At 34.1% G+C, this 68213-nt stretch overlaps 12 protein-coding genes across 17 annotated transcripts in view; 4 read left to right on the top strand and 8 right to left on the bottom strand.

Annotated features, from left to right (window-relative positions):
* The window catches only part of LOC129299301 (alcohol dehydrogenase 1-like), a 3241-nt gene extending 793 nt beyond the window's left edge, over positions 1-2448 (top strand). Inside the window, exons 2-10 of the mRNA XM_054937771.1 lie at positions 1-29; positions 563-609; positions 749-1074; positions 1164-1246; positions 1342-1417; positions 1503-1564; positions 1661-1756; positions 1840-2001; positions 2097-2448. The exon at positions 1-29 is cut by the window's left edge and continues 108 nt beyond it. Of these exons, the coding sequence (XP_054793746.1) occupies positions 1-29; positions 563-609; positions 749-1074; positions 1164-1246; positions 1342-1417; positions 1503-1564; positions 1661-1756; positions 1840-2001; positions 2097-2213 (998 nt within the window). The 3' untranslated portion in view covers positions 2214-2448. The remainder of the gene's footprint in view (positions 30-562; positions 610-748; positions 1075-1163; positions 1247-1341; positions 1418-1502; positions 1565-1660; positions 1757-1839; positions 2002-2096) is intronic.
* Positions 2449-4313: 1865 nt separating this feature from the next.
* LOC129299291 (stearoyl-[acyl-carrier-protein] 9-desaturase 6, chloroplastic) lies at positions 4314-6394 on the bottom strand. Its single transcript, XM_054937763.1, has 2 exons — positions 5638-6394; positions 4314-5286 (listed from the first exon to the last, which is right to left on the bottom strand). Exons 1-2 carry the CDS (start codon positions 6238-6240, stop codon positions 4714-4716), a joined length of 1176 nt encoding a protein of 391 aa, XP_054793738.1. The 5' UTR covers positions 6241-6394; the 3' UTR covers positions 4314-4713.
* Positions 6395-7559: 1165 nt separating this feature from the next.
* On the bottom strand, positions 7560-11178 carry LOC129299275 (serine carboxypeptidase-like 42). 2 transcript variants are annotated; one of them, XM_054937745.1, is made up of 11 exons: positions 10804-11178; positions 10354-10665; positions 9765-9872; positions 9596-9688; positions 9299-9391; positions 8967-9052; positions 8564-8842; positions 8359-8492; positions 8182-8274; positions 7960-8077; positions 7560-7873 (listed from the first exon to the last, which is right to left on the bottom strand). In XM_054937745.1, exons 2-11 carry the CDS (start codon positions 10589-10591, stop codon positions 7706-7708), a joined length of 1410 nt encoding a protein of 469 aa, XP_054793720.1. In that variant the 5' UTR covers positions 10592-10665; positions 10804-11178; the 3' UTR covers positions 7560-7705. The 2 variants fall into 2 exon arrangements, with proteins under 2 accessions (XP_054793720.1, XP_054793730.1); XM_054937755.1 differs by having other exon boundaries at positions 11017-11176.
* Positions 11179-14946: 3768 nt separating this feature from the next.
* LOC129303991 (putative UDP-glucuronate:xylan alpha-glucuronosyltransferase 3) lies at positions 14947-19790 on the bottom strand. Of its 2 annotated transcripts, none has more exons than XM_054943602.1 (5): positions 19568-19790; positions 19319-19422; positions 17786-17991; positions 16758-17395; positions 14947-16240 (listed from the first exon to the last, which is right to left on the bottom strand). In XM_054943602.1, the coding sequence occupies exons 3-5, from the start codon at positions 17791-17793 to the stop codon at positions 15210-15212; spliced, it is 1677 nt and encodes a 558-aa protein (XP_054799577.1). In that variant the 5' UTR covers positions 17794-17991; positions 19319-19422; positions 19568-19790; the 3' UTR covers positions 14947-15209. The 2 variants fall into 2 exon arrangements, with proteins under 2 accessions (XP_054799577.1, XP_054799578.1); XM_054943603.1 differs by having other exon boundaries at positions 17786-17986.
* A 2843-nt stretch (positions 19791-22633) lies between these two features.
* Positions 22634-23805, top strand: LOC129304257 (pathogen-related protein-like). Its single transcript, XM_054943955.1, has 4 exons — positions 22634-22813; positions 22939-23071; positions 23190-23491; positions 23572-23805. Exons 1-4 carry the CDS (start codon positions 22694-22696, stop codon positions 23713-23715), a joined length of 699 nt encoding a protein of 232 aa, XP_054799930.1. The 5' UTR covers positions 22634-22693; the 3' UTR covers positions 23716-23805.
* A 726-nt stretch (positions 23806-24531) lies between these two features.
* On the bottom strand, positions 24532-26916 carry LOC129304256 (succinate dehydrogenase subunit 5, mitochondrial). The gene is made up of 4 exons (XM_054943954.1): positions 26621-26916; positions 25325-25635; positions 25041-25226; positions 24532-24754 (listed from the first exon to the last, which is right to left on the bottom strand). Exons 1-4 carry the CDS (start codon positions 26805-26807, stop codon positions 24698-24700), a joined length of 741 nt encoding a protein of 246 aa, XP_054799929.1. The 5' UTR covers positions 26808-26916; the 3' UTR covers positions 24532-24697.
* A 1487-nt stretch (positions 26917-28403) lies between these two features.
* Positions 28404-31327, bottom strand: LOC129303176 (26S proteasome non-ATPase regulatory subunit 14 homolog). 4 transcript variants are annotated; one of them, XM_054942291.1, is made up of 7 exons: positions 31106-31321; positions 30981-31014; positions 30587-30764; positions 30077-30158; positions 29638-29814; positions 29347-29514; positions 28404-28940 (listed from the first exon to the last, which is right to left on the bottom strand). In XM_054942291.1, exons 1-7 carry the CDS (start codon positions 31193-31195, stop codon positions 28749-28751), a joined length of 921 nt encoding a protein of 306 aa, XP_054798266.1. In that variant the 5' UTR covers positions 31196-31321; the 3' UTR covers positions 28404-28748. The 4 variants fall into 4 exon arrangements, with proteins under 4 accessions (XP_054798266.1, XP_054798269.1, XP_054798265.1 ...); XM_054942294.1 differs by having other exon boundaries at positions 30981-31017; positions 31106-31223; XM_054942293.1 differs by lacking the exon at positions 30981-31014 and adding an exon at positions 29059-29147 and having other exon boundaries at positions 28797-28940; positions 31063-31327.
* A 5247-nt stretch (positions 31328-36574) lies between these two features.
* LOC129301841 (patatin-like protein 2) lies at positions 36575-38512 on the bottom strand. The gene is made up of 7 exons (XM_054940447.1): positions 38378-38512; positions 38080-38261; positions 37768-37957; positions 37406-37570; positions 37013-37312; positions 36748-36920; positions 36575-36662 (listed from the first exon to the last, which is right to left on the bottom strand). The coding sequence occupies exons 1-7, from the start codon at positions 38510-38512 to the stop codon at positions 36575-36577; spliced, it is 1233 nt and encodes a 410-aa protein (XP_054796422.1).
* A 6431-nt stretch (positions 38513-44943) lies between these two features.
* LOC129303773 (patatin-like protein 2) lies at positions 44944-47442 on the top strand. The gene is made up of 6 exons (XM_054943292.1): positions 44944-45231; positions 45550-45728; positions 45860-46208; positions 46336-46638; positions 46777-46952; positions 47082-47442. The coding sequence occupies exons 1-6, from the start codon at positions 45091-45093 to the stop codon at positions 47173-47175; spliced, it is 1242 nt and encodes a 413-aa protein (XP_054799267.1). The 5' UTR covers positions 44944-45090; the 3' UTR covers positions 47176-47442.
* Positions 47443-50640: 3198 nt separating this feature from the next.
* Positions 50641-53482, top strand: LOC129303407 (patatin-like protein 2). Its single transcript, XM_054942697.1, has 7 exons — positions 50641-50933; positions 51052-51233; positions 51353-51542; positions 51961-52119; positions 52276-52578; positions 52698-52873; positions 53188-53482. Exons 1-7 carry the CDS (start codon positions 50793-50795, stop codon positions 53294-53296), a joined length of 1260 nt encoding a protein of 419 aa, XP_054798672.1. The 5' UTR covers positions 50641-50792; the 3' UTR covers positions 53297-53482.
* A 4204-nt stretch (positions 53483-57686) lies between these two features.
* On the bottom strand, positions 57687-61109 carry LOC129303998 (patatin-like protein 2). Its single transcript, XM_054943609.1, has 6 exons — positions 60784-61109; positions 60339-60517; positions 58799-59147; positions 58379-58681; positions 58105-58280; positions 57687-57998 (listed from the first exon to the last, which is right to left on the bottom strand). The coding sequence occupies exons 1-6, from the start codon at positions 60922-60924 to the stop codon at positions 57899-57901; spliced, it is 1248 nt and encodes a 415-aa protein (XP_054799584.1). The 5' UTR covers positions 60925-61109; the 3' UTR covers positions 57687-57898.
* Positions 61110-67978: 6869 nt separating this feature from the next.
* The window catches only part of LOC129304068 (patatin-like protein 2), a 2146-nt gene continuing 1911 nt past the window's right edge, over positions 67979-68213 (bottom strand). The window contains exon 7 of the mRNA XM_054943700.1: positions 67979-68200. Within this exon, the coding sequence (XP_054799675.1) occupies positions 68137-68200 (64 nt within the window). The 3' untranslated portion in view covers positions 67979-68136. The remainder of the gene's footprint in view (positions 68201-68213) is intronic.

Raw genomic sequence — 68213 nt, 5'->3', positions numbered from 1 at the left:
ACACTGATGTTTACTTCTGGGAGGCCAAGGTACTCTATTTATTTCCCTTCCTTCCCTGGTTTTTATGATATAATTTTTTATATTATAATTACTTTCATAGCATTACTAAAATCTTACGATTGCGGTGATTTGGGGGTATATTGGCCCAAAACTTCAGCTCTGTCGCCGCTGTCATTTAAAAATAGGGAAGTTTTAATGACTTATCATGAGTCATTCTCAATGTGTATTTCTTTTACTCATCCTCATGAGGTATAAATCTAAATTCATCCCGTTTTTTGTCAGAAAAATTGCTATTCTGAACGATGAAATTAAGTTATTCATTATAAGCACCTTTTATTTCAAAGATATTTACTTATTTTAAGGATCACAAGGCATAAAATCTTTAAATTCTTAATCTTTAAGTGCGTTTGGAGCTAATGATTCTGTGAACATATGGGACTTTCTTTTCAACCCCTGTCGTTTGATTCTGTAGCCCAGAATCATCCTCGTTCACTCATTTTCTTTACCTTACCTGAAGTTGCTTTTGTTTTGTTTTGTTTTTTTTTTCTCTCCCTCATTTCAGGGCCAGACTCCATTGTTTCCTCGTATATTTGGTCATGAAGCTGGAGGGTATGCTTCTTTTGTGAATATTGTCCGAAGATCAAAACTTTCTTATGTTTTCTTCTGGGAATGAAAGAAAAGTTAAATCATTTGGTTGACGCCTTCCATCATAGATTGCTTGTAATTAAATTATGGTAATGTTATACAGAATTGTGGAGAGCGTTGGCGAGGGTGTGACTCATCTGAAGCCAGGAGACCATGCCCTCCCTGTATTCACAGGAGAATGTGGGGAATGTCCGCATTGTAAATCAGAAGAGAGCAACATGTGCGATCTTCTTAGGATTAACACCGACAGGGGCGTTATGCTCAGCGATGGCAAGACCAGGTTCTCTAAAAATGGACAGCCCATATACCACTTTGTTGGAACCTCCACATTCAGTGAATACACCGTTGCTCATGCTGGATGTGTTGCAAAGATCAACCCTGCTGCTCCACTTGACAAAGTTTGTATTCTCAGTTGCGGAATATGCACAGGTTTGAAAGATATTATGATGTTGGAAAAAACTAGCACGCTAGCTGGGTGGTTCTGTTTCTCTAGCATCGTTTTTTGTTCTTGACTGTAGGTCTTGGTGCTACTGTTAATGTTGCAAAACCAAAGCCTGGTTCTACTGTTGCAGTCTTTGGACTAGGGGCTGTTGGCCTTGCTGTATGTTGTTTTCCCACTTATTTTTTTTTTATTGCAATTCTTCAGCAAATAATCGAGGGTCTAATTCCTGCCCTTCTTTGTATTTTGAATTTTAGGCTTGCGAAGGAGCAAGGATTTCTGGTGCATCGAAAATTATTGGGGTGGATTTAGTTAACAGCCGATTTGAAGAAGGTAGAAATTTTTCATTTTTAGATGTATACAAATTCGTAATTGCCATTCACTTGTTGATGGAAGCCTCCGTTTCTCTTGTCGGCAGCCAAAAAATTTGGGGTCACTCACTTCGTGAACCCAAAAGAACATGACAAACCTGTTCAAGAGGTTAGTTTATAGAAAATTTGATTTGAAGTTTGCTGTCTTTCACATTTCTTGTCATGTTTAATTCAAGGACTGAGACGGTAAATCTAATGGCGAAAGGTAATTGCTGAAATGACCAATGGAGGAGTGGACCGTGCTGTTGAATGTACTGGAAGCATACAAGCCATGATTTCAGCATTCGAATGTGTTCACGATGTACACACTCAGTCTCTGAGAGTTGCCATTACATTACATTCAGCCTTTTATTAATCTCTGCATTACTAAATTCTTCTTGTCAGGGCTGGGGTGTGGCTGTACTTGTGGGTGTTCCGAACAAAGATGACGCATTCAAGACTCATCCTATGAATCTGTTGAACGAGAGGACTCTGAAGGGCACTTTCTACGGTAACTATAAGCCCCGCACCGATCTTCCTAATGTGGTGGAGAAGTACATGAAAGGGGTGGGTTTAAACATAAACTGTGCGATCCTCTTCCTCAGAGATGGGACAAGATTAGTTTTTGGCTAATGTGATTTGATATTAAATTGTGAGTGCAGGAGCTGGAACTGGAGAAGTTCATAACGCACACGGTCACATTCTCAGAGATTAACAAGGCATTTGATTATATGCTGAAAGGGCAGTCAATCAGGTGCATCATCCGGATGCAAGAGTGAAGCTGCTGGGAGAAGCCGTTTTCTGTCCGTTAGGGAGAATGAGAATAAAATTTAAACATGTAATCCAATCCTCTTATGGGGATCATGGGATTTTTATGTGCAGTGTGAGCGGGAGAGTTTATAGCGATTTTGTTTCTTGGATTGAACTTTTGGTGACTCGCACCCAGAGTCCACCCGTACTTCGCGTGTTTCTGCTATTCAAACTTGAAATGCTACTTTCGGCTTGTTCAATTCATATGGTGACTCGTACCCAGACTCGTTCCCCTTGCAGCTACTTTCGGTGCTCGTCACTCTCATGAGAATCATGATGCATATCAAGGTGATGAGGTGTGGATCATCATAAGTTTAAAGGATTATTTTTTAAATTTTATTTTATTTTTATTAAATTAAAGTTATAAAAATTTTAAGAAATTTATTTTATCACTAATCGGGATAATATATATTTAATCTGAATAATTTAAATTTAAAGATTATTTTTGTTTGTAATATTATATTTACACAAAAATTATGAAAATTTTTAAAATTCTAAAACTTTTAAATATTTAATTGTAATTGTAATATACAAATTAAATTTATATTGTTTATGTTAATATGAAGTATATTTATTAAAAAATTTATAATTTTAAGTAAAACTTTTAAATTTAGACCATATAAATTAAAATTTATATGATCCATATCTCACCATCTCGATGAACTCCCATGCTTCATAGTAAGCATCGAGGTGATGAGAATGGTCCATATCTTGTCACCTCTCCTTAAAAAAAAAAAAAAAAGGTTTGGGTTCAAATACAACGTCAATATATTTGTGTATATGGGTGAGTTTGTATTTCTCTTTTCCGCTATGAGAAAGGGGATTACAATGGGAATCGTGTACTTAACCTAACTATTTTTGATAATTGACTATTGACTATTGAGTATTGATCGATATGAAGCATGAGCATCTCCCTCGTGGCCTCGTAATCATCGTCCATCGGTGCTAGATGGTCACACGACCACCGTTGGATCAAGAACGCTCAATGGCTTGTCATCTGCAGCAACCACTACCTTGCTTTAGTTGGCGGTGTTGCCTTGTCATTCTAGTGTTCAGAGTGCATGTTTCAAGACATCAAATAATCAATTTTAAAGATTAAAATTAAGATTTTATAATAATATATCTAAACCTTTATTATGTGTTAAAATTAATTATCAATTTCTAATCATGATTTTTGTAAAAAATATCCAAACACCCTTGCATACTTAAAATTAATTATAAACCCACAACTCTAATTTCATAAAAATATCTAAACACCTCTCACACACACACACATATACACACATGTCAAAATTAATTATAACCCAAAGTCATGATTTATTAAAAAAATTACTCCTATATGATTTTTAATAGATTTTTATAAAAGTATAATTGAAAAGTAGGTAATAATGAACCCATTTATTTTAGCTTATTTTATAAAAATCATATTTCTTGAAAAAATATATTTTATGAGTTATGATATTTATTTAAAATTTTTAAAATAATAAAAATTTAAATATATTTTTTATTATTGTAAGAAGTTATTTTAAGCAGCTTTTAAAAATAATAGGATGTGGTGGATGAGAGAAAATATTTTAAAAAGCAGAAATGCCCATAAATATAATAAATTTTAAAATAATTAATTAACAAATCATTTTTATAGAACAAAATCAAAGAAGATGTAAAAAAATTTAAAAATAACTAACTAATAACCAAATCACTTGTAACTAAACATAAAATAATATCTTTTTTTATAAAATTTTTACTCCCTCCAATCCTATTTATAAGTTATATTTAAAAATATTCATTTAGTTCCATTTATATATCATGATACAACTTTTTAGATAATAGTTAAAAGGTATTTTTTAAAATTATTTTTCATAACATGACATTATATGTTAGATTTATTATATAGGACATATTAAAAATTTTATACACTTTTATTTTTTGTACTTTTTATATTGATATCGATAAAATTGACAAAAATGACTTATAAAGAAAATCAAAAGAGTACAAAATAAATATTTTTATAAAATCTTTAAATTATTTAAAAATTATTTTTTTATTCTTAAACAAAGAGGCCAATGATATTTTGAAATATATCTCATCAAATTTATTTCTTTAATTTTGTTCTTCTAAATTCCTTGAAAGGCAGCAAGCCAAAGCAATAAAAGCTTGTGTGAGATGAATGGTGCTCATTTGAATTTCAGTTTATATCTGTTTGAGGATACAACTATTTGTTTGAATCAACTTGTAAGGATTTTCCAAATAGACCAGAAACAGGGAGTCAAGGGAAGGCACCAAACGTCTCAACTGATTCAAGCCTTGCTCTTGCCTTACTATTAATAAAAAAGTCTCAACTAAAAAGCACGCACTCTAAGTGTTCCCAAAAAAAAAAAAAAAAAAGGTCTCAACTAAAGGCAGCGTCTCTCTCTCCGCTGCACGCAAATTACAGTTTTCTTGGTAGCAATGACCAAGGAGAAGTGGTGGTCACATGGTCAAGGCCACCTCCTTGTTGAAGATCCAGCTGAATTTGACACTATGAGGCCCCATCTTGCGTGCCCTCTCATCTGCTCGCTCTTGCAACTTCCTAATCCTCGGTGCTAGTCCACACACGAAATCCCGCGCACGCCTCCCTTCGCCCGTCAGCCCCTCCAGCTTCTCCAACTTCCATCGTCCGACCAAAAACTCCAATATGTCCGCGTAATCGTTCGCCGTATACACTCCCGTCCGCTGCGCCACCGCAGAGAAGTGTTCGAACAGACGGGGATCCTTCCCGTCGTACATCAAATGCGCGGGCATTGTTATTTTCTTGTGCATCATATCTGCGATGGCCAGCATTGCTCCCGTGGGGTCCACTTCCAGCAGCTTCTCGACAATTCTCGCGTACGCATTCTCGTGGCGTTTCTCGTCTGCTGCGATGGTGCCACATATGCGCGCTAGCACCGGATCTCCCCCCTCCTTCGCTAAGCGAGCCGTGTTGCCGTGTGACACGAAGGTGGCTCGCTCTTGAAACGACGTGTAGACGAATCCCAAATATGGGTTGTTCTCTGTCCCAGGATCCTGCCATTTGTGAAATTTAGCTATTCCTCTCTGTTATTTCTTTTTTTTGTTACATAAAAAATTAAAGAAATCACACCTTGTATCCAAAAACGAAATCACGCCAATGCGAGCAATAACGCTCATATCATAACGTTAAACATGTCTACAATTAATATGAATGTATCAAGAGAAAATAATTTAAATTATATTCTAGTGTTTGTAAATAGTAAGATAGATTAATGCTGACTTGTCCTGTCATTTCGAGATTTCCTATATTTTTTTCGATCACTTCAATTTCCAGTAAAATCCTTATAATCAATCAACGTTTAATAGGAACATAGAGCGCGAACGAGAAGGAATCGAAGTTCTCACCATTCCAGCTCCAATCAAATACTGCACGGTCTTCTCGACCATAAGCATATCAACCCGACCGGATAAGTAGAGATAGGTTCTAAGCAAATCCCCGTGCCTATTCTCCTCGGCGGTCCAAGAGCGGGTCCAAACGGCCCACGGATCTGGGCTTGCTCCGGTCTCGTCCCCGACCGCATCCAGGTTGTTTATCATGCTCTGATACGTAGGCAATGCGTCCTCCGTGATCATATCACCCACCAGTACCACGAAGTACTCATCCGGGAGCTCGGCCGTCCGTTCGCGCAGTGCCTTCACTTGATCCATGAATTCATCGGACGGCAGCGACGAGTCGGGCACGAAGTTCTGCGGTTGCCAGCATTGCTCCACCGGCTTCAGCAGCGGCAGCAGCCCCTCCGAAGCCCAGCGTTCCAGGGACTTGAAAACCTCGGCCTTCTCCGGCGGCATTGAGTGAGCCTTTCTATTTTTGACTGGAGCAGCCACGGCGGAGATCGGTGGCGGTGATCGCAGCCTGACAGTGCGGGTGGGTAATCGGGGGCGGCCGGTTGTCGGATGTCGGCCAGTAGGGGCCCATGCTTGGGTGGCAAGGTAGCGGCAACTCTGCATGGTTGAAACTCGATTCGGCGTCCCTGGCGTGGACTGCTGAGCTTGCTACTCGTGAAATGTCACTGTGAGTGGAGGAATGTCTTTATATGAGATGGAAATCAAATGGGGCCTTGGTTTGAGAAATAATTTCATGAATGCCATTCCTTAGATTTTGTAGTTAGTTGGCTTAAGCTCTGAAGAACGCGAACGTCTGATAATTAATCCATGTAATTGGCCTATTTCTTTTGGCGTGAACGATATTTTGATCGTAGGGTAGTTTTGTAATTACGAATGCGAAAAAATCATAGGGGTGGGGGTGGGTTGGGGAAGACCGGAGAGTTAGGGTCGAATTGGTGGATTTTGACAAAACAGGGGGTGCTGTGGTTTTGGGTGGAATTGGTCAATCGGAGGACAGAATTGGGAATCCTGTGGATTTTAAACTGGTTCTGTGAGCGCCTTTAATTATTAAATGTTCTATTTGCAAATTTTCTTACTTTTTGTAGCTGTTCTTTTTTTTTTTTGGCTACATAAAGCTTCTCGTGAAACCGTGATTTAGTACAGCTCGACTCCCTTCCAAAATCCAAGTCAAGTAGTATATGTTAAATGATTCTTGAATAAATACAATGTATTGCAAACCTAGGAATCATCGAAGATCCACCACGATTTCGTCATTTTTCCTCTCTTACATCTTAAAATTTCGCCTTCCCTCTCACAAAATTCATTTCTTTTTCCTCCCTGACTTGAATTTTGGAAAGGAAGAGGCTAACGCAATATAAGGCAACATTTAATAATGGGAAAAATATTACCGTTCTTGTCAGTTTAATAATAAAAAAATATAACAAAGTTATATGTCGGAAAACAAAACTATATATCTATAATATGGAGCAAAACCAAAGCCCTTTTTAAACCTGGTAAATCAGCCATACCGCGCTAAAGCAAACATAACGGGGCCTAATATCCGGACAATCAATCTCGCGTTAGTATCGTAGATCCAGAAACATGACAAGAACGATATTACTTGTAAGTTTGGTTATAAACGTGGAAGCCTTCCGAAGACGGAACAGAAATTAAATACTCCACCCTTCAAAAATTTTAAAGTACAATCATTCTGTTTTTTTTTTTTAAATTGCGCTTGATAAATAAATCATCTTATATTTATTTTAAAGTAAAATATTTCACTAAATAAGAATAAATATAAAAAGATGATGTTAGTTTGATGAGAAATAATTACTTTATTAAAAAGTGAGATTCAATAAAAAATATTTTAACAAAATGAGTATATAAATTAAGGAAACAATAAATGTGTTATCTGACCAATTTTTAATTCAGTTGAATCGGGGAAAAAAAAAATCTCACGCTTTAAATATATTGCAATGAGCATGATTCCTAGAGAAATTTATAAAGGATGTAGATTAAGAAAAACTAATGTTTACGTTTTCGGCAATAAAGAATAGAAAAGATGGAATACTTGTATTTTGGGTGAAGGCTAGTCATGGATGGGTAGGCGAGTGGTGTTGGGAAGTCGGCGGCCACGGAGGAAGGAAGAGAAGAGATGGAGAGATCTGGAAGGCTGGGCATATGGCACCATGTGAGCTGCCCCTCTCACCGTCGCAAACGTCAACAAGTTTCCATACTCTATTGCCCAACCCCCTACCTGCGTACCCGCCCACCAACTCTCATCAGTACAAAGCAACAACAAACAAACCCTGCACCTTACTCCACACACCCTTTTCCCCTTACCTGCCCTTTGTGGAACCATGCTCCATACGGCACCGTTATGTCCATCTTCAGCTCATGCGCTAGCTCCCGCACCAGTGTTCGAGACCCCATTAATGGCACCACAGAATCTTGGTCTCCGCTGTCCTCAATTCATATCCCTATTACTTACCATCCATCCATAGATACATATATATATATATATATAAATACCAGATAATAAGCCACTCCTGCATGCTTTTTTACCTGAAAACCCACACTGGGATTTTATTTTGAACCATCCTCTTGAGAATAGGAAGGATGTCGATGTTCCCATCACTCTCGCTATAATTTAAGATGCTGTCCATTGAGACACGCTGAAGTATCAATACACACTTTTTCTGCCGGTCACTTGAAAGAAAGTGGGTATTGCGCAATACTTACCCGCTACACATGGACCATGAATATGGTAGATTGGTGCGATTTGCGTGAAGAGCCTTCTGAACCTCAGGAAGATTGAAGTAAAAACGTCTTTCAAGGGTCATGCAAACATCTACACCCAGACTCATTTTGGTAGCCTGCATAAAAGAGTGGGCCGCGTGAAAATCCCTTCAAAACTTCATACAATGGCAAACAGGACGAGAGCTACCATCTTTTTCAATCTCAGTTCTTGCTCCACTATGGATGGATAGCAAACGTCCAGGATCACGTCATAATTGTTTATATATTCCCCAACTATGCGATTTGCCTCGGATATGGCACGGTTGCATGAAAGGGACACGTTGTGAGGACTTGCAAAGACATAATCATCAAAATCGCACTCATTCATGATGGCCAGGCCTATTTCGTCAGAAATCATTCCATGCGACCAGAAGAATTCATATGTCGATGGAATGTCCCGGTCAAGTCTCAGCAGTGGGTTTCCAATCTAAGCAAGGAAAGCCAGGGGGAAACATTCAGAAGACGAATTTTCAGAGTTCAACGAGACAATAAGGACCATCTCAAATGACATCAATATAAATTAGCAGGGGAAGAGGAACATTGGAACTTACAGCTACTCCTTTGATATTGAATTTGAAGTCACTGGAGGCTTCATTATGGTTCAGCAGAGCATCAGCCAACTGTGGTATGTAATGTCCTGAATAACAAACAAAATTACTGAAGCAAGGGAAAAAAAAACTTTATTATGGGGACAGGGCGATCCGAGAGACCAACAAAACAAAATTTACAGCATGAATAAACGCATATCCTAATCTTTAAGCTCGATCCAACTAGGCCAGCTAATATCCAGAATATTTCGAAACACGTGATTTGAACTTGAAATTCCAAATGTTTGAATGATGATAGAAAAGAATTGGGATTTAATAAGGAATTGCTGTTGGACCTGCATAACTTTCTCCTGTAAGGAATAGCTCCCTTGTTCTGAATGCTGGAAATTTCTCATACCATTTCAACATGAATAGATACATATCATTGGCTGCAGGAGAATCAAAACATCAAGTAAATTCCCGGGCAAAACTAGTCAGCAACATATTCTAATAAGGCCAATCTTTTGAGTCTCTAAATCCTGAATAAGTATATTTAAAATCAACGTCTCAGATGCAAATAAAGTAGAGTTCGGTGTGTAAAAAGAGAAGGATAGACAGGATACTAGAAGAGACGAAATAAGCATCATGTTTACCGGCGGAAGCATCCCCGCAGTTATAATCTGAAGTTGTATTTGAGTATGACCATCCAACTCCGGCGGGGGACTCCACAAACAAGAGGTTAGATGCTGTGAATGACAACATGTCAGGGGCGGAAATCAAAAGGCAAATTCATGTGAAAGGCGGTTTTGCCAAGTGGCGTACCTCTGTTCCAAGACATCCTATTTCTTCGGAGACTACGGCCATCACCATGAGGATAGAAGGGGCCCAATTCAGTGAAGGCACCTCCACCGACGGAGGAGCATCCAGGGCCTAAAACAAGGAAATCAGCTCAAGTCGTGGAAAGCAGGGAAGTGAGCCATATCACTGAATTTTCAACAACATAATTTCCCAAAAAGTAAGAATCTCTACGGATTGATTTGATGTAGCGGTTATGATATTTCGAAAAGGTGTTCTTTTTCCCGTAGAAGCTTCACCCAGCAATGAGTAATGCAGTACACGAGTTAAATAATAGACCGCAAACAAAGGTCATTTCAAATCCTCGATCCACAGGATCTGTAAAAAACCCGATAACAGTCCCAGCGGTTCGAGCAAACAGGACTATCTATCAAGTAAGACAATTCAAAACCCGAATTGGTAGGGATGAGAGGACAAAAAAAAAATGCATCACTTCATTTGAGAGAGAAATGAACATTGAAAAAGCAATCGTACGCCTAAAAAGAACAAAAAAGTTGAAAAAGGCAACTCTAAACAAGACGTTGAGATTGAGTTAGCGAGGAAGAAGGCTACGAACCTCCATTGAGCCAGAGAGCAAGAGGCTTCTGGTCGGGGTCCTTATCGGCCTCGATGAAGTAGTAGAACAAACTCCTTCCATGGCTGACATCGACATCAACATACCCAGCATACTGCCTAAACTCGACCTTGGGTTGACCAGGCAGAGTCACCACCAGATCTTCTGAGGGGTATCCTTGGACCGAGGACCAAGCATTGGCCAAAACAATCCAAATCCCAACAAACCACCACCTGCCCATCCCTAGAATTCCAACACCTTCGCACAGAACCCACCCCTTATCCAAATGCCCTCGCAAGTCGCTATACGCCGCTCCTGCTTACAAAATAGGCAAGCTTTTATTTAAAATAAATACCATTGAATGAGACTGTGATATTTTATCTTTTACAAACAGATTTTGTAACGCAGGGCACGTGAATCCTGGGTTCCTTTAACAAAAAGGTACATTCCTACCTCAAGATCTCAAGTACATATAGAAAATGCTTAAAAAATCGCATGTAGAAATTTCCCAAGGAGAGAGACGCTAGAAACTAGAAGGTCGCCCAGGAGAGCAGGATTCAGCCAAGTGATTTGGCCCTTGCTCGGGGCAGTATCGCCTGGAGGAGCGGGCAGCTTCGGCAAAATTGGCCGATTTTCTTATTCTATTAAAAACGATACAAGACTTACTCAGGGATGGCGAACCCACATCAGGTTACAAAGGGGATAAGATAATTATTTTAAAGCCCGAAGAAGTCAAAACGGGGTTTGATGGCAAGGAGCAAGTGCTTGGATTGGAATCGGGGAGTCAGTCCACCAAGCCGCGTCAAGATTCCGTATTGTCAGCAGCCAATGCCGTGCAATCAGTGTCAGTGATGGCTGCAGAGAGAACGCAAAATTGAGTTCCCTATTTTACCCCTAAAAGGCATGAGCAAGATTGAGATAGGTAGACGGGTATCGTTTTAAATCCTCTCTGTCCTTTTGTTGTTCTCACCTTTCCTCCACCGTTGGATTAAAAATTTAGCATTGTGAACTGTTAAGGTTAAATTTTAATAATTTAGATTCATTTATTTAAAATTTATGATGATCAATAAAAAAACAATGATTGGATTTTTAACAGTACGAATTACAAAGGGTATGAATGGGATGGGGAGAGGAAAACAGAAGATATGATAGGGATCGGAGGCGATCAAATGATGGGGAATGTTGGTTTTGAAAGACGAGCAAAAGGAGGGATGGACCGTTAGGGAGCTTGGGCTTTCAGTTTCCAACACGGTGGAGCCCACGGACTGCAAATGCTTGGGTTCGGAGAAGAAACAAAAATAGAGGGCCAGGAAAGCATCGGAGCACTTGAGATTGAGAATCTTGAAATCACGCGCGCGGCTCCATTGGATGAAACCAAGTTGCCCATTATTTCATCACGCCGCCGATGGTCATGATGAAGTGGGCCAATGATTCGACTTTTACTTGAAGCAAACAAATTGTGAATGTTGTTTCCATGGGCGACTGCAAATTTGATATTCCATTTCCATCCCCGTATATGCTCATTTGCGTGCGTCAACAAAGGATCAACAAAGTGTTTAGAATCACGTGAGGCTGGGATTCAAATCTGTTTTTGGCACCACCTCTACTAAACCGTCATTTTTCCCTTCTGCTGATGTCATGTAATTTCAAATGTGTACTAATGTGTAAAACAAAAAACAAAAAAATTGAAACTGGATGAATTGAGAGACAAGTAAGAGTCAGACAAGTAATTTCCCGGTTTTGCCGGGGGGGAAAATATTATGTCTGGGGAAGAGAAGCATTCTCATTTCAGTTCTCTTACTGGTTCATATTTTTGCATCGCAAAGACATTCAAAGTTGAATAAATATTCAAAAGAGAAGAGGGAAAGCCACCAAGTTTCGTTACTCTCATGTCAACCCATGGCGTAAATTTTAAGAGGATCAAGTTATGCAAACGGACGGCAAGCAAGTACACTCATCAAGTTCAAAAGAAAACATAAATTAGGTTTCGTTGATTTACTTTAACCCTTGAAAATGCGACAATAATTGGAAGCGTGACAGCCTTTCTTATCATTGAAAAATTTAAGATTCACGTCAAAAAATCCAAAAATACTTTAAAGAACAAATCTTGATTCTTTACAAAATAATTGAAAGTAATATACTACATTCACCCTTAAAGTAATTTAAAATCTTTTAGTTGGATAGTGAAAATAGCTTCAAAAGAAAGGAAAAGATAAATTGGGATTCAAGTGAAAACATGTACATTAAATTCAAATTTCATGGCTGGCCGGGAAAATAATTCAAATTTCATGCGAGAAAGCATGACTAGTCTCAATCTCGAGTGATACAGCGAAAATAAACCCGCCATGCTTCAAGATCATAATATAACTGCATTTCTAACTTCAAAGCATTTTTATTCGGGCAACACTTTCCAGTGTGTTTGGATTTCAATTACAAAAAAAAAATTGATTAATACAATATGATAATATTTGAATAATATTTTTTAAATTGATTTTGATAAGATTGAAGAAATTTGGATGATTTTTGAAAACCAATTTGAATGCTCAAATTACAATAAAGGCATTCTTTTTTATGATATAAGTATGAAAAAATATCAACCACGGACCGCTGTAGCATAATTACATCAGCTGTGACTTCCCAAGTTCTTACCCTTTGATTCAATTAAGTTAATAGTATTTTAAAAGAGTTTAAGAGTATTTAAAGACATTAAAAAATGATTTACAATCAATTAAAGTTTGAAAGATGATAAGAAATGAGCTGCATTTTTAATCAAAGATTTTCAAACAAAAAATAATAATAATTTTGTGTAATTCTTTTTGCATTAAAAAGTAAACATCTCTAACTTTTTATAGGGTCATAATTTATAATTTTTGAAGATGTGTAAAGTTAATTATAAATTTTTGAAATTGGATGTGTAGAACTATACCATTGTCCTAATTCATAATTGCACGTTTTCAAATTTAAATTTTCTATCACAAATTAGAACAATAGAATCGACTTTTTGAGAGGTTTGAGGTAATTTTTGAAGAGCCTAGCTAGGGTTCTAGAGTTTCCAACACTAGAACACGAATTCTAACTCGTAATCACTCAAGATAACACTTATAATCTTTCTCTTACCCTCTAATCTTATCTTTAAGTTAGTTTATGTTTGAATTAAGCTTAGGTTTTCATTTTTGTGGGTACCCAGTCACTGGGTTTGAATTCTAAAGCAATTTTGAGGTTAAATAAGTTTAGTTTTGATTGTTTTGATGATGATTATGATAATGGGATGATTAAATCAAAAAACCTAAATTTGAAGGTAGATTTTTATAATGATTTGAGAAGGTAGATACTAGATAAGTGATATATAAGTAGAATATAATTATGGTGATTAAGTTTAAGTTAATGGAATTTAAAAATGAGGTTGTTTATCATTATATCACTAACTAAGATCTTAGGCCTTAATCATGATTAAAAGCCAATTAATGACAATTAGTTCTCAATAATATTTGATGATGGTAAACTATAAATTGACTAACTTTGAAATTATTAGGACTTGTTAAAAACTCTCTTGGAATCCAAACTATACCCTTAAAGTAGTAATTTAAGAGTAAAGATAATCGAAAGTTTAATTATAATATATCATTGTGCTTACAACTATGAATTACACATTATTATTTCAGAGTCTATTGTGCAACTCTTTGACTTTAAATTAATGCATGGGTGAAGAAACATGCCTCTTTGTGATAAATGTCTAGTGATTATTTTTGCATGAATGTTATGTGATATGGGTATATGAAATGTTAAGCCTAATATGGTCATGAAACGAATATATTAATATGATAAGTGATTGTAATTAATGATGTCGGAAGAGTTGTGATAAACATGGGTATTTGTAAAAAATACTTGATAATTATGTTTATATAAATGATATGAATTGTAGATTTGAACTGGCTAAGTTGATTACACAACAAGCTATTATAAACTATGTTGTTGTGTGAATTGTAATATGTAAGTTTTGAAAATTATGATGATAATGAATTACTATGATAGGGGTGGCTTTTTTTTTATTTTATATTTTAGGAGCAGTCATTTCACATAAAAAATTAATATCAATCAAGAATCAAAAAATTGCAATGAAATTTCAGAATCTATTAACTTTTTATTGATATAAATATGCTGCAACGGTTTAGTTGATACCTATAAATATTGTTAAGTAGAATGAAGGGTAAAATTGTCTAATGAACATTCAGATAACTCAATAATTACAATTGATTTTCGAATGAAATTTATTATCAATTTCTCTAAATGGAGCTTCAAAAAATTGTGAGTGTTCCAATAATTTTTTTTTCAAAACCTTGATTTTGGATCTCATAGTTGATTATTACGGACTTTCCAAACAGGCTATTCAAGGTGATGCTTAGTTAATATGCCACAGGGCATAGGGCCTCTTTGCTTGCAGAAAAAGAAAAAGATAATTACATGCAAGTACAGGAAGGGATGCAAAAGAAATGTCTGACTCTGACATGATCATGTTTTCTTTTGTTTTTTTTTTTTTTGGGGGGGGGGGGGTTTGGTGGGGGCTCCGATATGATCATATCAGGAAAACTAGGAAAGTGCCAATCCAAACCTGAAAATGGTATAAACTAAAACCCACGGGAATAAACAAGAAATTATGTTTCGAAGCTACATAGCCCGCACAGTTTAAGAAATATCCATAAAAAAACTGACGTAACTCAATTTAAAAGAACGGAGAAAACTTTGCTGAGTAAATACAATTTATGGTTGACCTAGTTACAGAGCAGCACAAGAGGGAAAATTTTGCAAGTTGCAATTATGTATAAGTTACGAGGACTATGGAAGCATGAAAAATAACAAATCTATGAAGAAGAGAGAGTTTTGGTAGTGATGGCGGGTGGTGAATTTGTACCTGTAGAGTTATCTGTCCAATTCTTTTCGCCCCAGTGCCATAACATGCTCTCCCAGAAGCAGAAATCCTCAAAGCATGTTTTTAAACGCTTGTCTTTTATCTTAATTTTCCAGTGACCATCAGTATAGTTCCCTTTCTCTGCTTGTCTACGATCCCACTCTAATTGTGCCTTCTGCTTGGACCTCAGCAAACAGAACTTCTGCAACTTCTCTGGCATGGCATCATGCACCTTCCACCATGTCGCATGAGCCACATCACTGGCAAACTCCCGCAGAATGTCCACATTCCAGTTGCAGTCATAATCTCGGAAGCAAAGCCAGGGTTTATTACCCAGATAATGGAGGACATAAAGAATTGGAGGATCAGCTCCGAAGAGGCGAGTTTTCATCTCTTTTTTCTCCTCTTCATCACCTTCCCAGAAGTGCTTCAAAAAGTTCATGCGTTTTGGAATCCGATGCCACCATGTGAATATTTCATTCAGATACCCCTGGTCCCCCCCATTGTAGGAGACAATCTCATTAATGTGATCCATTAGCAACTGAAACGTACAATGTGATGGTTCAATTACCATTACTCCTGAGTTGAAAAGGGTGGCATTATTTCCTATGGCTGATATCTCAGGCATCTCAAAGAGGAAATCGATATTTCTCAGTATAAGCAGGTCAGCATCTATGAAAATAATTTTGTCATACTCAGTTAGCTGCCAAAGGCGGAATTTGCTATAATTCCACTCATTATATGCCTCTGGCTCAGCTTTCGGGTTCCTAATTCTTTTGATAGTATATATCTTCCATCCAGCAGCCTCCAGACCCCCCCTATGATAGTCACTAATTGTCTCATCTACTAAAATCACAAGATCTCTTGTTGAACCAGCCATGCGAATACTTTGAGCGGCAACAATAGCTCCACAAACATATAGATGTGCAGAATGCAGAATGGTTGCATAAGCTTCTCGGTGTGCTCTCTCCGAGTAGAAGTTTTCTATCAGAAAGTAAAATACGCTGTTAGTCTCCCATCAAAATATCAAGAAAATCTTGTAAAATTCAACTGAATAAAGTCCTTTTAAAAGCTATCCCGGCTGTCTTTTGTTCCAAAGGCACATCAAGATTTTACTTCATTAACACACTACATGAATTTAAAGATAAAAGATATCCTATATACCAGATGAATAGGTTCAATAAACAGAAATTCGTTGATTTCTCTCACATCAAGCATCAAATTTGTACAGAAAGTATAACTTGACCTTGGAAACATTGAAATCATACTGGCCCTTGGAACATGAAAGTTAATCCACTAACTCCAAATATGCATGCATAATGGTCCTATTTTAATTTTTATTCACTCGTAGAAAATGATCTAGTATACTTCCACCGTAAAATTTAACAGGTATTGCCAAAAAAATTTAAGATGAAATCTTTTTTTTTGGAGGAAAAAGAAAAAAGGAAGGGGGGGAACACAAGCAAAGTACAAAAGCACAAGAAACCAATTTAAAACAGACCTTTAGCCGTAAGAGGAACTGATAGTTCACACGATCCAACTGGCAGCTGCAGCTTAGCTCTCAGCATATGCAGGTTAGGTTCATAAAGCCATGCATTACCTTCACGTTGAATGAGCTCTTTGCAAGTAAAGAGATTTGGGGTAGGGAAGCAGTCAGTGACAAAAAGCACACGCACTGGATGATGCCCTTTGGAAGAGGCTGCAAGTCTTGCTGCCTCAAGCTGCAGGTGCAAACGAGCCACATCTCTTGACCATCTCCCTAACTTGTTACAGGGAAGCTTGACAGCAACAAGATCAAGCCTTGGTTTTCCAGGTACTTGAATTTTTGGCAGCGTAGGACAAACAGGAACCTCAAATTCTTCTTCTTCATCTATCCATTCAGGGTACAGGACTTCCCATGTAATGTTACTCGAGGCATAGTTCAGATGCAGAACTAGGTGCTCAGCTTCTGGTATTAGCTGTTTCCAGTGGTCAATTTCACTTTCATTGAAGTTTAATAAACCAACTCCCTGATATGTGTTCACATCTGTCAATTTTACAAGAACTTTTGATATTTGGCCCCATTCAACATTTAGAAGAGAAGCATAGCGTTGATCAGTAGTATCAAATTCTCTTTTCCATTTGTCAACAAAAGTTGGCCTGCAGCAGCAAAATTTTCCTCAACAACATAATAAAAGAAGCACATGAATATACATATAAATGTCTTTTTCCAAATTGAAAAGCATCAATTGCCATTGTAAACCATGAAGAGGATGAATTTTTTTTTTTTTTAAAAAAAAGAGGACTTAGTATTTGAGTCTTTAACTTAAAATAGTCAGGTAAAGTAAATGAATCATTATAAATTAATGATCCATATATACATCCAATAACTGAATAAAGTTTCAGACAAGAAGGAGTTGAGCATAATCCTCCAATCCAGAAAAATCCAGGATCAGCAAGAAAGCAAACCATAGAAGGAAACATCTAGAGCTTAAAATATATCAATGCAATGAAATGTCAAAGCACAGTTGGTGAAAAAAATACACATACCTCACCATGGAGTTTGACAGAGGATCGGTGTTATAAATTGCTGGAGGATGGAAAATTGTGACTAGAGTTCCTAATAGAATAATGACCACAACCAATTTCCAGGTAGGCTTGCAATTTATACTCCTATCCTGAAATGGAGCATGCAATGCCTTTTCAACATCTTTGAAGTATCTACTCTTTGAGATCTTCTCTTATTAGCATCTTCACTGCACCAAATCAGGAAAAATCAGTGTGTTTGTGCATGCAAGGGCGGGGGTAGGGAGGGGGGGCAGAGAGAGGGATATTCTGGGAAGCAACAAAGGGAACAGAAAATGTTAAACGGAAGAAAGAAAATAAAGCATTGAGAAAATGGTCCAATCTCACGCCATTATCAACACATGCAAAAAAGATTATAAGCATATGAGTTTGAAAAGGCTATTCACAAACAAATTGCAAATGAAATACGGAACTGATTCTCAAAGCATTCTAAATCCCTGCCTGCACCTACTCGTAAGCTGTCTTCCAGCCCCCTATGAATTTCAATAAACAATACCTATAACCTCTATCTGCTCTAACATAAAGTATAACATCACGATACATAAAAGAAAAAATACAGAGCAGGTGGCTCTTACCAGATGCAGACAGTTGAGTCAATTGACAAATGCTATATATTTTTACCCTAAGCCTTTTCTTTTATGATATTGTGCTTAACATCCCAATAATTGATTTTTAAGTAATCAAAATGATATATATAAAGTTAATTCCAACTTCCAATGATAATGATAAAACACAAAAAGCATGACGCAAGTATAAACAATAATTCTAGTTCTCATTTGGGCAAACCGAGTCATATTAGTGTGCAGTGGCCACAAAAAAGTAATTCTTTTACATTACAAACCAGAATTCTCCTCAGCAGCGCGTAATTCAACAAAAGTGTGCATTAATGCAAAAGAACTTTAGTCCACTAATGAATATTGAAGTCAGCAACTGAAGACCCATTTTAGAACTCATTATGTCATGCTTCTACGTTAAAAATTGAAGGAGGTGAATGGAGAGGAAATAGTTCCCTAGGTTTACACTTGAAAGAGAAGAGGAAAAAAAAAAAACAGAATGACTCTCTCTCTCTGTCTCTCTCTCTGTTTTTTTTTTGGGGGGGGGGGCCAGTAATTTGTTCCTGAACCCCAAATGAATCAGTTGAGAAGCAATTACAGGCCATATTGAAATTTTAAACTATTAATATGTCCCCTTCTCCTTATTTTGGTTCATGTAATAGACAGAGTATATAATATGACCTACAATTTTGTATAACGCTGAAAAATAGGGGAGCCGAGACGAAATATTTTGAGAACTGGTTCACATAAAAAGACATCTCGTATCAAAGGCCAGCCAACTATTTGAAATGCTATTAATGCAGCACCAGAACCGTAGACCCATAAACCGACATACAAATCACGGCTGTTTTCTTGCTTTCACTTTGTTATACAGGAAGACCCAGGAATTCAGAAAAAGCGGAATTAAAAAAATCAACGCAGTGGGGAAAGATATGTGACTAACTTAGCTGAGGACGACGGCCGGTGCCGAGGCTCTACGATGTTTGGGGAGGATCCTCTCATCTCTGTTTCAGCAGAAGCAGCGGTAAGGTGACATCTGAATTTGATCTACAAGACGAAAAACGGAATGCAAAATTAAAACCGACGTGAAATTAACAAGCAGAAAGTACTTCAATTTGGGTTGTCATTAAGATAAAGACCAGCAGAGAATATCGATAAGTACGTTCAAGACCAGTGATCCACACTGATTTACCGTTCAGAAGAAGTCAAAGTATCTTCGGAAGGCAGCAAAAGGAACTTGAAAATCAACTCGATGCAGTTGTTGTACAGGAGAAAGAAAAGAACCCTAAACTCCGATCAACAAGAATGGTGGTCGGTGAGAGCCGAGAAGACCGTAAAATTGCGAGCTAAAACGGAGCTGTAAGAATTGAGAAAACGGTCAGAAGAGTTGATTACATTTTGTTCCGCTCAGCCGCCTGCCGCCACCTAATTTAATACTCCCTCCCTTTCAAGTTATATAATATTTTTAAATAAAATCTGATAAATCAATAAATTTTATTAAATATATTTAATATTTTAATTTTTAAAAATAAAAATATAAATTTTTTAAAATATTTATCATTCATTATATTTAAAAGAGAAGTAATGAAAATTAATTATAAAATAATAATATTAAAATTAATATATTTAATAAAATAATTAATTAATTTAAAATATTTTATATTTTAAATAGGAAAACTCTTTTAAAAATATTTTATAATTTAAAAATGAAAAATTAAAATATAATAGATTTTTCTCCCATTAAATTATACTTTTATATATTCTAAAGATAGAGAAAATTTACTTCCTCTTCCAAATCTTTAACTGAGAAAAGAGTGATAAGCGTTAGGAAGTGCAAAACCGATCACCTCAAAATGCACCAATCATAGCAAGCTTTTCCCTGATATTTTTCTAAGCAAACGCAGTTCAGGTTTTTATTTTTAGTTGCAGCGAAATTTCATTTTAAAAAAATTGTAACGAAATTGATCTGTATATTTGTCGATATATGGTTGTTGAGAATAAATGAGTAGAGCATCAATTTTTAAATAAATTATTTGTTGTGAAATCAACGTACCATGAATAATGTTTTTCTTTCACGAGTTATGAGTCAAAGGGACTTGTCAATGATAATTGGGCAATGATAATGGGTCACGTAATTATCATTATCGGTTAAAATGAACGCTTAATTTTGGTGATAGAGCTCCAGGCAACCTACCCGATCTGTTAAACAATTATTAAGAAGATTCGTTAGGCTAGCAAGTGGCAAATGGATTAGCTGGCCAGTTTCGGGTGAAAAATTAATAATACCAATTAAAATACCAACAACAAAACCCCTGCGGTTGTTCTCTTCGCTAGATATTTCGGCTGGAGCCGCCGGTTCTCGATCTCATTTTGAGATCAAAGGAGCGAAAATAAGAATTTGGAAGAACATAATATCATTATTTATTAATTTGAAAAGTACGATTTTAATTAGGAATTGTTTTCGGGCCCCACGGCGGGTTTGGTTGTTTGATGACCTAGCATAAGCCCGGGTCGAAGGAACAATGGAACCAATTACAAAAACGTACAAAAAGGGGCAAAATTCAACAAGGGACTGCTCGACTAAATTTAATTTCACCCTAAAATTTTTAAAGGTATTAAAATAAAATTAAAGAGTTGACTAAAATATTTTATTGTTTTTAATAAAGTTAAGTACATAAATAACTCATGCAAGAAAATTAATAAATAATTTATAGAAAATAAATAATTAATATAAATAAAATTTACAACTCTCATTAATGTTATAATATCATTATGCATGTAAATAAGTAAAATTAAACATATAAATAACTCGTGTAAGAAAAATGAATAGCTAATAAAGGTGAAGTAAGGGTTGCAATTCATAGTAATATTATAATGATAATGAGAATTGCTACATCAATTATTAATTTTATATATATTAATTATTAATTTTCATATACGAGTTACTTTTGCATCTAGCTTCATAGGAGATAATAGAGTCATTTCAATTAACTCTTTAATTTCATTTTAATATTTCACAAGTACAGTAAAATTTAAAAACTTTAACTAAAATTAAATCAAATCATGGGTCCTCGTTGAAAATTTTGCAAAACTAAAAGCCCCAATGTCCCAACATGCCTTGCGTGCAAGTGGCAAATTTGGGGTCAGGTGCATTTGGATCGGGGGCGCGGCTGCATGTGCCTTCCCTCCCCTTCTTTAACATGCCACCCTTTTTTCAATTCGAAAAAAATTAAAATGATTTCAGTTGATTTCTCTAGAATAAAATAAAAGGAAAATTAAATCATTGCTATACTTTAGGGCGGGATTTTTTTAATTAAAAAAGAATACACTAATGATCTAATACTAGAAGTGAGATCAAACTCACGACTTTTCAGTTAAAGAAAAAATTACATACCATTAGATTATAAGATTATTTACAGAAGAGTTTTTTAAAAGAGAATACAATATGAATAAATGAATTGTCACCACGTTCATGTCTTAATGGAATCTCTAAATGAAATTGCTTATAACTATATGAAGTTTTTCTCACGTTATCTAATCAATCGTGATTTATTCACGCCTTTCGAATCTAATAGCTCGCGACACAAGCTCCTCTAAAAAAAATGAGTTGAAGTTAATTACATATGTGGCCTTGAGAATTGCAATGCATTGTCAAAATCTACAGGGTCTTGAAATCAATTATCTATCTTCTCAGGGCCTTATATTTGATTCTCCTTCTATTTCCTTTTCCTTGACTAAATCTGCTAATCTCTTTTGGTTCTGTTTTCTAACAAATTCCTACTCTCTTGGCCATGTCATTGTCTTCTTCATAGAGATGATATTTTCCAATGTAACATGTCGCTGTTCCATCCCACAGACCCATACCACGCACACCAACTATCAGTTATTTATTTATTTTTATTCTCTTATTTTTATATCATCTTAGTCTGTGATTACCTAAATATCGAGAATAAGTCCGCGCAATTTGTGAGTAGTATGAATTTTCATTTTTTTTATGAACTACGCACATTCGCATGGATAATTAAAATATTGTTATCTGTGATTATAAGGATTCTCCCCGTACTCGACAAAATAGGCACTTACCCTGTCATTTATTTGACCAAGTCAGAGAACCCCCTAAACTGAACTTTTTTCCTTGCAGCAATGCAGAATTGTCTTGCCTCATTTTTCAATTGAAAAATATTATGTTTACTTCCAAAATTTTGAATTAGGATATGGTGGGCAAATTCATTTTGTATTCCTGGGTCATAAAAGATTCACGGAGGACATTATAAAACCCGAACTTTAAGTCTCACAGAACTCACTCTGGCGTGAAGCGATGGAGGACAAGTACCGAACTTACTTGCATGGAGACGCAGAGAAGAACACCGAATGGAGATTCGGTGCCCCTCCTAATTATGACGTTGTCAACAAGCTCTTCGAAGAAGGCAGAACCAAGGTCTCCCCCCCACCCTCCACCTTCGGGCGCGTGTCAAGTTAGATCAAATTAATATACCAGCTAGCTGGGATTAGGAACAGTGAGTCTGTTGATTTCAATCTCATGTATTATGCTTTTTCTGAAAGGTATGGCCTCCGGGTTCGCTGGAGGAGAAGGTGCAGACTCTCCTGAAGAACTGGGAAATGGAACTTTTCCACAAGGCAGATCTCCGCCAGTTCAGATCAGTGGACCCTGAGAAATATACTTTCAGCCTGAACGGTAACATGGCATAAGTACTAACAAAAATCAGCATGGTTCTATGACTGTAAACTCGAGGATTTTAATTCAATATATATGTTGTGAAGCAAGCTTATTTTTGACTAATCATCATTCACAGGAAGGAAGCCTATAAATTTCGAAGAAATAATCAAGCTTGGAGGAGGGTATAACCCGCTGCTGCAGACCTCCCTGCCGGACAGATTCAAGTTATACGATCCCGATGTAGAAACGGCAGAGTCATCGCACAAGGCTTTTACAACAACCTTCCCACGAGGGTTCGCTCTGGAGATTGTCCGAGCGTATTGTGGACCACCTGTGATTGTTTTCAAGTTCAGGCACTGGGGTTACATGGAGGGTCCTTTCAAGGGCCATGCCCCAACTGGGGAAAAGATTGAATTATATGGAATAGGCATTTTCACGGTAAATATCTTTACCCCGAGCTAGAAAACAAAGTCACTGTATGTTTCTTCTATTCCACTGACTTCTCTATGTGGTTTCAGTTGGACGAGGATGAGAAGGTAATGAAGGTGGAGTTCTTTTACGATCCTGCCGAACTGCTTGGACCTCTCTCGAAGGGCCCTGTCTCTGATGCCTCTGATGAAGATGCCGTTTCGAGCTGTCCTATCATGAGGAGCACGGGGTAGAGCCCCCACAAGTATCTACTCAAACCTAAGTATATTATCGTTGGTCAAAAAAGACTTGAATAAATTATCTGAGTGCTTTAATCAGTTCAACGTTGTATGGTGATTTATGACTTTCATCTCCCTCGCGCCGTCCCATATAAAAAATATATATTTGTATGATTAGCTTAAGAACCTTTTCGACATTTAACGTAAAGGAAGTAGGAGCTGATAAGTGCAACTGATCGTTCGCTCTTAGGTTCGGAAGCAACAGGCCTTTGTCTTCGAACCTAACGAAACAGAAATAGGGCTTTTTTTCCCAAAAAAAATAAAAAACCAAAATTCAGGGTTAGCTTCACATGAAATCGTCTAGAAATACCAGTCTTGCTTCGAAGAGCCTTCAGAGAGCATCTCCATATAATCTTATTGCTTAGTCAATAGACAACCAGGAACGGAACCACGGATTTTTTATTGCTTAGTCAATGGACAACCAGCGAATTGCATTTCTAGTTTTTGAGTCAGTCAACTGGTTTAGACTACAAATAATATAATCTCCTACCTAAAGATGATAATCGGGCTATCTTGTTCTTCATAACGATTTCTATCTACGTGGCTTATAGGAAAGAATTATGCATGCACCTACGAAAATCTAATTTGTTAGGAGTAAGTGGCCGGCTTATATTGATTTTTCACATATACTAACACGACAGGGTAAAATTAGACTATTGTCCTCTGCACAGAACGAAAGGAAAATAGGAATGAGAAAAAAATGGTGTAAAGGTCTTTATTAAAATTCTCCCAACCTAATAAGTCAAACAGAAACCAGATATTGCTGAAGGATTACTGCAAAATCATCGCCAACGTTATATTGCTTTGGTATCATTCATTACAAGTAAAATAAATGCGTCCTTATTTGCATGCCATAAGAAGTTCAGGAGAAAACACATCGCACCGTCTGCAGATTCGCAGAAGTCTAATTTAAAACAGACAATTACATGGGCTGTTTCTATGCTCTTTGTTCAACATATGATCCTGCAAGTCCAGAAGTTCCAAGAACAGAAACCTGCAATCAAAACCCAGAATTAGACAGATAATTGGAATATGCAATCATTCGTAATACAGAAGACTGATCACATACATCCATTAAAAGATAAATCAAGGACCGAAGAGATGATGATGACCAATCGACAGTACACCCCTAAATGTACCATAAGATCCAGCTAAACGTATTTCAAGGAAAAAGAAGAATTATCAATCTTGCAACAGTGCCCCACTAAATTAGAAACGTCACAAGACATATTAGTGGTGAGTGCGATAATGTACAGGCAGCGGGAAAGAAATGAACATACCTTCCCCCACTCAGAACCTAAGCCACTGCACCTCATTTTCAAGTGTATCATCTTTGTGCCCAGTTCTGTCTCTACCTTCTTCCGCAGGTAGCTTTCATCCAGCCCAAATGAACTCAAGTAAGTGGTGTAACGATCAAAAACAGTTCGAAGTGCATTCTTTATATGATCAGGTGTGGGCTTTGCATCCTAAAACAATTATTAAAATTTCAGACGTAATTACCAGGGGAGAACAGGAAGTTTATGCAATTATGTGTAACATTGCAGGAAAATGTACATTTACATGCCTCGCCACTTAACCCAATGCTGTCATCAATTTCCATTTTTAAGGTCACTAGAATCCCACTAAACTCTTCAACGGCTTCTGCAGCACGGAAAACATTTTCCACTATATCCTTGCCAGCTTTGTCATCAGTATTTCCAGTTAGTGCTGTCTTCACATCATAAATGACAGCATGTGGGAGCTCATCCCAATTTACTGCCATCAAATCCTTGAAAGCATTTTGCAGCTTAGGGTCTTTGATTTCAGGCAAGTGGGTTACATGTTCACTATAAAACCGCACACTTCCTAAGCCTGTTGAGAGAGAAGACCTGCATTCTGCAGATGTTTTCACAGATATCCAAATCAGAATATAGTAGCAACCTCTAAGTTTACCAAGAAATCTACGAGTCACATGCATGCAGATGCCAGGTTTTGTAGCTATGATTTCACTCCCTGACACCTTTCCTAACTGAAAGAACTTCAAAAAATAATTTATGACGTGTATTCTCTTTCTCTTTCACGAATCATCCAATAACACAAAAACGATAATGTGCTTTCTTCAGTACAGCTGCAAAAGCAAGCTCATTAGCTTTAAGAATAGGTAAAATTTCCGGCTAAAAGACTGCAAGTTATAATTTTTAGGGGGGACAATTCCACCAAAAAGTTGCAGAAAGAAACTATTGACAGATTGCTTCATATAGTAGTATCATCAGATTAAAAACCCAGAAATTCAAAATAGAATTCCTACTTCATTAGAAAAAGGAAGAACACAAACTTCTTTCTGCGTATAAGAAATTTGAACAGTCGTTTGCTCTCTCATCTCGTTCTTCAAATATAATCTTATATCAAAAGCTTCAATTCTGGAATTATATGTATTCTGGAATTATATGACAAAGTCATGTAAACAAAGAAGCCATCCTACTTATGGTAAGATGTATAACTGCATGACATGAATGTGTGAGAAAACTATAAATATTATTCTAGAAAAAAACATATAATGTCAATTTTAAGATGTTATTCGTTTGTAAACACCACGTTAGGATATTAAATAACCAATCAGATATCATCACAGTGTAAAGGAAGTCAGAATCATTTTATCAAATGGAAAAGAGCTTTTCGAATCCCGCCTGCAGTGAAAAATGTAATTTTGTGGGCGAATTTCATCTTCAATAATTTCTTTCTAGAAAGAGGAACACCGTCCAACTAGAAGAGTCGATTGTAATCCAAGACAACAATTCATTTCAGCAAGAGTTGTTGAATATCACAAAAGAAACGGAAAAAGCTGCACAGAAATCAAAATACTGAACGATGAAGAGAGTACCTGTTGGGAGACGATCGGCAGAAGGAGAGACATGAAAGGGCGATGGGCTAAAAAGAGTGCGAACGGCCAAATAGTCGCGGTGGCGAGTATGGATGGTGCGAAGGATTTGATTATTGTTGGCGGAGAAGCGATAAGATCTGGAAGATAGTGATCGGAAAATTGATCTAAGAGCCACCCCTTTCTCCATCTTTCTCTCCCCCTCGCAGTAGCAGCCACACGGAACTGAGACGGTCGATGGCGACCTGGAAACCGAGCAGAGTCCTGTTCGCTCTTTTTCTATGACCGGAGAAGTAGTAAATTGCTAATCGCTCCCGCTTACATTGTAGTTATTTTTATAACTTCTTAAAACAGGAAAAAAATTTACATAATTAACTTTAAATTTTTTTCCAATAAAATTAAAACATATAGATATATATTATTTATTTTATAATAAATTTTTATTATTAATATTATTATCATTTTAATGTTAACTTGTTTTGATTTAATTAAATTAAAGTATATTGAATATATAAAACTTAATATCTACTTCTTTTTCAATTTAATATCATTTTTTTTTTGTGGACGATATTACAACTTGAAAAAAGATGAATATACCACAGTTCCAAAAACAAAACAGATGTTAAAAGGAAAAAATTTTATATATTTTTGTTTTTAGTAAACATAACTTTCTAAATTTAGAATAAACTAATTTTAAGGTCATAGTATACTTTTAGCAATTTAATTTTATATAAAATTTTCATTTAATTATTTAATTTTTTAAAAAATATATTTTTAGTCTTCTAACCTATTAGTTTTAAGTGATTATTTTTTATACTTATTACAGTTATTTAAAAAAATTAAATTTAATGTGTCAATATTAGAGAATACATCTCTCATTATTTAAAAGTTTAATTTATATTTTTTTAATGAAATTAATGGCATTAGGATTAAAAAATTAAAAAAATATTTTATAAAATTAAAAAATTAAAATAAAATATTATATAAAATTATAAGACTGAAATTATACTTTAATATAATTTTATAATAATTAATGTATCATATAAAAATATTTTTTCGTAAAATGCAAAGAGTAACCTTCTTGAACGGTAAAGACGAAGGTCTGGTCAACACTTCCTAACTAGATCCATGTGTGCTTCCAGTGGTTGGTCCACATCCTCATGCTTCCTTTTTTGGGCCATGTTCCATATCTCCTCCATTTCCCAGCCACGCTGCACATTCAACAATTAAGCAGCAGTTTTGAAATTTAATAACTCAACGAAGCTTGGACGACTTTGTTCACAAAGTAAACCCTTGTAGTGTTTTATTTTGAACTTTTAATCCCTCCCGTCCACCCAAAAAACAAAAAAACAAAAAACAAAACAAAACAATTAATGCTAGATGATGGGATTCTATGAGTCATCTATGCATATTGTCACAGTCTGTGATTCTTCAAGAGATTTAAATGGTCTAGAAAGCTCTAGAATCCTCCAACAAACTCCTGATTAATCTTGAGAAGGTTAGAGCATCCAAAAATATTTTAAAAAAATCTACCCAACTCTAACATGAATATTTTAATATAAAGTTTAAAAAATTTCACATAAATATTTAAATATTTATTGTAAAATATCTGACAAAGAATTTCAATTAATCAATTATAATCGTATAATTGATTTAATCTTCACCGCCAATTAAAAAGATGGAAACTTTTTAAATTCAAAAGAAAGCCTATAAATATCATATCCATCCTCATTTTTATTCATCATTGAGTTTCAAAAAAAAAAAATCAAGTCTCACACTCCCACAATTTCAACCATCCTTTGCTTTCAAGATTTTCATTCTTCAACTTAACCAAACATCCACTTCTCAATAAATCAAACTTACATAACATCTTTCAATGAAGAGTATTTAAATGCCGTAGGAGTCAAAGGACTAATCCCGTGACAATATGCTCAAAATAACTTGGCAGTCCTTAAAAAACGTTTTGAGACCAAAAAGCAAGAATTATCAACATACTTCGCAAAAAGGGGATAAGAGAGGGGGGTGGGACCAACATAATATCCCCTAAAGACAAATTGAAACTTGGAAGGACACACGAAATGAATAAACGACTGCCCGGCATGATCAGCAAGTTATTTGGATGGTCCTAACTCTAAAATACAACGGTATCTAGCATCATTCCCAAAGTCTGAACAATGTTAGAAGACATCAAATTGGAAACGTGCTCTTCAAGGTGCTTCTTAGCATCTTGCCTTCCCACGTTGGCTATTGCAAGCTTTTCTGGCGAAAGCTCATCCTCTTCTTGCACTGCCTTGTTGTACTTGACGGCTAGATTCAGCATCTCCTGCATTACCCAAAAACATGAAAAAGGGTCATTAACAATGAGTAATAAAAAATTACACCCCATCTTTCAACTAACATTAAAAAATTTCAATAAGTGAAAAATTACACAGCCCTCTGACCTTATGTTCATCAATTGCCAGAGATGAAGATGATAAAAGTCAACAGGTAACATAACAGAGAGCAAATAAGTGCATGATTCCAAATGATCCTATAACCGTATTAGGAGAATCTCTGGTTATGATCAAGACTATGTACGTCTTAGTGTAGACTCAAGCATGCACTCATTGAAAATGAGAAAAAGTAAAAGAAACGAGGAAAAGGACCGAAGCAGGGAGAAGTAAAAAAAGGATCAGAAAGAAAACGACACATTTATCTCTGCAACCAATTTTAAACAAATCTTAGCTTACCTGGACAGTCTGTTCATTAGTTTTGGAATGTGAGTCAAAACGCCTCAGTGTCAAACCATCAGTCCATTTCTTCTTGTGAAGGTTAAGTAGCATCTTCTCTTCAAGCTCATTTTTCCTGTAATTGATTGCTATGGAATAATAATGCCGGTTCAAGCCATGGATCAAAGCCTAGAAAGGGGAGCAATAAGTCATTAGAGACTCAAAAATTAACAAGTGCAGAAGAGGGCCCAAAAAACAAAAATAAAATAGTGCAGAAGTGCTGCTATGGAAGAGTGTTTGCAAAAAACTCACTTGTATAGATGGCTTATTAAGATGACCAAGGTTAGAAGTTGTTTGCCGTGGTTCCTGGCCCAGCATCATAGTCTGTGGATTGATAAGCCTAAAAGCATCAATCACCACCTTGCCTTTAACACTCTGAATAGGATCAACCACCACAGCCACAGCTCGTTGATTTAAAGCCTCAAAACTCTGAATTAGATAAAGCAAGAAAGTAGATTGTGCATGAGTTTCTGAAAACAGCAGTGCTATACTGAGAGTTTTCATCTCTCAGTTTGCTTAGCACGTCAATTGTCCCCAACAAATATTTTCGTCTCTCATTCTTGTCACTTATTTATAATTATAACATTCTTCGTCAACCGTAGTTATATAAGTTGCTTTAAAATTCAAATATAACAATTCATTCTATTACTCAAGAGTTGTCTGAAGAATACTATGAAAAAGAAGACGTAACCTGTTGTGTATTTATGTCCACTCCAGAAAGCCAACAACCAAATCCAGGATGGGAATGATACCAACCCACAACCATCTCTGGCCTGCAACAAGTGTCAGTTTAATTCCATTGATGCAACTAGACTTGCATTTAGTGCAATACAAGTACAGAACAAGGGGAAAAAGTGAGTGTTCACTTATAAATGTTGCAACTTTAATGGCTGGGTTTAGAAATAAAGGCCAGGATTCGATAAGTTGTAGTGACCATCTTTCTGTCCTAATTCTTCAATGTTAAGGATAATAATGAGCACAAAGTTATGAAGGGAAAGCATGAGAAAATTTTTAACAAGGAAAAGGAGACTGAAACAGAAGGAATGTTTAAAAATAATTCAGGGCAGATAGCAAGCAATGGTCTTTGCCAAAAATTCCCGAAACAAAAATGCAGCGCCAAAAAGTCGCAGCAACAGATTCAAAATCTCGTAAATGAACATAAGTATTTCAGGTTCAGCAAATCAAAGGGAAACAAAAATACCTTCCAGTCTGTTTCAGCATATCGAGCATGTTAGTCTGAAAAACATGATCCACAGCTTCAACACTAACACCGGTACCACTCTGTGGCATCGCAAAGACATCTACGACGCGGACAGTGTACTCATCCACAAACTCTCCCAACATCAAGCCCATCACTTCCATGGGAACACCAGCCCTACCTGTAATTTTCATTGCAGCCATAATTATTAGGGATAACAACAGTGCGCAGATGGATTTAGAAGACCATAAAGACAGGAATTAAATAAAAGCAATCGATCACTGCGCTCCCATTTTAGGGTTTCAAATCGGTAACATATAGTAAAAAAAAAAAAAATACACAAAACAAAAAACCCGGACGCTTGACTGGAATTTAAAAAAGAAAGAAAGAAACTAACCGAAGCTAAAATCCTCAAATTCATCTGTGTCCGGCTACTATCAATGGGAATCAAAGAACGAAATAAGTCAAGAAGAGCATACCGTGCTTAAGCATTTTGAGAAGGGCCAACGAGGAGATATAAACCTGCTCAGCTGAATCAAGGGTGGGCGAATCAGGGGGCGGATGCCCCAAGGCGCCTCCTGCACCTGCGAACATCCTTTGAAGCCTCTCCATGCCTGACAGTCTCTTGCCTTCTGGCTGGCTGATAGGGTAACAAAGCAATGGCTTTTCTTTCGGAGCAAGATTTCTCCGAAGACGTCAGGGGGAGTAAATCACTGTAAACAGTAGTCATTAATTACTTATTCGGTCAAACTTGAAGCATCTTGTCCCTTTAAAAAAACTACATATAATCAAGCCCAATGTTTCAACTTCACTCCAATTACCAACTCCAGCAAAAAACTTCGCTTCACACATGGTTTTTTTTTTTTTTAACAGACAGACATAGATAGGGGGGTTGTTTCTTTTGTGAGAAAAAGGGCAAGGGCAGCTCATTAAACTATTCGGGCTTACGAATGTGGAGGAATTCGTAAGCCCAGAATGTAAAGATTAATGGTTTTTGTTTCATGCGTCACCGTAATGACTAGTGACTAGGACTAACTGTACCCAAAAAAACACCTGTCCCATTAACTGTCACATCAGATTTTTTTTTTTGTTTTTCCTTAGATTTAGATCATGACCCCACTTTTGGTAATTATGTTTTCAATATTTGATAGTGTAAGAATATGTCTTTTTAGCCTCATGTGTGCAAGACAAGAATAAAATATTAAATCATTTGTGAGTTATTATGAGAAATTTTTAAATAAATTCAGTGTACCACGTTATTTATTGCTATTCAATAAAAATATGATTTTCAAATCAAATGACATTAAGTATAAATTAAAAAAAGAAAAAAATAAATGGGCCTTTTATTATAAAAATAAGAAAATAGCATATAAGATTTTATTTGATTGATTTGGTGTAATTTTATTAGATGAGCCATTGATGACATAAAGCATCGGGTCTGTATAAAATTTTTTCATTGTTAGAATGGAACCAGTTTAAAGGCAAATAAATTATAGGAATCAAGGTAAAAATAAGAACACTTAGTTGGTCAAGAATATTGATTGTGTAGTTAGTTGGAACAAATTTATATTTTATCATTTACTTACTTTAGGAAAAACGTGATGAGATTAGGACACTCATATCTCATATTTCATTTCAAAAATTGATCAGATTAATTTTTTGATTAGTATTTTATCTTGTTAGAAATTGAGGCAAAATCGAGATAAGATCAAAATATCTTGATAAAATGAACATGGGAAAGAGGTCCAGACATTAATGTTCATTGAAATATTATGGACATCCAAAATGCCACTTTAACTAATCAACCAAGATTATAGGAATTACCATAGTTGCCGTAATTTAATAATCCGGGTGAAGTGGGTCTAGCATCTAGATAAAGAAAAGTTTACAGGATAAGTTGGATGACGTGGCAGGAAAAAAGGAAAAGTGATTCATCATAGGATAAATCAAAATATAGGTGTTGGGAGAAAAGTATTCCCATTCTTTTCTGTCCAATTTCTTCCACTTTTTTTATTCCTATCATTTATTAATTTTATTATTTAAAAAATTATTTAATAAAATAATTTAAATGATAGGAATGAAGAAAGTGGAGGGAAAAAAAATGAAGAGACCCTCTGCTTGAAGGTGTCCGGGTGTTTTTTTTTTTTTTTTTAACTTTTACCCAAACCATGCTTCGATAATTGATTATACATGCAAATGCAAACAGGAAATTAAGCTTCTGTGTATCAATTATATCTGGTGAGGCATCAACCGCCGATCAAAAATTTCAACCTACCATATATATACCCTTCTCTTCACTATGCATCTAGCTCGTGAATATGCATATGGGTCTGTAGTATATGTTGATCTGTTTAACAAATATACTCCCTCTGTTTAAAAATTAAAATATTTTTAATTAAATTTTATTTTTAATAAAGTAGCTACTTACTTTTAAATTAATCATATCTTTCTATATTCACCCCTATTAAATACCATATAATAAATATAAAATTATTATTAATAGGAACACTTTTGAAAAAAAAAGGTAATAATTACATTTCAAAAAACTAAAAATACCTTATATTTTTTAACATCTAACTCATCAAAAAAATATTTTATATTTTTTAACAGAGAGAGTAGTACTTTTAAATTATTAATAATACAATACAATATAATTAAAATTTATATAGTTAAACAGTGTGTATGTATCTGTTAAATAATTACATAAAATATTAAATGGATAATTATTATATTGAATATAGTTGTTGAATAGATAAAAAATAAATTATATTATATACAATTTTATCGATGTTTACAATATAAAACTCATGTCTTTATGATAATTTATACATATAAATTAAAGTTGAGTTTGATTAATCATTCAAATATATTTAATTCTATCAAAATTAATTTCAGAAAAACAATATATCCAAATATAATCACATTATAACACAACTAATTATAATAAAAGTCAATCATATTAATTAATTTTTTATAATTAATTATATCTAATTGAAATTTAAACATTCCCAACCATCTTCTAGAAAACAAAATTATGATCTCAGCTTGAAGTATTCTGTTTAAAGTCAATCAAGTGTACATGTCAGCTACTGCGAGTGTGAACAAAGTAAATTAAAAAAAATATGTACACACTAAACATAAATAAAAAAACCATGACATGACATATATTCATTCTATTAAAAAACATAGGGTATTTTTTGAGGGGTTGAATGTTAAAAAATATAAGACATTTTAATGTTTCAAGGTACAATCATTGTATTTTTTTCAAAAATGCCCCTGTAATGAATAAATTATTTTAGATTTATTTTAAAGTATAATGCCCTATTAAATAGGAATAAATAAGAAAAAATGGAATTAATTTGAAAATAAGAAACTATTTTATTGAGGTAAATTTGATTAAAAATATTTTATATTTTTTAATGAAAGAGTATTTCCTTGGGACCATAATATAAGTTATGATCAATTACTTCACAATGTATGAATAATATTAGTTGAAATCTTAAATTATAAAAAATATTCACATCTTTTTATTTATACTTTCATTAAATACCTTATATAAGAGCCATAATAATCATAATTAAATTTTTAATGCATGACTTTTTTTAAAAGAGTAATAAATGAAGTATGGATATAGTTAAAAAAATAAATATAAAAGGTATCCAATGCCCTATATTTTGGATTAGGTATGGTTTTGGGAAGATGTCGTATGAAATAATTAACACACACACACACATAATATGGAAGATCCATCTTGAAGATTGCGTTGAGTCTCATCTCGTCCTGAATTCTTTCTTGTCACATTTCGCAAAATCCCATCTTGCTTTTTTTTCTCAACTGGAAAAGACCCATCCTAATATAACTTGGACAGAGCCAAGACAATTAGAACAAGTACAAGGTTGAACACTCCTAATTATTAGGAAGCTCATTTTTACCGTGAACAAAGCAAACATCGTCTGTAGTTGTTTATTGATGTATGATCATTGATTTTTTTTTAAAAAATGACAATAAAATTACTCTAAAATATATAAATGATAATTTAATCCGTTAAAAATGCCATAATTTCCTTGAAGCCCCTAGAGATTTGTTTGTTATTAATGAATTTACATATATTATCAAATTACCCTTGTTGAAAATAAATAATTAACAACCTTTCTTCTTATATTCACAACTTTATTTCTTATATTTGTAACAATACGAATTTAACATGTAAAGTTGTAATTTATTGTTGTATTATTGTAAATATAAAAAAATAAGTTGTGAATATAAGAAGAAAAGTTGTAAATTATTTATTTTCAATAAGGGCAATTTGATAATTTAAATAACTTCATTAATGATAGAAAAATTTGCAGAAACTTCAGAAAACTTATAGCATTTCGATGGATCAAATTGTCATTTATATATTTTAGAGGAATTTTATTATCATCTTCCCTTGTTTTTTTTTCACTTAATTTACTTTTCGAACTTTGCGTTGCTTAAAAAAAAACTATATATGCCAATTTCTACAGAGTTACATAAAACTTGAGGCGAATTATATTGATTAATTTTGACTTAACTACTACATGGCTTTCTATATATTTTAGATTACACTATCTATGCGTATTAGATTCATTTAAATTTCTATACAAATGTACATAAAGGTTTTTTATTTTGGCACAACATCTATAAAGATAAGACCCGCGATTATACACGTACTTGGTTGATAACTTGATATTGACTTTTAACAACTATTATTAATATTAATAATAAAATTAATTTTCATACAAGTTGTAGTATTTATGACTCGGATGGGTTTCCCTACTCATCCTTGGGACTGGACCATCTAATTTTTAATTTAGATAGTCTAAATTTAAAGTATCATTATATATTTTTATATTATATTTCTTAAAGTAAAAAATTATAAAAACTATAAAATAATTTTATATTTTTTATGTAATCTGGTCTAAATTTAAGCTAGGGAGTCTAGATCTTTTTTTATCTAAATTGTATAAAATAAATCTGAATAATCAATAAACATCAATTATAACAATTTTAATATTAAATTAAATCTTTTAAATTAAATTTAGATCAGATTAAGAATAAAAAATTTATTAAAATTACTTTATAATTTTTTAATAAATATAATAAAAATATTTTAAATATAAATAATTTAGATTAAAATCTGAACTACCTAAATTAAAATTTAGATGGTCCAACTCTCATTCCAACCTTAGAATGAGCAGGAAAACCATCTCATTTATGACCTATGGTCGCTTCCTTCCAATATTTATTATTCACAGGGTCAATATTGCAACTTATATTGAGATTCGTGCCTGATCTAATTAGTATTTATTTCCACTGTTATCATAATTTATATCCCCTCTTTTCGTTTTTTTTTTTGGAATTTGGGATTTCTAGTTAAAAACGTATTCAAGCCAATACGTTACTTTCTTTGTAAACACTCAAACGTAATTTCCATTGCCAGGGGGAAAATCTAGTAGTGTGAGACATGCATTGATATAGATGTAGATATATATATATATATATATAGTGGCAAGGGTCTCTCCACTTTTTCCCCTCCCTTTCCCTCCACTTCCCCCATCCCCACCATTCAAATTTTTTTATTAAACAATTTTTAAATGATAAAATTAATGAATGGTGAGGATGGGAGAAGTGGAGGGAAATGGAGAAAAAGGAAGTGGTGAGACCCCACTTCCTATATATATATTGCTTAAGCTCTTTATCCGATACAAGGAAATCTTTTTCAAGTGACGACCGGAGGATAAGAAAGAATATGAAAATGTGACAAGCGCTGCATGCCCCGCTGCTATTAAAGAACAAAATTTTGTAGCTAGCCAGAAAGAAAAAACGTAGCTATGAGGATAAAACCAAGAAGTGTTTTGACTTGCTTGACTGTTTGTTCTTCGCATCAGCATGGTTCTCCATTCCAAGTGACAAACGTACTCGTTAAGAACAGAAAATTAAATATTTTGAGTTGGAATTTGCTGAATCACGTTAGGCCTTGTCAGCAATAATATTCCCACTTGGTATTTTAGAATTAGATTCCCTCAACCGCTTCTCCTGGGATAGCAATTCTGCAAACCTGCGCGAGAGAAGGCCGTGACAAGGATAATTTAACAATTCAACAATTTGTGCAAATTTCTCTCATCGTCGGTTCTCAAGTATACCTTTTCAGAGCCTCCGCGTTGGTCTCATGGCCGTAAGGTTGATAATTACCGGTATCCAAGTTAAGCCGAGAAACAGGCCTTTTTAACAATTGCTCTCCAACTTCAACTAGATCATTCAAATTTTTCAGCGTGGCTACGTCGACGGAAGATATTTGTCCAAGTAATGTATCATCCTGCAATCATACGGGACCGTTTTACTGAATTCACCCCACACGTACGACAATAACTGATTATATGACTGAGAAAATTGCATGTATAGAAGTACCTGAATTCGGAGGTAAGTTTTCTGGGAGGAGAGAGCTTTTAAAACAACGGAGAGATACAAGCTAACCATATCGGCACCGGCCTGATTGAAGACGTCAACCAAAGGGGTAGAGCCATTACCGGTCAACCATCCCAAGACACCCCACTTAGCTGCTTCATCCGCACTGTACTTTCGCGCTTTGTGGCAGCCGGTTCCTAAAGATATCACCAAGAATCTGTCATATTCCAGAGGCCTTATGGCAACGAAGTCTGGGCTATTTTCAATGATTTCCCTTGTCACTTCTCCAACAGCAACCAGTGCCTGCAATTACACCCACGATCGTACTTACCAATGTTATTCTCCATTTTCCAGTGAGATTTACACGGAAATTTTTTTATGTTTTGATATGAGTACCGGATTATTTGCGGCAACTCCTCCGTCGATGAGATTGAACTCTCTCATTGCTTTGCCTTCGGCGTCCTTTGTTTGAAAATAATGAGCTGGAAGATAGGTCGGAGCTGCTGAAGTTGCAATGCATATATCGGAGAGCAGGGCGTTTAAGCTAGGGTTATGCTTAACCTGTGAAATCGACATCTCTCGTAACTAATGATGAGAAAAGTAGTAAAATTAAAGCTTTAATATTCTAAATTTCTAATCGCGCGAGATCGTCCTTGAATGTAGTTTGGCAGCATCATTTTCAGATAGAACGGGTGTCATATAGAAGGAAAGAGTACGGAGGCGGATCATGCTGCCAATCAGGTGATGAAGATGCTAACCTGAAAACTGGAAAAGATGGTCGGTTGAAGGTTCTTGATGTCAAAGGTAGGGATCACAACATTTGTCAGTGTCCGGTCCAGTTTCGTGTCACCTAGTTTTTCCTTAACTAGGCTATGTAAATACTTGCCGTTGTACTTTGGTCCGGACAGAGACTTCAAGACCTTTGCAGCATGACGAAATAATTTACTTCTGTTTGCCACATATATCAATGTCAGATTGTTTTTGTTGAGACTCGAGAAAAATTTAGAAAGCCAAATGGAAGCGCATGTAAAATAGTGGCGAATTGCGTGTGCGTATTATAATGAGTTTACTTGTTTTGTGGGAAGATTTTGGGGCTGTTGTCGAGGTAAAACTTCTTGATATCTCGGGCCGCAAATAATGGTCGGTTCTTTTCATTGGGTGCAGTTAACATGGCAGTCACCAAGCCGCCTGTGCTTGTTCCTGCAATCACGTCAAAATAGTCGGCCAGTCTTGCATCTTCGCCATCCAATCTCTGTACCATATATGCACACACACAACCAACCGCGTGTTATTACTACATGCTCGTGACCGGTGCATTAATAATTAATATAGAACGAGAGAACCTTGTGGTGAAAGTGGGCATGCTACCTGAAGCTCGGATTCAAGGAAAGCCAGTATAACTCCAGGAATGAGTCCCCTTATGCCACCTCCGTCGATGCTGAGCACGGTAATTAGCTTTCCAAACTTCTGTGGCAGTAAGGATCTGCTCCTTTCTAATCCCATGTGATTCAAATATGAGATGTATAACTGCAGGCAATGAACCTTAAAGGGAAAACTGAACGAATCCGAAATATTAATGTAGCTAGTAATTATATACGCCTCAGAGACTACGGAAGAGAAAGAAGGATGTGTGTGTGTGAAAGACTGCATGCATGCGAGTCCAAGTGGAGGGTTTACGACCTTTTTTCAGTTCAGTTTGCTTCGACACATGCATAAGACAAAGTTTGACCCGTTTCCAAGATGTCTTATTCATTTACCTACTTCACGTGGGATAGGAGTTATATGTGGCCTTGACGACAAGGAGTTGTAGGTTTGAAGATTGAGGGTCTACGTGGATATTCTCAATTTCACATTGATAAAGTAAGATTTTTCTTTTAAGATATTGAAAGTTATTTAAGTAAAACATTTTATAAAAAAATATATTTAAATAGTGGTTGAAAGTAGATATAAAAAATATAACTGTTTAAAGCTTTTAAAAAGTAAAATATTATTTGATCATATTATTCCAAATTTAATCTCTTATTTTTTATTTAAAAAATACTTAATTCAATAATAATAATTAGGTATAAGTTTTTAGGCATTATAAATTGAATAATTAATCATGTTAATTTTTAGTATTATTATATTTTTAAAATTACAAATTAAGAAGTACAAATAAATAGAGATTAAGTTTTTAACATTATAGATCAAATTTTATGTTGTTTAAAATATTTATCATATATTTTAAATATTTTAAATATATTATATTTGTATAATAAAAATTATAAATTATCAAATCAATGTCATTTTTGATAATTATACATTTAAAAGCACATTTTACTATCATAATTTAAACAACTTTCAATATACCAAACTGACTTTTAAAAAAATATATTTAAATATAAATTTTGTTACAATAATTAAATTTTACTAAAATAACTTTTGCCAACTTTTAACAAACTAAAAACCAAACACATCAAAATTTAAATAACTTTTATTTATCAAATTGACTTTTAAAAAATATATTCAATACAAATTTTATTATAATAACTGACTTTTATTAAATAAATTTTTAATAAATTAAAAACCAAACACATACTAAACTAATCAGCCAAATGTGAATCACCTCATGCATGCAAACAAAACGTTACTCCCTCCATCTGTTTTTTTTTATATAGAAAATACCCTTAGTCCAGAAATAAGGTGTTTTGTAATATTATAATGACTTTCCATTTTTATCCTTCAATGCTTTTAATTATTTTTTGCTTACTTTAATGCGTTCTTATTAATCTGGTGAATTGTGAATGGTTAGGTTTTAGTAAGAATAAAAACGAAAGCCTTACATGTTTTTTTACAAATTTTATTAATACTATAATAAATTTTTCTTAACACATTTGACAAAGGATTTGAAACATCCTCATGAATAGGACAAAAAGGAGGGTTGTTACCGGAGCCAGCTGTGTGCATTGGATATATCCTAGAGAAAGATAATTTCGTAGGACAAGTGTACAACATTCAAACACATGGTTATACGTACCATAACATTATAAATATTAGAAAAACGTGGATAGCATTTTTATAACGCCAGGCGTGATTTCTTCGTTTTTTAGACTTGTACGCAAGAGTCTATATCATAACTAATAATAAAATTATTGTGCATTATTTCTGTATACATAATTTAAAAAGAAAGTAAAAGAATTAAAAGAAAAATTTGTTTTAAAGATAAAAATAATTATATCATTTCCTTATTTTTTGAAAAATAATAATGATAAATAAAAATAACCGAGGAATAATTACAAAGGTAAAAAAAAAAGAGTTATATATATTTTTTCTTTCCCACACATATCCATTCCGTTTTGAATCCAGTGGAATTACTGGGAGTGCTTAAAAACGGAGGAGAGAAACGTGCAAGGCCTTGAAGTAAAACAAGGAGAAGAAGAATTCATCAAGGGATTTGTTTCCCCTTTAGGCCTCGTTTATTTCATTGGAACCATTTTAAGAGAAATGGAACTGGAAAAAGAATAGGAAATGTAAATATAAAAGGAATAGAAATATATTTTAAAATTTTGTTTGGCATGATTAAAAAAAAAATGGAATCATCATATTATTTTTATTTGATTTGTGTTTAAAATATAAAAAGCCAACAATGCCCTTATCTTCTTCACCTCCTCATTCTTCCAATTGAGGGGGCTATTCTAAAATATTATTTAGCATATCTTTTTTTGTATTGCAGGGGGCTATTGGAAAAATAGCCTACCCTTCAAAAAAAAAAAAAACCTTGACATTAGAAAATGGTTATAGCTATAACGGTTCATTTTGGCCTTTTATAAAGGACAATAATAACCATAGTCATCCTCTAGGCTATCTAGGATGGTTATATATATAACTGTCTTTAAGGCCTTTTTATTTTTAGATTTGACCAAAATTAAAACTTTATATAGGATCATTATTTAACGATCATTATTTATTATTTTCAATATAAGACAGTTTAATAACCATCATATATAGCTTGAGCAATAGAGGATGGTCAAATAGAAGATTGTTATTAACCATCATCTATTATAAAAAACAATCATTCTCTATAATCAGATCTGTTGTAGTGTGAGTTTAGTTTAGAAGAGCATGTTTGAAATTGTGATATTTTAATAAGGACATAATGGTCCTAATATTTGGGTTTCAAGGAAAATTGAAGTTTCCTTGGCTCTGCCTTAGGAGCCCAAATTCTGGCCTCTTCCTTTAAACTAGCTTCCTCGGAATCAAGTTTCATTTCAAGCAAATAAAGTAAAATTCATTTTTTGTTTCCTTTTCCTTTTTGTGATCCTATTTTCCTGTGAACCAAACGAGGCCTTAGGTCCTCATTTATTAATTAAGAAAAGAGACCAGTTAGTAGCCAAAAAACGCGCGTATTCTCTTCGTCGCAGCTTTTGGTGAAAAAGATGCGGAGAACCAACGGGAATCAATTCATGCGACGCTTTATATAACAATTAGAAAATGTCCATTGCCCCGTGAGGTTTTGTTTAAAATTTTAGCCCGGGGTGTTTTTATCGCTTTTTAAAATTTAAAAATAAATAATTTTTAAATAATTTAAAGATTTTATAAAAAATTATTTTATAATGATTTATAAAAAGCAAATATTATTTTGCCTTTGGTTACAATAATAAAAAAAATTATTAGTTAGTTAAATACTCCCTCTCTCGTTTACCGTATTATATTATATTATATTTAGAAGCTATTCAAAGTAATTTTTTAAAATAATTAAAAATATTTTTTTGAGATTATTATTATTTTTAAAAATTTAAACAAATATAATAAAACTCTCAAAATAATTTTTTTTTAAAATAAAGCGATGTTTTTACGAAATAAGCCTGATTTAATTAAAGAACTAGATTTATTCCCATGCATCGAATGTTTCAGTCTTTAAAGGATAAAAAATATAAAAGTTAAAAAATTATTTTAATGTACTTGTATTTTATTATTTCATGTCAATTAAAATTTAAACGATCATATATTTTATTTTATTTTAAAATTTTTTGCCCCTGTGCACATTAAAATATAAATAATAAAATAATTTATTTTAAAATGTGTTGTCCCAGCTAAATTAATTTATACTCTGCAAGTTGGAATAGGCATATCTCATTTTGATATTTAAAACCTAAACAAATCTTGTTTAAGATGGATAGTCATTATATTTTACTCAAAATATAAAAAAATTATCCTTCCAAGATGTGTTATTCCCAAGTAAATTAAAAATTAAAATCTTGAAAAAGTTCATTTAGTTAGATACCCACTTTTTAACTCTTCATATAAATTAAATTTATAATTTCATTGCATGTCCAGTTCCTATTATTTTTCGTCAAAATCTTGCATCCATTACCACTTTTTATTCAGTTTTGCGTGATCTATTAAAATATAAAATTTATAATTTCACTGCAAATCTCACATCTATCATTTTTACTAATTCTCACCCTACGCCATAATTTCATACTACAAGTCCCACATTTTTTTTTCTGTTATAGGTTCCACGCCCATTTCTTTTAAGTGGGGCATGTATCACATATGGATGATCAAAAAGTGCATCTCATCACTCAAACTGGAAACAATCATCATATCATATCATACACTTTGTAAATTACGTTGAAAGCTGTAGATCTCTGCAGTGCTTTCAACATTACCTTACAATTTTTTTTTGAATTTATAAAATTTTTGAAAGGAGTTAGTGGGACTTGTGTATACGTTAATTAATCCTACCTTTGTTTCTTGCCTGCTTTGTCTCGCGTATGCGATAGGCCGGTTTATTTATATATGTCATCGTATGCTTAAATAGTATTTGACAAGTTAATACAAAGTGATGACCCAACTAGCTACCTGCATGTTATTGATAACTAAGGAAGCGTGCAGCCTGGGAAACATATATGCATGCCATGAAACTTGTTGCACCGTCTCCACCAGAGCCGGGGGCACGGTCTATTTCTGTAACAAATCCCGACAGAATTAATATGATCATTCTAGTATAACATTGGTATATTGCATTACCTATTGATGCAGCAAAGAGAGAGATATGTGATTGAATTATTTCGGGAAAAATAAGAAGAAACAACTACACGCTCATATATTTATATGCATGGGAGTGCCTGTAAATTAAACCTTGTTATTCCTCCATTTTGGATAACACTGGCAGAAGATTGAAAACGTATTGGAAATTTTGTTTTTAACCGACCAATACATATGCAATCGTTTTAATGACGAGGAAATTGCTAAAAAGGACCGTCAGGAAACATTATTTATGCAATATCAACAAACTTTATCCTTCAAGTAATTTCTCATTTAATTTTAATTCACTTGTAGAATCTTAATCTTTTTTTTTTTCAAATCATTTTATTGTCCGGGTTCATCTAGCAATATTAGGGTTAAAAATAACAAAACAAACAGTGGCGTGGCGCAACCGTAGAAACTGACCATTTTGACCCAAAACGAGCTGTGAAAACTGACAAGTGACATCTCTAGAATGATCGTAACGGGACACACTTTTTTTTTTTCCCGAATTTAACCAGCAATAGCCCTATGGCAATGGAGCTCCATCTTACCCCAAAAAAAGAAAAAGCTAGAATTTTTAGGGAAAATGGTATTTAAATATTTATATATCATTTTAAATTTTAAAAATTAAAATGTGTGTATTTATTAAAATTATTTTTTATATTTTATAAAAGTATCATTAGTATTGTTATATGTTATTACTTATATTTTAAAATATTTCAAATATCGAGCTATATAATTATTTAAAAAGAATATTGCTTCGAATAAATGTATAAGCATTTGTTTAAAATGTATTAACGTCATTCATGAGAACACAACGAATTAGTGATCTATGGTAGCATTTTCACTCTTTCATCCGGTAGCTAGATATGGATATATAAATGCTAACTTGTTGAGAGCGCCAGCACCCACTGGCCTTTTTTTAATGAAACCACCCACTAACATTTAATACAGTAACAATTTATGACTTCCCTGAGGATGTCCAACTAACAGCAATTTAATGTATTAATAAATTACAAGCACGTGATATTATTTTATATTATATTTATAATAAAATGCGTTGGCAAGAAAAAAGATATATGATAAAATACAAAAATATATTAACGTGTTTGAAATGTTAACTAGAGTGCATTGAGTTTAATATGAACCACACAGTTCATAACTCATAAATTTTTGCATAAACAGGTTGCTTTAAATTTATTTTTTCAAAAAAATAAAAGAACAAGTTATCGCGAATATCTGAGGCAAAACGATGATGACAAGTGGTACTCGACTGGGGAACTCGCTGAAAGCCCACATCAGCGTGTCTCCATTCCCATGGCGTATCCAACAAAAGAAAATAGGCAGTAACATGCTATAGGACGTTAGACTAGTAACAGGAATTGGGCAAGTAAGAACCGTGAAACGTCATGTTAACGAACAAACCATTAAGTGTTTACAGAAGACTTGTCAACGCTACCACAGCGCGTGGGGAGTATCTTGGGACGAGGTCCATAACCCATAATTAATGCTCGCGGTCAACTAGAACCCGGTCTGGTCTACAGGGAAGACAAGACTGGGCGATCGCAACCCTTGATCACAGTATCATGGTCTCGTACCTGAAGCCACTGTTGATAGTAGTTCGGGGTTCCCCGGGAAACGGGAAATGAGTTGGAGTATTTAAAAAAAAAAATTGGGCAGAGAATAATCAACGCGCCGGGCCTGGATGTGGATGGGAGTCTCGTAGACTGAGCAACAATTTGGACTCTTTCCTTGCTTTTACTATTCCGATTCTCACCACCTCCACTGGTATTTCCGTGAACATTCCTCTTCTTAAATTTCAACTTTGCATGCTACTCTCGATTCCAACATCGCATATCCCACTATAAATGGACGTTCAGCAGAGCAAATTATCGGACCACCAAAATCTGAATCTTGCCTTTATAATTTAGCACATACGATTCCTTTCTCTGATGCTTGCTTTGCCCGAAAGTTTATATATAGCTTCCTTAATTACTATATATCTGCTAGCTTCAACATTTTCTTTAGCATTCCTTTGAAACATAAACACGCACCTAGAGATCCATTAAATGGAGAGAACAAAGTCATCCCTTCTTCAAATTCAACCCCCAACCTATGGAAACCTAATCACCATTCTCAGCATCGATGGGGGTGGTATCAGGGGCATCATTCCCGCTACCATTCTCGAATTCCTCGAATCTCAACTCCAGGTATAAATCTAAAATATATATTCGCATACATAGATGCACTTGGAACGCTCCCCGTTTGCTGTGGTGTCTCCTGCATGCGCTCTTTAATATATAAGGAGTATCATGTAGTACTAGTTCGGAATACAATAATTATTGTATTTGACATTTGTGATATAAATTTAATTTCACGTGTCTCCCTATATACTTGCTTTGTAGAAAATATATTAATTTCTAAACTATATATATTACATGACAAATGAATTTAAAGTTGATGTATAAAAAAATTATTTGTTGATGTATAAAATAATTATTTTAACAATAATTTGGACGGGCATGCAGGAACTGGATGGTGAAGAAGCAAGGCTTGCAGACTACTTTGACGTGATTGCAGGAACCAGCACGGGGGGTCTCGTGACCGCCATGCTCACTGCTCCGGATGAACAGAAGAGACCACTTTTTGCTGCCAAAGATATCAAGCCCTTTTACCTGGAGCATTGTCCAAAGATATTCCCGCAAAAGTATCTGTTGCTATCTATCTATCTATCTATCTAGAAACTATGATTTCTCTTTTCTGTTTTAATCAATGATAAACTGAAACCTAAATGATCTGGTTCTGATTTCTAACCTATACTTACGAATGAATTTCCAGATTCTCATTTGGACCGATTGGAAAATTGTTCAGATCAATGGCTGGTCCCAAGTACGATGGCGAATACCTTCACCAGGTGGTGAGACAGAAGTTGGGAGAAACTAGGTTGCACGAGACACTTACCAACATTGTCATCCCCACCTTTGACATAAAGGCGATGCAGCCAGCCATATTCTCGTCCTATCAGATCAAGAAGTCCCCTTGTTTGGATGCTAGACTATCTGACATATGCATTAGCACCTCTGCTGCACCAACCTATCTTCCAGGCTACCACTTCAAGAACCAAGATCCCGAAGGCAACGTCCGTGAATTCAATCTTATTGATGGCGGTGTCGCTGCAAATAATCCTGTACGTTGTATAAGTTAATATTCGCAAACAACGTGAAATTTGCCTCCCAGCAAACTAGTATTTTTAATTATATACATTTATATCGGATGAGCCCGCCTAATTAACTTTTGATTCTGTAATGATGCAGACTTTAGTCGCCTTGAACCAAGTAACGCAGCAGGTCATCGTTGAAAATCCTGACTTCTTCTCCATCAGGCCCATGGATTATGGTCGCTTCCTCATAATCTCGATAGGCACAGGCACAGCAAAGAATGAGCAAAAATTCAACGCAAAAATGGCTGCCAGATGGGGAGTGCTGGATTGGTTAACCCACGGCGGTTCTACTCCTTTGATCGACGTGTTTACCCAATCCAGTGCTGATCTCGTCGACTTCCATTTAGCCACCGTCACCCAAGCCCTTAATTCACAGGATCACTACCTTCGGATACAGGTAGGTATATATATATATATTCCCCCTTTCTAAATATTGCCTATCCATGCATTAATTAATGTGTGAATAAAGTTTAAAATCTATATATACTTCAATACGAAAATTTAATGATTCCTCACTGGTGGGGGCCAAATGCAGGACGATACGTTGATGGGTACGGTTTCTTCGGTGGATATTTCTACAGCAGATAATCTGGAGAAACTGGGCCAAATTGGTGGAGAGCTGTTGAAGAAACCAGTCTCAAGAGTCAATTTAGAGACGGGTCTCTGTGAACCCGTCGAAAATGGCGGGACCAATGAGGATGCCCTTAAAAAGTATGATATATATCTTAAGACAATTAATCAATACCTTTAGAATCTATTTGCTGGAATCAAGCAATTAAATATGCTTAGATTAAATAATTGAAAGTCTCTATTAATTGTTTCCATGTATATCATCCGCAGATTTGCCAAGATACTTTCCCAAGAAAGAAGATTGCGGGAAATGACATCTCCACATACGGTCAAGGCAGCAAGGACTAACAGATTGTCTATATAGTGTCCACAGTCACCGCCAGATTATTTGATTATTTCTCGTTGTTCTGTAATAGAATTAGTCAATTTGATTCGTTATATATTTATTTGATTTCCCTGTCCACTGTTCTGTTGAAGAAGGTATAATATTTTTCTTTCGTGCTGTAACGTTAATACTCAACTAATCATGTTCTTCAATAAAGCCCTAAATTGATGTCTATGTCAAAGTATTTTAATTTTTGTCATGAAAGTATAGCTTATATCAGTGTATAATATCTGGCTTTTAATAATGGTTTTGTCAACTTTGGGGTCTAATTTATGTCCGAGCATTCGAATTACCAGAATGCATTCCCTTCAAATGGATTCTGTCACTTAAGAAGATTTTGAAGAGATTTAATTATTTTTTCCAGTTCTATTTATATAAGTCACTTAACAAGTTTTTAACTTTATTTTTATTAAATATACGTATTTTAAAAGTAAAATATTTCAATATTTAATAACATTCTTGATATTTAATAAAAGCAAATGAGCAAAGATAATCACAATAATTATTGAGATATTTTATAAATAAAGCCAAAATAAATAAGGAAAATCACTCTAAGGTTCTATAGAATCATTCAAAATACGCCAAAGCCCCATGAAATCATCAAATAGTTGTCAGGTCTCCAAAAACTTAAGGATACATAAGTTTAAAGATGCAATTACTAATTTACCCTTTGGAATTAAAAGAAAATTTCGTGCACGTGTCTCACGTAATCAATGATCAATGATATTGTCAAATATCCATGATTGTTGATCAAAGTAGGGTAATTTTCACTTCCTCATATCTATGATTATTGCCCTTGTCTTCATCTAAGTGAATTGAGTGTGTTTCATCCATAACTGTAGGATTTCATCGAAAGAAAATAATACAGGGATTGCTAAATGGGAAAATAATTTCTTATGTGATAATGATTCCAATATTATTTAAGGATAGAATAATGCTTTATGGGTATACGTGCGATGGGTGTTCATATGGTTTGCATAGCTAATATAGTAATATGTATGGAATAATCCGGTGTGATATTGATATGTTAAAAAATCTATGATATGAATAACACTATATGTTGTCAATAGTGTATGTTTGTATTGTCAATATGTCATGGGTAGTAGTTAATACACGGTATTGTTCAGGTTAACATGTAAGAATGCAATTTCTTCTGAAAAACAAGTATCATGTTATGTTTTGTCATATAGGGGGACATTTTATAAATGATTCCCAAGCATCTAGTGTAAGCTTGATCTATTGAAAAATCTTTGTTATGAAATAATGCTACGTGTTGTTAACAATGGATGTTTATATTGTCATTATGCTATGTATATTTGTTAATGCACTAAATATGGTGCAAGTTAATATGTAAGATGACAAGTTGTTCTAAAAAACATACATTACGTTTTTTTCCATATGGGAAGACATTTTCAAAATGATAACCAATGAGTTGTATGCAAAATGTGGGTGGAAGTGTAAGAATAAGAAAAACAAAAGAAAGGATAACATATAAAGAGTTTATAAGAATGATAGCATCAATTATATTTATAGGGAATGAAAGAAATATAATCTAATTAAAATTCACAATTAGTATTGATACAAGCACACTTGAAGATCTAGTTGATGATGATGGAGAGTAACATTTAGAACAAAGTGAACATGTGTATGTAGTTGTAAATGAGAATGACACCATACAAACATCAATGGATTGCCCAATGAAAAAGCAACATGTGTAAGTTGTCTAAATTTTTTTGCTAATGTAGATAATGTTAAAAAGTACTATTACCAATGTTGTTATTGAATGTATGATTGATAATTTGTTAGGAGGTTTAGATGGATGGTTTTTGTTTCCACTAACTATCTATCCTAAGATGATTCAAGACTCACAAATTGCAAATTTGTCATTGTCTTTTAAAACTTTTTTACCCTTAGCTTTTGGGGGACTTGACATTTATTTGGTGATTTCATGAAATTTTTAGGACATTTTAAATACTTTCACGGGACTTCAGAGTAATTTTTCCAAATAAATATGCTCTCTTTTTTTTGTAAATAGGAACTAGAAGATTAAGTTTGAGCAAGTATTGATGCTAATTAATAGTAACTAAGAGAAAATGTAAAAATATGTGCATACACCCACCCACACGCGAGGGTGTTTGCCCGCGAATGAATTCGATCAAGTCACGAATGTATATACTTTAATTTATGGGTTTATCCGGAAATTAAAATCTACGTCCTGTTTATTTAGATATAGTTCGTACAAATCATATCTGTACACGAAAAGGAAAATCGTGAATGAAAAGGGACCCCTTTTTAGGTCAAAGAAAAGGGATCCTTTTTTAGGTAATTATTGCGAGGTTGACAAATTTTACTGGGGCTATTTATAATAACAGAGTCGGAAAATCAGTGACCCTCAAGGGCAAGAAATAAAATTATTATTCAATTCTAATTAGGTGGCAGGCAACTTCACCTGTATCAACTCAAGGAAAAATCAGCGTCCCCAGAAGCAAGAAACAGAGACGGTAATATTTGGCTGCTTTTGCCTTTTTGGGAGACACAGCAAGTCATGAACAACTTGCAAGCCCAGTTGGCAATTCTGGGGTCTATTACTATGGCAACCAGGAGCGTAAGTTGCAGAGCAACGAGAGCGCGTGAAACTGGCAACCCAGGACCAGAATTTACATAATGAAACCCCAATAACTGGTTCAAGCAAATGGGAAGGAAGTTAGGGGAAGATTTCAATGAGATTAAAAGACAGAAATTGAACGATTATTCAATAAATAACAATTCAATAAAAGTAATCGAGTTAAAGTCTTACTAAATTTGAACATAGCAAAATATATCTGACTACTCACACAAATTTAGACTATGATGCACAGCCGATGCATCAAAGAGGGAAAGAGAGGGAGGAAAAAAAAAACAAACTAAAGAACTGCTTATTCTGAAGTGTACTCTACCTGCAACTACCTATCTCTATTTAAAGTGAAGAAAGGCCATTTCCAAAAAAGGAAATCTAATCAGTAATAATTTGCTTCATTTTAGAGGAAATAAATTGATTGAAATGATCACCATTATTGCAGATATTACTTCTTCTTTTGTGATTCAATCAAAAATTAATCAAATTAATTTTAAATTTTGATCAACTTATCATTACCGGATTTATATCATATTCCACATATGGCTCATAAGGGCAGTTTTAATGCAAATTCCAGAAGAAATAAACTTGATTAATGTTTAGCCGAAAAAAAATTGATTGATGTTTATTTATTTATTTATTTTTTTACTGTTGTGTTAGTCACGGTACTGACTGCACAGCTGCGAGTAACGTGAATTATATATATGTATGTATAAAAATTGGTCTTCCAAGACCAAATTTACAATATAAAAGATAAAATAACTGTAAAGCATCACACCACACAGTCACACATAAAAATCCGGGCCCATATGGTGGATGGATGGAAGGATGAAAGTTAAGTGAAGTAGGAATATTATGCAGCCCGCCGCTGACTTCGTCTTCGTCGTTATCATTTCTAATACCTCCATTGAAGTTTCCCTATTAGTACTAGCTGCCATTCTTAGAGCTGGGAGTCCTGCACTGAATTGTCTGTCTCCTATCAATGGAAAGAGCAAAGTCATCCGTTGAACAAATCCAACCCCCGACTTATGGGAACTTGGTAACCATTCTGAGCATCGACGGCGGTGGCATTAGGGGTATAATCCCCGCCACTATTCTTGCTTTCCTCGAATCTAAACTCCAGGTGTGTGTGTGTGTCCACCGCCGCTCTTTGAGTAATTACGTATAGCTCTCGAGAAGCATTATGACTAGCATGTATCACCTCTCACATATATATAATTAAGCTGGGTCTTTACTTGCAGGAGCTGGACGGGGAGGATGCAAGACTTGCAGACTATTTCGATGTGATCGCAGGAACAAACACGGGCGGTCTTGTGACGGCCATGCTAGCTGCTCCGGATAAAAACAATCGCCCCGCTTTTGCTGCTAAAGATATCAAACCCTTTTATCTGGACCACTGCCCAAAAATTTTCCCTCAGCGCGGGTATAATAGTAAAAGCACTACATATTGATATATATGCTTCTGTTTAAAGTATCTGCGCGCGCTTAATTATAATTGATAATATTTGAGAAATTCATTGAAATTCGAGTTCATTTGAAAAGGGGGGTGTGCGCGACGGTGGTAGCAAAAGTAATCAGATCGTTGGGAGGACCCAAATACGACGGAAGATATCTTCACTGGATCGTCGGAGAGAAGCTGGGAGAAACTCGTCTGCAACAGACGCTTACCAACGTTGTCATTCCCACCTTCGACATCAAGACCTTGCAGCCAACCATTTTTTCTTCTTATCAGGTCTGTCTACCTCAGCCTCAGATTTCTGTGAAAGACTTTATTTTTGCCTTCGACTTACGTACAGGGGTAATAATTTAATAATTTCATCGGTCCTGTCTACTGTTAGCTACAACGACCTCGACTTTGGTACTTGAAAACTTTCCGAAGAAATTGATGACTAAGAAATAAGTACTTGTGTGTGTTCGTTTAGCTCTGACCTCTGTGCTAGCCGTGCATCCCCGTTCATCTGTAACTTTTGACGGGATATACTTTAATTATTTGATCAACGTACACCTAGGATTGACGGCCTTCACTGTTAGCTGGAAATCCTTTTCGAAATCTCCAAAAATCAGAGGAAAAAGTCTGCTATTTACTTGAGAAGAAGATTAATCAAATAAAAATAATTATCAAGAGCTAAACAGATTTCAAATTGATACAGATTAAGAGGAATCCTTGCCTGAACGCAAGACTCGCAGACATATGCATCAGCACATCGGCGGCGCCTACTTATCTTCCTGCCCACCACTTCAAGAACCAAGGCGCTGGCAAAGAACGTGAATTCAACCTCATTGACGGTGGCGTGGCTGCAAATAATCCGGTACAACACATAACTCAATATCCAACAAACTGATGCTTATTCAATTCAAATTTTACTAGTACACGAGTGTGCGTGGATTATTTATTATTTCTTATACTGGAAGCATCACTAATTATTGCGCAATTATACTATATTGTATTTTTCTCTCGGGTCCAGACTCTAGTGGCTATGAACCAGATAACGAAACAGATAATGGACGAGAATCCGGACTTCTACGCGTTGAAGCCCCTGGAAATTAGGCGCTTCCTAATAATCTCACTAGGGACGGGCACGCCCAAGAATGAGCAAAAATTCACTGCACAAGTAGCAGCCAAGTGGGGCCTACTGGATTGGCTATCCCACGGGGGCTCTACGCCTTTAGTGGACGTGTTCACTCAATCAAGCGCGGATATGGTTGATTTCCATGTAGCTACTGTCACTCAAGCACTTCAATGCGAAGATCATTATCTCCGAATACAGGTCATTTAAATTATAATTTTAGAGAGAAATATATATAGCATGATTAACAAGAATGAATTAATACTATAAAATCGGACGAGTTAAATTTGCTGAACACAACCACATATATATGCGCGCAGGATGATACACTGACGGGCACAGATTCTTCTGTCGACATTGCTACGGCAGAGAACTTGCGGAAGCTGGAACAGATTGGGGAAAGGCTGTTGAAGAAACCTGTCTCTAGGGTGAACCTGGAGACTGGGCAGTTTGAGCCAGCAGAAAACGGTGGGACCAATGAGGAAGCTCTCGTTAGGTAAGGAGAATGCCGACGGGTCAATCAATGGCTTTAATTTAAATTAGGTTTTAAATATTAAATTTTAAAAAATATATAATTTAATCTCTTAATTTTATAATTACGCTCTGATGAATTAACAATTTATTTTTTAAATTTTAATATAATTAAAGAATAAAAAAATTATTTTTTTATTAGAATTTAAAGTATAAATTATAAATTCATGAAATTTTACACTTAGGACCTAACTTGATTTGTTATTCTCCCTTATTATATTAAATATATTGTATTCTAACTCGCAGTTCACTAATTTCTGGTTTTAATTAATTCCTCAGGTTTGCGAATTTACTTTCCCATGAGAGAAGACTCCGAGATATGAGATCTCCACACACCAACAAGGCCTTGAGAAGCGGCGCCGTCGTCAAATTGGATGTGTCCGTCTAGCAGTTTCGATTCAAATTCTAATCAATTTATGGTTCAGCTTCATCAGTAAACTTATGGAATTTCATGTCCTTACTTTTCTCTTTAATTATTAGTATCCCATCTTCTCATGCAACGACTTTTCTTTGATTGGAAGTTTAATTTAATCAAATCCATGCCCGGAATAAATGCTGTCGGGATGATTTTTTATGCTTCTATATTTTTTTGTTTTACAAAAATTAATCTATCAATCTTTATAGATGCATAAAAGCAAATACCAATATGATCTGTGGACGGAATGTACTTCCTATACCATCGAAACCTAAGTTTTTTTTTGGCCAAAGTAAATATCAACAACTAACAAAACACTAATTCAAAATGAAAAAGATATATGTTAAGGGTGTGTTTGATTGAAAGTTTTTTTTTTTTAAAAAAGGAGGAGAGTTGCTTCATTTTGTTTATTTGGTTAGTGATTAATACAGAAAAGGGAGGAGAACCCCTTGCTTGTAACCCTTGGGATTCTTTGGAAGGGAGAAGAGAGAGAAAATAATTAAAATAAATTTAAATATTTATTTTAAAAATCTTGAATTACTTTTGATATTAAAAAGTTATGTATTATTTCTCCCTCTCTCTCTTATCATAAAATAAATTTTATCACCTTACAAAAATTAATATATAATTTTTTAATGTATAAAATTTTAATATTTTTCATTAGATTCACTAATAAAATATAATTTTTTCTTCAAATTGTTTTTATTAATATAAATTCACATTCTTAAAATAAAAACTTAATAAATTCTAATATAACAGTTTTTTTCAAAGCAAAAAATAAAAATGAGTTAAATTTGATAAAAATAAAATTGTTAACTTATTTTTGATTCCTCTCCCCTCCTAAACCAAACAAATGTTTATTAAAACCCTCTCCTTCCCCTCCCTCCATTAAAATCCCTCTCCTCTCTTCCCTGCCTTCCTCTCAAACCAAACACAATCTAAGGAACAAAACAAGAGAAAAATGAAGAGCAATATCTTGATCTTGGAAAGAAAACAAGCCGGAGAATGGGAGCGTAAAAGCCCAATTTAAAGATCACATCTCTACAGCCGAAGCACCAACAATCTAGTCTGCAGCCTAGTAGAGTCTTCTAAAGATCCCTTGAAAGCAAAGATTGCTTAAAGGCTCACCAAGATTAAAGAAAAAATCCACAGCGGCTCTGCTATCCCATTCAAGGAGAAGAAAATCAAATTAACACCAATAAGCACTAGTAAAGAAACATCCCGAAATGGAAGTTATGCATTAAGAGAAGATAAAGAGACTCCACACCCCCAATGACTACTGAAGTAGAAAACCAAACTCCTAGTAGAATCCATTTCTTATCTCCAATAATAATCCACATAATGAACTCAAAGAGACTAAGGTAGAAGGCCAATATATGATATAGCACGTTAAAACTCCCAGGCAAGAAAACAGAATCATTTATAGATTCCACTAACACTAATTCAGAACCAAGGAGAAAACTCAACCAACAATCATCAATGGATCTCATAAGAACATACCAAATCAGACCATTCAAATCCAAAGAGAAAAGGGGTATGGAAGGATAGTGCCATGAGAGTTCCAACTGCATCAACATTGCCACGGTCCCTAATAAGCTGACTCATCCATGAGAGCCGATTCCACCTTTGATTCAAAGCACCCAAGCAGCAAATAAAACTATGATGCTGACAGATCTAGAGGTACCCATCGAAGATTCCTAACCTCTAAATCAATGCATTGAAACCATTCTAAGGCACCACCAACATACTGTAGATTATCCTTCCTCTCCAAACACCGCAATCCTATTTTGATCTCCCCAACTCACACATGCTAATCCACGTGCACACCAACCCATAGAACAAAGACACCCATACCCTCTTACCCAGTGAGAGCTGAGAAGAGAGAAGCGATGATCTCATCATGAAAAAGAAAGGGTAAAAACTATTAGCAGAGCAAAGCTTTGCACCTCGGCAAGGACTGAGGGGCTCCTAAAAGGCGAGAGCATTCCTCTTTCAAGTTTACTTCACATATCTTTGATGTTTTTGAAACCTACATTGAATGATTAAGGAAGAATGACAAAAAATACCTTCAAAATATGTGAATGACAATGAGGTCTTGTAAGATGTGATAATTTTTTTCAAGTCATTTGGAACTTGTTTGTCTATAAAATTTAAACTAAAAAGACATTTTTGTCCTTATAAAAGCCCCTCCATTTGTTGCCCATTTGCTCCTTTATTATCTCCCATGAAAATGTTGAGAGTTGGACTATGAAAATCTGAGAAATTCAAAGTTAGAATAAAATATTAAGGCATGTCTTAATATTTCCATCCATCATTCAAATATTGAGGGTTTAAAGTTTAAAACATAACATATTTGTGATTAATTTCAATAACCTCTCACTCTATAAGTATCTAAAGCCCCTGTATGAAGCAATTCTTTTGGAGGCTTCCTCTCTGCAATTGGCCTTCAACACTGCAAGGTAAAGATTACTGAGTTAAAAGATGCATCAATCACAATTTAAAAAGAGCAGCCTGATCAGTGAGAAAGCTTATGCATGCGATTCCCGTTGACATAAAGTGAAAAAAAAATATTCCATTGAATGCATCTTCATCCTATAAATCAAAGGCCATGGCCAGGGGTGACGTCTTGGGAAGATCCAAAGGAGGGGATTGAATATCGGAGTGAGAAAGATACTTCCTTCTAATAAGAGAGAGAGAGAGCTAAAAAGGGAGGCAGTGAGGGGTGAAAATGTCTTTTTTACTTTAAAATTCATTGGCAGACAAGTTCTTAAGGACATGAGAAAAATTATCATATTTTACAAAATTTTATTGTCATTTACATATTTTATGGAGACTATCTCTCAGTGATTAATTATCCCAGTGATTAAAATAAATATTTTTTTAACTGGTCCCTGCAAGCATCCATCATCGTTTGCTTCAACAAAGTTAAGTGGAAAATGGACTTTTATTGGAATTGGATCCTCTCCTTTTCTTCTTTTCATCCTATTCTCACCCTTGGATTGAAAATTCAACGGTTAAGATTTAATGTTTTATAAAACCATTATAATAAAAACAATCAAATAAAAAAACAGATCTAGACCATTAAAATCTTATCTAAGCAATTTACTATTATAAAACTATAATCAAAATAAATAAATAAATAAATTTAATTAAATCTCAATTATTAAATTTTTAATTTCCCGGTGAGGATGGGATAAGGAGAAGAAAATGACAGGATCCAAATCCCTTTTTAATCATTACAAGAGGTCAATATAGGACATCCATTTATGCATCCTCCGCTGTTTCAATGATTTGTTAGACCATGAATATTACCAGCCCATGTGCAACTGATAGGCTCTCAAATCCCATATAGAAATGCATGTTCCCCGAACGGGGTTAGATAATGGGTAAAACTTTTTTTAAGAAAAAATGAACAAATAATTAGATCCAAAATAATAGGTTAGATGAATTGAACTGCAACTATATCTTTCTTGAGAGAATTATATACAAGGCTTACATGAAAAAAATTAATTATTATAAAATCTTTTAACAATTAAATTAAAATCAATGTATTGTCAATGACGTTGTTAATAAATTTTGTCATAATTAATTTTTTTATATAAAAATTTAACATAATTCTCCCATTATTCTTTCGTCCCTGCCCAACAAAATAGTGGGCACGTGAGCGTAGCCCCCACCATGTGACGTCTATGGCAGGATACCAGATTTTAATGTTTTTGTTTTGGCAACCAAACAAAAACATTGGACGAATTTCAGCCATTTAAGTGAGTGACGATATAAAGGGGAGTTATACTGTCGCCATCAGGATTTCTGCCTCTCAATTTGTTTTTATGTATTCATTAATTTAATATGTTAAGCATATAAAGTTTATTGGATAGACATTACTTAAACGTATAGTTTATTTCATTTCATAAGTCACGATGTATGTAAAAAAAAAAAAAAAGGACTCACATGGGACCCATATTTAACTGGTGATCCTGGTAATCATATTTTATCGTGATAAACAAATTAATTTCATACGTTACTATTTTAATAACCATATCTTTTCTTTAAATAAGAGAATTTCAGGTCAAAATTTGTTTGATGTAATGTTGACATGGACATAAGTAGGTTAATATAGAGTCAATTTTGACTCAACTATATTTTTTCAGTTTATTCCTCATTAGTTTTGATAGTATAGCTACGAAAAGATAAGTTATTTTTCAGGGAAAAAATTTGACAATCGAATTTGTACATCTGTTGTCATGCTGTAAAAATATTTTTTTAATAAAATGTAAAAATATTATTAGATGGTGTATGTAATAATAATATAATACCTAGAATTTGATTATCAAATTCAATTTTCATCACAATCATCAAAACCTTGAGCACACTTCTTTATGATTTTATTGAATGACAAACACTGAAGTACACGTACATAAAATTCGCAGCAAATACAGACTTGCACCTTGTTATAATTTTTTCTCTTTAGAATTACTATTGTTAGGTAAAATAAACGGAAGAAGGAACGAAATAGAGACTAATTTTATTACATGACAAGGGGAAATGATTTATCCAATGGTCGCACGTGCAGAACTAGATAGACAAATTATGGGGCCCTGTTGTCTTGCTGTTGTTGGCGTGCGGAGATCTCTTTTCCCGTAGTCTCCTTTCTTGTGAAAGTATTTTTGCAAACCTGCGAACAATTAATACAGATTTTAAATTGTTTGAGTAAATATAATTTTTTGATCAGCTATGAATTCTACAGGTATGGTGTGTGTATATATATATATATATCATACTTTTTGAGAGCATCTTCATTGGTCCCTCCATTTTCGACGGGTTCAAACTGTCCAGTCTCTAAATTGACTCTGGAAACCGGTTTCTTCAACAGATCGTCACCAATTCGGCCCAGTTTTTTCAAATTCTCTTTTGTAGAAATATCAACCGAAGAAACTGTACCAGTCAACGTATCATCCTACATTTTGCCCCGTCAACAGGAGAATTCAATTTTCACATCGAAGTATATATATTTTTAATCTTATCCGCGCATTATATATAATATATTGTATATACCTGTATCCTAAGGTAATTATCCTGCGAATGAAGGGCTTGAGTGACGGTGGCTAAATGAAAATCGACGAGATCGGCGCTGGACTGTGTGAACACGTCTATCAAAGGAGTAGAGCCACCGTTAGTTAACCAGCCCAACATTCCCCATTCGGCAGCCATTTTTGCGTTGAATTTTTGCTCATTCTTAGCTGTGCCTGTGCCTATTGAGATTATGAGGAAGCGACCATAGTCCATGGGCTTGATGGGAAAGAAATCAGGATCTTCATTGATGACCTGCTTCGTCACTTGGTTCAAGGCAACTAAAGTCTGGATCACCATGGAATAATTAATGAAATTTAGTCACGGATATGCATCTAATATAAATGTATAATTGAAAAATAAATTAGTGGTGGGTACAAGTTTGAGTTTGTTCATGAAACGTACGGGATTATTTGCAGAAACACCGCCATCAATAAGGTTGAATTCGCGGACGTTGCCTTCGGGATCTTGGTTCTTGAAGTGGTGGCCTGGAAGATAAGTAGGAGCAGCGGATGTGCTGATGCATATGTCAGAGAGTCGAGCGTCCAAACAAGGGGACGACTTGATCTGATAAGACGAGAATATGGTTGGCTGCATCGCTTTTATGTCAAAGGTCGGAATGACGACGTTGGTGAGTGTCTCATGCAATCGAATTTCCCCCAACTTCTGTCTCACCACTCGATGGAGGTATTCGCCATCGTACTTTGGACCTGCCATTGATCTGAACAATCTTCCAATGGCTCCAAATGAGAATCTGCATGTGCACCATTCGTGTCAGACACTAGACGGATCTACTTGCCCCCTTCAATGCTATCTCTTAGATATAATAAGGGAAAAATTTCACTTGCCCCCTCCAAAAAATTGTCATTTGCCCCCTCCCAAATTTTGCTCTTGCATCACTTTAATTTTTTAAAAATTTCAGTTTTCACCACCTTAACATTTTCTCACTCATTCAATCAAGGAAGTTAATGTTACTTGTATGCTAAATTTGTAGGAGATTGGGATATTAATTTGAGCAACTAAAAATAATGTTGGCTCATATTATATAAATGTAATAATATAATAAAATATTATTAAATATTTTTTCAACCTCTCAACTAAAATACTAATCTTTATTTTCTAAAAGATAATGAATTTAGATTCTTTAACTTTTAATTTCTACTCCTGCATACTTGAAGGTATTACCTTCTAATAAAGTAGAAGATAATTTAAATACCTGTAAGCAAAAGTGCTTACATTTAGTGTTGAATAGTGCTTTATGTTTGATTTCCAACCAATAATAGAAGAATACCTATAAACAATAAAAAATAGAAAACTAATGTTGTTTAATTGTTTATATTAAAAATATTGATTCTAAAAGAGTAGAATTATTTTTATAAAAAAAAAGAGCACTAGAGAGAATGATATTAATAACTACTACTTATTAGTTTATCCTTTTCTATAAAAATATAAAATTTTCTTATATTAAGATAATTTTATTTTTAAATTATTAAAATTTTATAGTTGTTTTATTTTTTAATTTTTTATATTGAACATATTTATTCTAGAATAGTAGAATTATTTATATAAAAAAAGAGCATCACAGAGAATGATATTAATAGCTACCACTTATTATGTCATTTTCAATACAATATAAATTTTTCTTATATTAAGATAATTTTATTTTTAGATTATTAGAATTTTATAGCTGTTTTATTGTTTTTATGTATTTACTTTTAAATAAAAATATTTTATATTTTTTATTAATATAAATAAATTATTATTTTTTATTAATTTAATAAATAGTTAGAATTATATTTCAAAAATATTAATATTTATGTGATATAAATTTTGCCCCCACAAATAAAATTTCTTAGGTCCGTCACTGTGTCAGAGTCAGGCCGTACGTGCAGGGTTGAGGTTTAAACAGAAAGCGACATTATATTAGAGTTTTTTGTATACATACTTTTGTGGGAATATCTTTGGGCAGTGCTCCAAGTAAAAGGGCTTGATATCTTTGGCAGAAAAAAGTGGTCGCTTCTTTTCATTTGGAGCACCTAGCATGGCGGTGACGAGACCACCCGTGCTGGTTCCTGCAATCACGTCAAAGTAATCTGCGAGCCTTGCTTCTTCACCGTCCAGCTCCTACATTCACGTCCCGATCGTTATAATTGATAGGTTTCATTTATCCATCAACTATCAATTTCATAGCATTAATATGTGTAGAAAGTTCATATATTTGCTATGAACATTAATTATGCGTGTATGCATTGTCATTAAAACAAATTTTTTTAATATAATACAAAAATTGTTGTGCTGCGACACAATATGATATTCTTGCTTGAAAGACCATGCACGCATGCAAGAGACATCACATCAAGCGAGCGCGTTCCATATAGATTTATATATACCTGGAGTTGAGATTCGAGGAATTCGAGAATGGTAGCGGGAATGATGCCCCTAATACCACCTCCATCGATGCTGAGAATGGTGACTAGGTTTCCATAGGTTGGGGGTTGAATTTGAAGAAGGGACGACTTTGTTCTCTGCATAATTATGGATCACTGCTGGGAAAATGGAAAGCAAGTGCGAGCTTATACCGAAATGGATGCTAAAGAAAATGTGGGAGCTTGCAAGCTGCAGATGGTAAGGCAGTTAGATGTAAGTTTTTGCTCAAGACAAGTCTCGAAAAGGAGTTAAATTTACCAAAGGAAAAGACTCAGGTTTTTTGTCATTCGGTTTCCTCCACTCAACGTCCTATTTATCGTGGCACATGCGAGGTGCGATACAATCGTGTAAAGGTTCGAATTAAGAGGAAAATGTTGAGGGACATACTTTTCAACGAGGTGGTGAGACTGAGAAGAACGGGAATGGTATGAGTATGGAATGTGTCAAATATGCACAGACCAGTCCTTTGAGAATTGAGATGCATATCCGATACACATCAAGTCCCGGGCGTTGAATATTATTCTCATGCTCGAATAGCGCTTTTTTTTAAAAAAAAAAAATTATTTGCAGTGCTTTGCCGTTAGTTGTGGAGCACCAACAGACGACTATACGGCTGCGTCGTAGATTAGATTAGTGATTAAGGATGGCAACAAGTTTCCTCCGAGGCCAGGTTTTAGTTTGCTCCGCAAGCAATAATTCTCATCCAATAGGATAGTCCCCACGCGCCTGTGCTCTCGTTGGCCCAAAAAAAAAAAAAAAAACAAAACAAAACAAAAACAAAATAAAAGACGCCCTGTCTGTTTTTTTTTTTTCCTTTCGTACTTCTTTATAAGTGTTTGATATCCTATATTAATAAATGAGATTTCTTTAAACTATTTTTTAGAAGATAAAAAATTCTTCTCGATTAGTGATATGTTAATGGAAGGAAATTTTTGCTTCTTTAAAAAATAATTGATAAAAAAATACTCCATTTATTAGTACTCTTTGAAAGAAAGAATAGTAGGCAAATGCATTATAACCCCAATAATAATAACAGTAATATTTTTAAATAAATTATAAAATATGACCTCATAAGAACATTAATAATGATTAAGTCCTTTATCTTTTAGGTCATTTTCTATAGCTTTTTTGTCAATTAATGGTCTTTCTTTAAAATATTGTACCATCCAAATTAGTATTTTGATATTTGCAAGTTTGTATTAACCTCCAAATAAATGGATAAAATTAATTTTTTTTTGAATTTGTAACTTATTTTTTAATTTTAAAATTGGAACATGCAGCATCATATGAAAATATCAATTAAGAATAAGGGACACTTCAATTATAAATATCTATTAATTTGACTGTTAGTTCACTAAAAAATTTATAGAGAATGACCTAGAAAATTTAAGATCATTATTAATCAATATTAATTTTTTAAAAGATCATTTTCTTAAAAAATATTAAATATTTTAATAATTATTATTATATTTTATTTTAGCAAAACTTTAAGATATTCAATACTCCTAAAAAAAAGTTCAACGATAAATTAATACTAAAAGATATGTTACATCAGTATAGCAAAGTTAATAGATTATGAATGAAGAAGATTTTTGCTCCTCTGTAAAATAGTTTAAAAGAAAAATATCTCATTTATTAGTATAAGATACCCATCAAATGTACTTTAACCAACTCTTGTTATTGTTTTGGCTGTGTCTAACATAGCATGACGTGGAGTAATTTTTACATGCTGTACAACACTATTTTCGTTAATACTAGCGCGATTGCTTTTATCCTATAATGTCATATTTTTTGCACTATATGATGTCAATGAATGGATGAATTAGTTTTTTGCACTGCGATGTAAATGAATGGCATGGATGAAATAGTTTTTTTAATAAGGAATTAGGAACGGATGAATTAATTTACAGCAACGCGTTTTATGCAAAAGTTACGTGTAATATTAACTTTAATTTCCTCTTAACATTAGTCTCATGTGGTTTTGCATTTGTGTATTTACGTTTTTAAAATTCATTAATTTATTTATAAATATATTCCTATAACTGAAACTATATATAGTAGGTCAATTTCGTGAAACTGGTGTTAAAATTTAATTTAGTCGACGGTGGCTAAGCATCAGTCATGGGGCTATAATTAATTCCAATTACTATAATGATGACTTCCCCTTCCAGTTTTTTTAAATAATTAATATTCAATTGATCCACCAAGTGATCGCTAATGCCCAAACCCAAAAGTTGAATGAGAGAAAAGCACAGGAGAGCAGAGAGAAGGAATGACAATGCGATTTTGGAGTTTTTTTTTTTTTTTTTTTCCGGCGGGGGGTCATTGATTCAATTCGTCTCAGAGATGTAAAGGTGTTTCCGCGGAGCTGTGCGATTTGAATGATTGAATCGGCAGCCAAGTATTATATGTGATATGGTGAGCAACTTTATTGGAATGAATTGATTTTCACCCTCCATATATTTTAATTTCGAGACGTGTGTGTGGTTGAATTGGCTTAAGGCAGCGTATTGGATGAAAAGTTTCGCCTTTATAGATGAACTCTTTCCTGACTATGCAACCGTACTATATACTATATACTTAATATTATACTGTTTTCACGTGGTCAGAACATTATTCTGTCATTAATTAATAATGGCCGTTGTTCCGGCATGGACCTCCCAATTGGAGCCCTGCACTTGACCAAGTTCATGGGAGTGTAGAATTGATCTTCAATTCTTAATATTGTAGCGGCTGCATAAACTTCTTTAACTGAGCAATAAACGCCAATCTTGACTTCCTATCGATGGCAATTTTTTGTTTATTCCATTCTTCCACTAGGTTGTCATCATTAGCATCACCAAGGTTTTTTGGGGAGGGGCTCAAAAGCTGAAAGAGAGAAGACCTGAGGAATATGGATCGATAGAGGATGAATGATTCATAATAAGCGTTTAATTTAGTCATTCATTTCGGGAATGATAGATGATTATGTGAGAACCTGTGTGGTAGCTTGTGCAACAATGAATAATAGCGAACTGGTGAATCGGAGTGGTCTGAAAAATCTCCCCTTCAATCCTATATACACAAGTCCTCTTCTAGAAGCAATTTATTATCCTTCTCATAATTAAGTCACCTTACACAAAAAGTTGGATCATTAATTACTTTCTTTTAATTTTATCCTTTCACAATTTTTGATGAGTAAAATGTTATATAAAATAAAAATAAAGATAATACATTTAACAAGAGCAAATAGAAATAATTGATTTTGGTGAGATAATTATAAATAATTTATAAATAAGACCTGAGGATAATTAAGCTTTTGACCGTTGATCAATTTCTGCATTCTGGGTTATCCCACATGTCATTTGTCATGTAAACCAGCCAGTCTACTTAGCACTACAAAACCCACATGTAATATCAGCGTAATCATCACCAGATGCATGACTCGTATCAACCAGTCAGTTTGCACAGCAATACAGAGTCAGGAATTAAATATCATTGGATATGCCAAATAAAAGGGCATGTTTGGTTTCTGTTTTTAAAAACACTTTAAAAGAATAAAAAATTTGTTTGAATGAGTATTTTAAATCTAATTATTTTCAAAACCATTCTCATTTTTGTTTTTAAAAATAAATAATAGAAACATTTTAAAGCTGTTTTTCATTTAGTTACCTAGATCGATAATTATCATAAGCCACCACCATTAATTGCCGATGATATCACTCTCAACCAATTTTTTAATTTTAAAACTATTTTTAAATTAACACAACTAAACAAATTTAATTTTTGTTTTGTTTTAAAAAATTATTTTAAAAATTGTATTATGAAAAAGTTTTTTTAAAAAAATAAAAGTAAAAATCAAACTGGCTCTAAACCAATTAATCAGTGGCCAAAATGAACGATATAGAATATCGATCCATATGTGCATAATGCATTGCAATGATTGAATTACTCCATGTTGTGATTTATGAAGCAGCAGTGAGCGGATGATGTTTTAAATTGCCTCTATATATAACTATATATATTGAATACCATGTTTAACCATGTTTTTCAATTAATCGGAATGATCTCAAACCTTCTATCCTTACAAAAAAAAATGCATTTCTTTAAAATTATTTTCTTTCTTTTGGTACTAGTTAATTAACTTCCCCTCGCACTGGCCCAAACAAAACGAAAAAAGAAAAAATGGAAGCTCGTTTCAAATCAATCTTAATTTTATCATATCGCCCTTCTGGAGATTATAAAAAAAAAAAAGTAAATTTCATGACTCAGAGAAAATACTTATAAATATTACCGAATAGAGTATCTATTACAATCAATGTAATAGAACTTCAACCCTCACACACTTTTATAGGCTGGTAACTAAATCACTTTTATTGACAAACAAATAATTTATACTCTGTCTGTTAGTGTTATCAAATATGGAAAAAAAATAATCAGTTCATGCAATTTAGGAAAATCTGTTAAGTATCATAATTTTATTTGATGAAATTAAAAAAATTGAACTAAATTATCCCTATAATTAATGAATCAACAAATTTCTACCCTGTAAAAATAAACATTAATTTTATGAGGAACAATTTGAAAAATGTGTCATAAATACTTTTAAAAATTTGTAGTCTTGATTATAAATAAAAATAAGATTAGAGTGTACTTTTAGTCCTCTAACTTTATATAATATTTTAATTTAATCTTTTAATTTTATAAAGTATCTTTTTAATCATTTAACTTTAACATCGTTAGGATGATTTTGGACTTTTGGTGGTGAAGGAGGAGGTGTTTTAATGGTCAAAGATTTTTTTGAGAATTTTGATAAAAGAGAGACTTGATAATCTTGAGGCTTTTAATAAAGAAGTGGATTTTACATGAGTCCTTTGAAATGAAGTGCTATTCTCTTGATTGTAAAGACTTGCAAAAACATTTTCAATAAATGTTTGAAAAACATGATATGCTGAATAGCGATAATGATATCAACCTCAAACATACATGTATTGCTTTGTGTAAATCATCATTATTTTAAAAAAATTAAACTCAATATATTAACATTTAAAAATATTTTGTCAATATTTAAAAGTTCAATGTAAAAATTTATTAGGATAAAACTAACAATATTAGAGTTAAATCACTAAAAAAAAACTCTATAAAACTAACATTAAAATGAAATATTGTGTAAAGTTAAAAGATTAAATGTATATTTTAGCCTAAAAAGAAAAAAAAATATGGTAGTTTCTCTTGCATATTTCAAAACAGAAAGAATATATATGCCTGAAATTGAGGATTATACATGATCAATTTCATCAAAACTCCACGAACCCACATGAACATGTAAGCATCTTGGAGATGAGGGCGGATGGGAAAGCTTCAGATAAGAAAGCTTTTAGGCAAGAGGGCGTGTGACTAAAGAATGACGAGGCCATATATGATATATTCAAAATAGAAAACGATAAGATTTGATTTACACGTACCAAGATGATGCCCGCCTAAGGCTGATGATTTTTCTTCCTTTCCGGTCAATCATCTTTTGATTACCTTTCTTTAATTGAATCAGGACTTTCTTTACGATTAACATTGATATGAGGATATAATTATTAATTGATAATAATTGCGATTCAATCTTTGGCCAAGTCGATCGCTGCCCCCATCCCCAAACTTATCATCATTATTAATAAATGAAATGAAGGCTTAAGAGAACTATGTAATTCCAAAAATTCATCAACATTCCGTCCTTTTTATCTTCTCAAGTATAAATTAATGTTCCGTTTCTGTAATGGAACGAGGAAATACTTTTTTTTTAAATCAACATTATTTCGATTCCAAACTGTCAATCATTACTGCAATATTCATTACTTATTAATGGATCGGAATAACAGATTCTGATCATCCTAATCATGGCACGAGGGCGTTCATCATTGATAAAATAACTTTCAAGGTTCGGCCTAGCCGGATGCCTCCGGAGTTTCATTTACGTACCATCATGATTATTATAATTGGGGCATGAAAATCATGTTGGTAACTTTTGGTGTTATTCAAAGTTGGTTTTTTGGACCATATGAGCAACCAATACAAGTTTTTTCGAGCGCTTCAAGACATTATTATTAGAAAATTAACTCTCCCATTTGTGCGTGCATCTAAACCGCAAACTTATTAAATTAAAACGGGAGCATGGATAAGAATCCACAAATAAACAAATCCTGTGTCTCTCTCTCACACACACACGCACGCACTCACTCACATTGAATCTTAAAAAATAGAAACATGGCCATTTATATTTGACTTCGTCTCAGGGATAATTAGAACCCACGATGAACAGATGCCTTTTTCCCTCCGGGCGGGAGGCTGGAAAAAAGATATTGATGTCGTTGATTGAGATAGTTCAAAGGTCTAAATTAATGGAAATAATTACATATTGACTAAATAGGCTTCTTTAATTCGAAGAGTCTTCCTTCAAGCTGCATGATTAAGTGTGGTTTGGTCAATTAAAACGTTAAAGTTGGGTTCCATGACAGTTACTGTAGATACTCAAGCAAAAATTGCGCTCGACCCAAGGTTGGTTTCGTTTTAGCTCTCCCTCTAGTTTGACTTGGTAGATAGAGTGATTCGTAAAGATGCACAGCTGATTGCTACTTGCAAGTCATGAAAATAATGACTATTCTTAATCTATTTCTGTTTTGTTTGTTTTTTTATTTTCATGTTGGTTCATTTGCATCATGAAAATAGCTACGGCTATTTTAATTTGCTTGTTTTGTTTTGGTTCATTGTCAACGTCAAACCACCGAATATTCGATATATGAACTCACCATTCATTATAATTAAGTCATCATGAAAAAATATTCAAAACTGCCAAATATATTAGGTATATATTTCAAAGATAGGCTTGACATTTTAAAAAAAAAAATATATATATATATATATCTCATCTCGTCAATATTACGGATATATTGATTCATATATATATATATATATATATTAAAATTAGTGATTTAATTATAACCAGTTTTTCATGATGGTATCCGTACGTGAGTTTGATTTTTTTTTCTCAGGATTCATCAGGTCATGACTCAGACCCTATAGCTAGTAATTTGAAAGAACGTTCGCATCATAGAATTTGTAATTAACAATGTCAACGGGCACAGCACGAATCTACTAATTATACGTAGCGATCTCGTGATCAGCTGAATTTATTTTAACCTGGAAACATGTTTTACGCCTACTGCATCATTGGACTGCAGCTTGTTCGACGAACTTGGTGCTGCTACAGCTACATTTGTTTAACAACACAAACATCATATCACACGACAACACACAGATGAATCACGTTTGCTGATTGTTTCTTGGATCTAAGCTTGCCCTTCTGCTCTTGATTTACGAAGCCACCTCTCCTCAGATAGTTGTTTCGCAAACCTACAACAAATTC

Source organism: Prosopis cineraria, unplaced genomic scaffold (genome assembly GCF_029017545.1).
Source record: "Prosopis cineraria cultivar Desert tree isolate PC_DT_omini unplaced genomic scaffold, ASM2901754v1 PC2, whole genome shotgun sequence".
In the NCBI taxonomy this organism is placed as follows: Eukaryota; Viridiplantae; Streptophyta; class Magnoliopsida; order Fabales; family Fabaceae; genus Prosopis; species Prosopis cineraria.
Note: the sequence above shows the minus strand (reverse complement) of the source record. Positions and strands in the feature narration are given on the sequence as shown.

Excerpts from the sequence above, each read along its gene's own strand:
- LOC129299291 (XM_054937763.1), bottom strand. The coding sequence starts at position 6,240 with ATGCAGAGTTGCCGCTACCTTGCCACCCAAGCATGGGCCCCTACTGGC. Across the intron at positions 5,287-5,637 it reads ATTTGATTGGAGCTGGAATG|GATCCTGGGACAGAGAACAA; the intron begins GTGAGAACTTCG and ends CACAAATGGCAG.
- LOC129299275 (XM_054937745.1), bottom strand. The coding sequence starts at position 10,591 with ATGGGCAGGTGGTGGTTTGTTGGGATTTGGATTGTTTTGGCCAATGCT. Across the intron at positions 9,873-10,353 it reads TGCTCTCTGGCTCAATGGAG|GCCCTGGATGCTCCTCCGTC; the intron begins GTTCGTAGCCTT and ends TCCTTGTTTTAG. Across the intron at positions 9,689-9,764 it reads TAGGATGTCTTGGAACAGAG|CATCTAACCTCTTGTTTGTG; the intron begins GTACGCCACTTG and ends TGTCATTCACAG.
- LOC129303991 (XM_054943602.1), bottom strand. Across the intron at positions 16,241-16,757 it reads AGTTCCTCTTACGGCTAAAG|AAAACTTCTACTCGGAGAGA; the intron begins GTCTGTTTTAAA and ends ACTTTCTGATAG.
- LOC129304257 (XM_054943955.1), top strand. The coding sequence starts at position 22,694 with ATGGAGGACAAGTACCGAACTTACTTGCATGGAGACGCAGAGAAGAAC. Across the intron at positions 23,072-23,189 it reads ATATACTTTCAGCCTGAACG|GAAGGAAGCCTATAAATTTC; the intron begins GTAACATGGCAT and ends CATCATTCACAG. Across the intron at positions 23,492-23,571 it reads ATGGAATAGGCATTTTCACG|TTGGACGAGGATGAGAAGGT; the intron begins GTAAATATCTTT and ends ATGTGGTTTCAG.
- LOC129304256 (XM_054943954.1), bottom strand. The coding sequence starts at position 26,807 with ATGGAGAAAGGGGTGGCTCTTAGATCAATTTTCCGATCACTATCTTCC. Across the intron at positions 25,227-25,324 it reads GCATTGGGTTAAGTGGCGAG|GATGCAAAGCCCACACCTGA; the intron begins GCATGTAAATGT and ends TAATTGTTTTAG. Across the intron at positions 24,755-25,040 it reads TAGGTTCTGAGTGGGGGAAG|GTTTCTGTTCTTGGAACTTC; the intron begins GTATGTTCATTT and ends TTTTGATTGCAG.
- LOC129303176 (XM_054942290.1), bottom strand. The coding sequence starts at position 31,195 with ATGGAGAGGCTTCAAAGGATGTTCGCAGGTGCAGGAGGCGCCTTGGGG. Across the intron at positions 30,159-30,586 it reads ATGCTGAAACAGACTGGAAG|GCCAGAGATGGTTGTGGGTT; the intron begins GTATTTTTGTTT and ends CACTTGTTGCAG. Across the intron at positions 29,815-30,076 it reads TGGACATAAATACACAACAG|AGTTTTGAGGCTTTAAATCA; the intron begins GTTACGTCTTCT and ends TATCTAATTCAG.
- LOC129301841 (XM_054940447.1), bottom strand. The coding sequence starts at position 38,512 with ATGGGATTAGAAAGGAGCAGATCCTTACTGCCACAGAAGTTTGGAAAG. Across the intron at positions 37,571-37,767 it reads CCATCTTTTCCAGTTTTCAG|GTTAAGCATAACCCTAGCTT; the intron begins GTTAGCATCTTC and ends TCGATTTCACAG. Across the intron at positions 37,313-37,405 it reads GAGTTGCCGCAAATAATCCG|GCACTGGTTGCTGTTGGAGA; the intron begins GTACTCATATCA and ends GTGTAATTGCAG.
- LOC129303773 (XM_054943292.1), top strand. The coding sequence starts at position 45,091 with ATGGAGAGAACAAAGTCATCCCTTCTTCAAATTCAACCCCCAACCTAT. Across the intron at positions 45,232-45,549 it reads TCCTCGAATCTCAACTCCAG|GAACTGGATGGTGAAGAAGC; the intron begins GTATAAATCTAA and ends ACGGGCATGCAG. Across the intron at positions 45,729-45,859 it reads CCAAAGATATTCCCGCAAAA|ATTCTCATTTGGACCGATTG; the intron begins GTATCTGTTGCT and ends ATGAATTTCCAG.
- LOC129303407 (XM_054942697.1), top strand. The coding sequence starts at position 50,793 with ATGGAAAGAGCAAAGTCATCCGTTGAACAAATCCAACCCCCGACTTAT. Across the intron at positions 51,543-51,960 it reads CCATTTTTTCTTCTTATCAG|ATTAAGAGGAATCCTTGCCT; the intron begins GTCTGTCTACCT and ends AAATTGATACAG. Across the intron at positions 52,874-53,187 it reads AATGAGGAAGCTCTCGTTAG|GTTTGCGAATTTACTTTCCC; the intron begins GTAAGGAGAATG and ends TTAATTCCTCAG.
- LOC129303998 (XM_054943609.1), bottom strand. The coding sequence starts at position 60,924 with ATGCAGAGAACAAAGTCGTCCCTTCTTCAAATTCAACCCCCAACCTAT. Across the intron at positions 60,518-60,783 it reads TCCTCGAATCTCAACTCCAG|GAGCTGGACGGTGAAGAAGC; the intron begins GTATATATAAAT and ends ACGTGAATGTAG. Across the intron at positions 58,281-58,378 it reads ATAATTACCTTAGGATACAG|GATGATACGTTGACTGGTAC; the intron begins GTATATACAATA and ends GGCAAAATGTAG.